The 72,089-nt window shown below is 40.4% G+C and overlaps 3 protein-coding genes across 4 annotated transcripts; 2 read left to right on the forward strand and 1 right to left on the reverse strand.

Annotated features, from left to right (window-relative positions):
* Positions 1 to 23,183: 23,183 nt before the first annotated feature.
* On the forward strand, positions 23,184 to 23,533 carry LOC311243957 (large ribosomal subunit protein eL24; the record flags this gene model as incomplete). The annotated part of the gene is made up of 1 exon (XM_084333364.1): positions 23,184 to 23,533. The coding sequence occupies exon 1, from the start codon at positions 23,207 to 23,209 to the stop codon at positions 23,531 to 23,533; it is 327 nt and encodes a 108-aa protein (XP_084189490.1). The 5' UTR covers positions 23,184 to 23,206.
* Positions 23,534 to 28,314: 4,781 nt separating this feature from the next.
* Positions 28,315 to 47,099, forward strand: cd63 (CD63 molecule). The gene is made up of 8 exons (XM_084333009.1): positions 28,315 to 28,440; positions 29,494 to 29,582; positions 39,954 to 40,142; positions 40,860 to 40,934; positions 42,609 to 42,704; positions 43,402 to 43,545; positions 44,017 to 44,100; positions 46,645 to 47,099. Exons 2-8 carry the CDS (start codon positions 29,517 to 29,519, stop codon positions 46,708 to 46,710), a joined length of 720 nt encoding a protein of 239 aa, XP_084189135.1. The 5' UTR covers positions 28,315 to 28,440; positions 29,494 to 29,516; the 3' UTR covers positions 46,711 to 47,099.
* Positions 47,100 to 50,421: 3,322 nt separating this feature from the next.
* letmd1 (LETM1 domain containing 1) lies at positions 50,422 to 64,628 on the reverse strand (the record flags this gene model as incomplete). 2 transcript variants are annotated; one of them, XM_084333008.1, is made up of 9 exons in its annotated part: positions 50,422 to 50,512; positions 51,232 to 51,328; positions 52,130 to 52,264; positions 56,709 to 56,810; positions 58,719 to 58,905; positions 60,689 to 60,771; positions 61,695 to 61,789; positions 63,796 to 63,977; positions 64,513 to 64,628. In XM_084333008.1, the coding sequence occupies 9 exons, from the start codon at positions 64,626 to 64,628 to the stop codon at positions 50,436 to 50,438; spliced, it is 1,074 nt and encodes a 357-aa protein (XP_084189134.1). In that variant the 3' UTR covers positions 50,422 to 50,435. The 2 variants fall into 2 exon arrangements, with proteins under 2 accessions (XP_084189134.1, XP_084189133.1); XM_084333007.1 differs by having other exon boundaries at positions 52,130 to 52,282.
* Between the last annotated feature and the right edge of the window lie 7,461 nt (positions 64,629 to 72,089).

Here is a 72,089-nt window from a genome sequence, read left to right on the forward strand (position 1 = left end):
TTACGAGATCGGAGACCGGTGTTGCCATAGGCAAGCCGCTCGTTTTGATACCTTTCACGTGTATGGGGCGCGAACGCTTACGTGTTGCAAAGTGTTTGCAAAATCGGTGGAATAAAGAATAATAAATAACTAGACAATTCCGCGCGGGGGAAATTGTGAAAGTGTGGGTGACGCCTGTGCACCGCCGGCCAACGGGGGAGAGGGTCTCTCGCGAGTCTCTATGACAAACGGTTCAAAGGATACAAAAAGGGGGCGCGGCCTAAGGATCGGGGGAGTGGTCAACATAGACCAATCAAAGAGGATATCCCTACTGAGTGCAATGACACAACCCGCAACACTATTACACTATTACACAATATTACACTATTACACACTATTACACACTATTACACTATTACACTATTACACAACTATTACACTATTACACAATATTACACTATTACACACTATTACACACTAGTACACTATTACACACTATTACACTATTACACGACTATTACACTATTACACACTATTACACTATTACACACTATTACACACTATTACACTATTACACACTATTACACTATTACACTATTACACACTATTACACACTATTACACACTATTACACTATTACACTATTACACTATTACACACTATTACACTATTACACACTATTACACTATACACACTATTACACTATTACACACTATTACACTATTACACTATTACACACTATTACACTATTACACACTATTACACTATTACACACTATTACACTATTACACACTATTACACTATTACACTATTACACACTATTACACTATTACACTATTACACACTATTACACTATTACACTATTACACACTATTACACTATTACACTATTACACTATTACACTATTACACGATTACACTATTACACTATTACACTATTACACACTATTACACTATTACACTATTACACTATTACACACTATTACACTATTACACACTATTACACTATTACACACTATTACACTATTACACTATTACACACTATTACACTATTACACTATTACACACTATTACACACTATTACACACTAGTACACTATTACACTATTACACACTATTACACTATTACACTATTACACTATTACACTATTACACTATTACACACTATTACACTATTACACTATTACACATATTACACACTGATTACACTATTACACTATTACACACTATTACACTATTACACACTATTACACTATTACACTATTACACACTATTACACTATTACACTATTACACTATTACACACTATTACACTATTACACACTATTACACTATTACACTATTACACACTATTACACTATTACACTATTACACACTATTACACTTTTACACTATTCACGATTCACTATTACACTATTACACTATTACACTATTACACACTATTACACTATTAACTATTACACTATTACACACTATTACACTATTACACACTATTACACTATTACACTATTACACTATTACACACTATTACACGATTACACTATTACACCATTACACTATTACACTATTACACACTATTACACTATTACACACTATTACACTATTACACACTATTACACTATTACACTATTACACACTATTACACTATTACACACTATTACACTATTACACACTATTACACTATTACACACTATTACACTATTACACACTATTACACTATTACACTATTACACACTATTACACTATTACACTATTACACTATTACACTATTACACACTATTACACTATTAGACACTATTACACTATTACACACTATTACACTATTACACTATTACACACTATTACACACTATTACACTATTACACACTATTACACTATTACACACTATTACACTATTACACTATTACACAATATTACACTATTACACACTATTACACTATTACACACTATTACACACTATTACACTATTACACTATTACACACTATTACACTATTACACACTATTACACTATTACACTATTACACACTATTACACTATTACACACTATTACACTATTACACACTATTACACTATTACACTATTACACTATTACACTATTACACACTATTACACTATTACACTATTACACTATTAGACACTATTACACTATTACACACTATTACACTATTACACTATTACACACTATTACACTATTACACTATTACACACTATTACACTATTACACTATTACACACTATTACACTATTACACTATTACACACTATTACACTATTACACACTATTACACTATTACACACTGTTACACTATTACACACTATTACACTATTACACACTATTACACTATTACACACTATTACACTATTACACTATTACACACTATTACACTATTACACTATTACACACTATTACACTATTACACTATTACACACTATTACACTATTAGACACTATTACACTATTACACACTATTACACTATTACACTATTACACACTATTACACACTATTACACACTATTACACTATTACACACTATTACACTATTACACTATTACACAATATTACACTATTACACACTATTACACTATTACACTATTACACACTATTACACACTATTACACTATTACACTATTACACACTATTACACTATTACACACTATTACACTATTACACTATTACACACTATTACACTATTACACACTATTACACTATTACACACTATTACACTATTACACACTATTACACTATTACACTATTACACACTATTACACTATTACACTATTACACACTATTACACTATTACACTATTACACTATTACACACTATTACACTATTACACACTATTACACTATTACACTATTACACACTATTACACTATTACACTATTACACACTATTACACTATTACACTATTACACTATTACACTATTACACTATTACACTATTACACTATTACACACTATTACACTATTACACTATTACACTATTACACACTATTACACTATTACACACTATTACACTATTACACTATTACACACTATTACACTATTACACTATTACACTATTACACTATTACACTATTACACACTATTACACTATTACACACTATTACACTATTACACACTATTACACTATTACACTATTACACACTATTACACTATTACACACTATTACACTATTACACACTATTACACTATTACACACTATTACACTATTACACACTATTACACTATTACACTATTACACACTATTACACTATTACACTATTACACTATTACACTATTACACACTATTACACTATTAGACACTATTACACTATTACACACTATTACACTATTACACTATTACACACTATTACACACTATTACACTATTACACACTATTACACTATTACACACTATTACACTATTACACTATTACACAATATTACACTATTACACACTATTACACTATTACACACTATTACACACTATTACACTATTACACTATTACACACTATTACACTATTACACACTATTACACTATTACACTATTACACACTATTACACTATTACACACTATTACACTATTACACACTATTACACTATTACACTATTACACGCTATTACACTATTACACACTATTACACTATTACACTATTACACTATTAGACACTATTACACTATTACACACTATTACACTATTACACTATTACACACTATTACACTATTACACTATTACACACTATTACACTATTACACTATTACACACTATTACACTATTACACTATTACACACTATTACACTATTACACACTATTACACTATTACACACTGTTACACTATTACACACTATTACACTATTACACACTATTACACTATTACACTATTACACACTATTACACTATTACACTATTACACACTATTACACTATTACACTATTACACACTATTACACTATTAGACACTATTACACTATTACACACTATTACACTATACACTACTATTACACACTATTACACTATTACACTATTACACACTATTACACACTATTACACTATTACACACTATTACACTATTACACACTATTACACTATTACACTATTACACAATATTACACTATTACACACTATTACACTATTACACTATTACACACTATTACACACTATTACACTATTACACTATTACACACTATTACACTATTACACACTATTACACTATTACACTATTACACACTATTACACTATTACACACTATTACACTATTACACACTATTACACTATTACACACTATTACACTATTACACTATTACACACTATTACACTATTACACTATTACACACTATTACACTATTACACTATTACACTATTAGACACTATTACACTATTACACACTATTACACTATTACACTATTACACACTATTACACTATTACACACTATTACACTATTACACTATTACACACTATTACACACTATTACACTATTACACAATATTACACACTATTACACTATTACACTATTACACACTATTACACACTATTACACTATTACACTATTACACACTATTACACTATTACACACTATTACACTATTACACTATTACACACTATTACACTATTACACACTATTACACTATTACACCGAGTACAATGGCACAATCCGCAAGTCTCTACGACAAACGGTTCAAGAGATACACTGAGGGGGTGTGGCCTAAGGGGGCGTGGTCTAAGGATCGGGGAGTGGTCAACATCGACCAATGAAAGGTGGTCAACATCGACCAATGGCACAATCCCCAAGTCTCTACGACAAACGGTTCAAGAGATACACTGAGGGGGTGTGGCCTAAGGGGGCGTGGTCTAAGGATCGGGGGAGTGGTCAACATCGACCAATGAAAGGTGGTCAACAGGGGGAGTGGTCAACATCGACCAATGAAAGGTGGTCAACATCGACTAATGGCACAATCCGCAAGTCTCTACGACAAACGGTTCAAGAGATACACTGAGGGGGTGTGGCCTAAGGGGGCGTGGTCTAAGGATCGGGGGAGTGGTCAACATCGACCAATGAAAGGGGGTCAACATGGACCAATGAAAAATGAAAGAGGATATCCCTACTGAGTACAATGACACAACCCACAAGACAGAGGGCGCTGTCAGCAATTCAGTAGTGCAACACAGTGATGGCCAATGATGGGTTAAGTGGATGATGTCATTGGCAGCTCAGCCACGAGCCACACAGCTGAACCAATCATGAGTGAGCCATGAGCCACACAGGTGAAGCAATCACTATGACTTGCATATTTTCTATCTAATGCATTTCTATGGAGGCAGATGCATGACTGCATTGTCACATTGATTAAAAGAAAACTATAAGAGATGAAGCGTTGTGACGCGCACATGAGCACTACAACGAGTAGGCGAAGGGTTGTGCGCGATATTGTGACATTCGTGCGATATTGTGGCACTCCTTCGGCGATCGGAACAGAAGGCTAAAAAATAGTGTGAAAAATGTGATTTCTAGAGTGCGATTGCATGGCGGTCAATGGGGAGGAGAACCTTCAAACAAATGGTCGTCAGTTGAGATAGAAATGTCCAATTCCATTTATTTTTCTTTTGTGAGCGGGTTGACAGCCGTGTCATCGTTTTGATGTGTTTGTTTTATTTCTACGTCCAAAATTGAGATCACACTCGCAATTCACCCAAGGTAGGGGGAAAAAGATTATTTCAGCTGCTACACTCTAAAATGCAATGCATTCCCAATGGGACCGATATTTTACCGTTTAAAGTCGATTCGTAGCCAGACGGTGCGGTGAAACTTTACGAGTTCGGAGACCGGTGTTGCCATAGGCAAGCCGCTCGTTTTGATACCTTTCACGTGTATGGGGCGCGAACGCTTACGTGTTGCAAAGTGTTTGCAAAATCGGTGGAATAAATAAATAATAATAATAAAAAGAGTATGGATATGTATAGTGTGGGTGGCAACCTGGCTTCGCCAGGTCACCCACACTAATAAAAAGAGTATGGATATGTATAGTGTGGGTGGCAACCTGGCTTCGCCAGGTCACCCACACTAACTAGACAATTCCGCGCGGGGGAAATTGTGAAAGTGTGGGTGACGCCTGTGCACCGCCGGCCAACGGGGGAGAGGGTCTCTCGCGATTCTCTATGACAAACGGTTCAAAGGATACAAAAAGGGGGCGCGGCCTAAGGATCGGGGGAGTGGTCAACATAGACCAATCAAAGAGGATATCCCTACTGAGTGCAATGACACAACCCGCAACACTATTACACTATTACACTATTACACAATATTACACTATTACACACTATTACACACTATTACACACTATTACACTATTACACACTATTACACTATTACACACTATTACACTATTACACACTATTACACTATTACACACTATTACACTATTACACTATTACACACTATTACACTATTACACACTATTACACACTATTACACTATTACACTATTACACACTATTACACTATTACACTATTACACACTATTACACTATTAGACACTATTACACTATTACACACTATTACACTATTACACTATTACACACTATTACACACTATTACACTATTACACACTATTACACTATTACACACTATTACACTATTACACACTATTACACTATTACACTATTACACAATATTACACTATTACACACTATTACACTATTACACACTATTACACTATTACACACTATTACACTATTACACTATTACACACTATTACACTATTACACTATTACACTACTACACGCTATTACACTATTACACTATTACACTATTACACACTATTACACTATTACACACTATTACACTATTACACACTATTACACACTATTACACTATTACACACTATTACACTATTACACTATTACACTATTACACACTATTACACACTATTACACTATTACACACTATTACACTATTACACTATTACACTATTACACACTATTACACTATTACACACTATTACAATATTACACACTATTACACTATTACACTATTACACACTATTACACTATTACACACTATTACACTATTACACACTATTACACACTATTATACTATTACACACTATTACACTATTACACACTATTACACTATTACACTATTACACACTATTACACTATTACACACTATTACACTATTACACACTATTACACACTATTACACTATTACACACTATTACACACTATTACACTATTACACACTATTACACTATTACACACTATTACACTATTACACACTATTACACACTATTACACTATTACACACTATTACACTATTACACTATTACACACTATTACACTATTACACACTATTACACTATTACACTATTACACACTATTACACTATTACACACTATTACACTATTACACACTATTACACACTATTACACTATTACACTATTACACACTATTACACTATTACACTATTACACACTATTACACTATTACACTATTACACACTATTACACTATTACACACTATTACACTATTACACACTATTACACTATTACACTATTACACACTATTACACTATTACACTATTACACACTATTACACTATTACACACTATTACACTATTACACTATTACACACTATTACACTATTACACTATTACACACTATTACACACTATTACACTATTACACTATTACACACTATTACACTATTACACTATTACACACTATTACACTATTACACTATTACACACTATTACACTATTACACACTATTACACTATTACACACTATTACACATTATTACACTATTACACTATTACACACTATTACACTATTACACACTATTACACACTATTACACACTATTACACTATTACACTATTACACACTATTACACTATTACACTATTACACACTATTACACTATTACACTATTACACACTATTACACTATTACACACTATTACACTATTACACTATTACACACTATTACACACTATTACACTATTACACTATTACACACTATTACACTATTACACACTATTATACTATTACACTATTACACACTATTACACTATTACACACTATTACACTATTACACTATTACACACTATTACACTATTACACACTATTACACTATTACACACTATTACACTATTACACACTATTACACTATTACACACTATTACACTATTACACTATTACACACTATTACACTATTACACACTATTACACTATTACACTATTACACTATTACACACTATTACACTATTACACACTATTACACACTATTACACTATTACACACTATTACACACTATTACACTATTACACACTATTACACTATTACACACTATTACACTATTACACACTATTACACACTATTACACACTATTACACTATTACACACTATTACACTATTACACTATTACACACTATTACACTATTACACACTATTACACTATTACACTATTACACACTATTACACTATTACACACTATTACACACTATTACACTATTACACACTATTACACTATTACACTATTACACACTATTACACTATTACACTATTACACACTATTACACTATTACACACTATTACACTATTACACACTATTACACTATTACACTATTACACACTATTACACTATTACACTATTACACACTATTACACACTATTACACACTATTACACTATTACACTATTACACACTATTACACTATTACACACTATTACACTATTACACACTATTACACTATTACACACTATTACACTATTACACTATTACACACTATTACACTATTACACTATTACACACTATTACACACTATTACACTATTACACACTATTACACTATTACACACTATTACACATTATTACACTATTACACTTTTACACACTATTACACTATTACACTATTACACACTATTACACTATTACACACTATTACACTATTACACTATTACACACTATTACACTATTACACACTATTACACTATTACACTATTACACCCTATTACACTATTAGACACTATTACACTATTACACACTATTACACTATTACACTATTACACACTATTACACACTATTACACTATTACACACTATTACACTATTACACACTATTACACTATTACACACTATTACACTATTACACTATTACACAATATTACACTATTACACACTATTACACTATTACACTATTACACACTATTACACACTATTACACTATTACACTATTACACACTATTACACTATTACACACTATTACACTATTACACTATTACACACTATTACACTATTACACCGAGTACAATGGCACAATCCGCAAGTCTCTACGACAAACGGTTCAAGAGATACACTGAGGGGGTGTGGTCTAAGGGGGCGTGGTCTAAGGATCGGGGGAGTGGTCAACATCGACCAATGAAAGGTGGTCAACATCGACCAATGGCACAATCCCCAAGTCTCTACGACAAACGGTTCAAGAGATACACTGAGGGGGTGTGGCCTAAGGGGGCGTGGTCTAAGGATCGGGGGAGTGGTCAACATCGACCAATGAAAGGTGGTCAACAGGGGGAGTGGTCAACATCGACCAATGAAAGGTGGTCAACATCGACCAATGGCACAATCCGCAAGTCTCTACGACAAACGGTTCAAGAGATACACTGAGGGGGTGTGGCCTAAGGGGGCGTGGTCTAAGGATCGGGGGAGTGGTCAACATCGACCAATGAAAGGTGGTCAACATGGACCAATGAAAAATGAAAGAGGATATCCCTACTGAGTACAATGACACAACCCACAAGACAGAGGGCGCTGTCAGCAATTCAGTACTGCAACACAGTGATGGCCAATGATGGGTTAAGTGGATGATGTCATTGGCAGCTCAGCCACGAGCCACACAGCTGAACCAATCATGAGTGAGCCATGAGCCACACAGGTGAAGCAATCACTATGACTTGCATATTTTCTATCCAATGCATTTCTATGGAGGCAGATGCATGACTGCATTGTCACGTTGATTAAAAGAAAACTATAAGAGATGAAGCGTTGTGACGCGCACATGAGCACTACAACGAGTAGGCGAAGGGTTGTGCGCGATATTGTGGCATTCGTGCGATATTGTGGCACTCCTTCGGCGATCGGAACAGAAGGCTAAAAAATAGTGTGAAAAATGTGATTTCTAGAGGGCGATTGCATGGCGGTCAATGGGGAGGAGAACCTTCAAACAAATGGTCGTCAGTTGAGATAGAAATGTCCAATTCCATTTATTTTTCTTTTGTGAGCGGGATGACAGCCGTGTCATCGTTTTGATGTGTTTGTTTTATTTCTACGTCCAAAATTGAGATCACACTCGCAATTCACCCAAGGTAGGGGGAAAAAGATTATTTCAGCTGCTACACTCTAAAATGCAATGCATTCCCAATGGGACCGAAATTTTACCGTTTAAAGTCGATTCGTAGCCAGACGGTGCGGTGAAACTTTTACGGGTTCGAAGACCGCAATTGCCATAGGCAAGCCGCTCGTTTTGATACCTTTCACGTGTATGGTGCGCGAACGCTTACGTGTTGCAAAGTGTTCAAAGTGTTTGAAACTCTAAATTGCACTGTATTTCCGAAATTTTACCGTTTAAAGTCGATTCGTAGCCAGACGGTGCGGTGAAACTTTACGAGTTCGGAGACCGGTGTTGCCATAGGCAAGCCGCTCGTTTTGATACCTTTCACGTGTATGGGGCGCGAACGCTTACGTGTTGCAAAGTGTTTGCAAAATCGGTGGAATAAATAAATAAAAAGAGTATGGATATGTATAGTGTGGGTGGCAACCTGGCTTCGCCAGGTCACCCACACTAACTAGACAATTCCGCGCGGGGGAAATTGTGAAAGTGTGGGTGACGCCTGTGCACCGCCGGCCAACGGGGGAGAGGGTCTCTCGCGAGTCTCTATGACAAACGGCCTAAGGATCGGGGGAGTGGTCAACATAGACCATTTGAAGATGACTACAGATGTGATTTTATTAACTATAACACAAACTCCCTTTCGTGTTGTATTATTTAATACTCACCCTTTCTCATGGCACCATGTGTCCAAGAAGTGGCAGATCAAACTAAATGATCTATTACACACTATTACACTATTACACACTATTACACACTATTACACTATTACACACTATTACACTATTACACACTATTACACACTATTACACTATTACACACTATTACACTATTACACACTATTACACACTATTACACTATTACACACTATTACACACTATTACACACTATTACACTATTACACACTATTACACTATTACACACTATTACACTATTACACGATTACACACTATTACACTATTACACACTATTACACTATTACACACTATTACACATTATTACACTATTACACTATTACACTATTACACACTATTACACACTATTACACTATTACACACTATTACACACTATTACACTATTACACACTATTACACTATTACACACTATTACACTATTACACACTATCACACTATTACACACTATTACACTATTACACACTATTACACACTATTACACTATTACACACTATTACACTATTACACTATTACACACTATTACACTATTACACTATTACACACTATTACACACTATTACACACTATTACACTATCACACACTATTACACTATTACACTATTACACTATTACACACTATTACACTATTACACACTATTACACTATTACACACTATTACACACTATTACACTATTACACACTATTACACTATTACACACTATTACACTATTACACTATTACACACTATTACACTATTACACACTATAACACTATTACACTATTACACACTATTACACTATTACACACTATTGCACTATTACACTATTACACTATTACACACTATTACACTATTACACACTATTACACACTATTACACTATTACACACTATTACACACTATTACACTATTACACACTATTACACTATTACACTATTACACACTATAACACTATTACACTATTACACTATTACACACTATTACACTATTACACACTATTACACTATTACACACTATTACACTATTACACTATTGCACACTATTACACTATTACACTATTACACACTATTACACTATTACACACTATTACACTATTACACACAATTACACTATTACACACTATTACACTATTACACACTATTACACACTATTACACTATTACACACTATTACACTATTACACTATTACACACTATTACACTATTACACTATTACACACTATTACACTATTACACACTATTACACTATTACACTATTACACACTATTACACTATTACACTATTACACACTATTACACTATTACACACTATTACACTATTACACTATTACACACTATTACACACTATTACACTATTACACTATTACACACTATTACACTATTACACACTATTACACTATTACACACTATTACACACTATTACACACTATTACACTATTACACTATTACACTATTACACACTATTACACTATTACACACTATTATACTATTACACTATTACACACTATTACACTATTACACACTATTACACTATTACACTATTACACACTATTACACTATTACACTATTACACACTATTACACTATTACACACTATTACACTATTACACTATTACACACTATTACACTATTACACACTATTACACTATTACACTATTACACTATTACACACTATTACACTATTACACACTATTACACTATTACACTATTACACACTATTACACTATTACACACTATTACACTATTACACACTATTACACTATTACACACTATTACACTATTACACACTATTACACTTTTACACACTATTACACTATTACACTATTACACACTATTACACTATTACACACTATTACACTATTACACTATTACACACTATTACACTATTACACACTATTACACTATTACACTATTACACCCTATTACACTATTAGACACTATTACACTATTACACACTATTACACTATTACACTATTACACACTATTACACACTATTACACTATTACACACTATTACACTATTACACACTATTACACTATTACACACTATTACACTATTACACTATTACACAATATTACACTATTACACACTATTACACTATTACACTATTACACACTATTACACACTATTACACTATTACACTATTACACACTATTACACTATTACACACTATTACACTATTACACTATTACACACTATTACACTATTACACCGAGTACAATGGCACAATCCGCAAGTCTCTACGACAAACGGTTCAAGAGATACACTGAGGGGGTGTGGTCTAAGGGGGCGTGGTCTAAGGATCGGGGGAGTGGTCAACATCGACCAATGAAAGGTGGTCAACATCGACCAATGGCACAATCCCCAAGTCTCTACGACAAACGGTTCAAGAGTTACACTGAGGGGGTGTGGCCTAAGGGGGCGTGGTCTAAGGATCGGGGGAGTGGTCAACATCGACCAATGAAAGGTGGTCAACAGGGGGAGTGGTCAACATCGACCAATGAAAGGTGGTCAACATCGACCAATGGCACAATCCGCAAGTCTCTACGACAAACGGTTCAAGAGATACACTGAGGGGGTGTGGCCTAAGGGGGCGTGGTCTAAGGATCGGGGGAGTGGTCAACATCGACCAATGAAAGGGGGTCAACATGGACCAATGAAAAATGAAAGAGGATATCCCTACTGAGTACAATGACACAACCCACAAGACAGAGGGCGCTGTCCAGCAATTCAGTAGTGCAACACAGTGATGGCCAATGATGGGTTAAGTGGATGATGTCATTGGCAGGTCAGCTCAGCCATGAGCCCTGAGCCTCACAGCTGTTAAGCCTGAACCAATCAGCCATGAGCACAATGACTTGCATATTCTGAAATTTCTTTACATGACTGCATTGTCACGTTGATTAAAAGAAAACTATAAGAGATGAAGCGTTGTGACTCGCACAAGAGCACTACAACGAGTAGGCGAAGGGTTGTGCGTGAGATTGTGGCATTCGTGCGATATTGTGGCACTCCTTCGGCGATCGGAACAGAAGGCTAAAAAAAAAATTATTTCTAGAGGGCGATTGCATGGCGGTCAATGGGGAGGAGAACCTTCAAACAAATGGTCGTCAGTTGAGATAGAAATGTCCAATTCCATTTATTTTTCTTTTGTGAGCGGGTTGACAGCCGTGTCATCGTTTTGATGTGTTTGTTTTATTTCTACGTCCAAAATTGAGATCACACTCGCAATTCACCCAAGGTAGGGGGAAAAAGATTATTTCAGCTGCTACACTCTAAAATTCAATGCATTCCCAATGGGACCGAAATTTTACCGTTTAAAGTCGATTCGTAGCCAGACGGTGCGGTGAAACTTTTACGAGATGGAAGACCGCAGTTGCCATAGGCAAGCCGCTCGTTTTGATACCTTTCACGTGTATGGTGCGCGAACGCTTACGTGTTGCAAAGTGTTTGAAACTCTAAATTGCACTGTATTTCCGAAATTTTACCGTTTAAAGTCGATTCGTAGCCAGACGGTGCGGTGAAACTTTACGAGTTCGAATAGCACATCGAGTTGGAGCAAGCCGGTCGTTTTGATACCTTTCACGTGTATGGGGCGCGAACGCTCTGGCACGAGTGTTGTTGGCAAAATCGGTGGATCTCGCACTCTAAATTGCATGCATTTCTGAAATTTTACCGTTTAAAGTCGATTCGTAGCCAGACGGTGCGGTGAAACTTTACGAGTTCGGAGACCGGTGTTGCCATAGGCAAGCCGCTCGTTTTGATACCTTTCACGTGTATGGGGCGCGAACGCTTACGTGTTGCAAAGTGTTTGCAAAATCGGTGGAATAAATAAATAAAAAATAAATAAAAAGAGTATGGATATGTATAGTGTGGGTTGCAACCTGGCTTCGCCAGGTCACCCACACTAATAAAAAGAGTATGGATATGTATAGTGTGGGTTGCAACCTGGCTTCGCCAGGTCACCCACACTAATAATAATAATAATAATAATAATAATAATAATAATAATAATAATAATAATAATAATGCATTTGATTTATAAGGCGCCTTTCAGGACACAAAAAAAAGTCCACAAATCGGTGAATGAAAAAATTATAGGATCGAATGAAAACTACTTACTAAAAATGGATGTTTAAAAGTACTAAAAACCAAAAGAAAATACAAAACACTAACAAACATTCAGCACAGACAATGGGGATGCTGACATATAAAAAAAAAAAAAAAAAAGTGAAAAAAAAGAAAAAAAGTGTAAACAATTTTTTTTTTTTTTTTTTTTTTAGATCCGGGGCTAGGAGAAAAACATCCGGGGCTAAAGCCCCAGAAGCCCAGGGCTAACGACGCCACTGGTGGAGAGAGGTACAGCTGTTGGTGTACAGGGAGAACAGTAGTGGGGACAGGAACCGGTGCTGGTGGACCTAGAGCTGGAAATGCTCTTCCCCAGCCTCACCCGCTGATACCTGTTGGACAGGAAGTCGGTAATCCACCTGCGAGTGGAGGCCGGCACCTGCAGCAGGGATAGCTGGTGCTCCAGGATGGGTGGAAGGATAGTGTTAAGTCCACATACAAGATCCTGACATAGTTGCCAGCGCAGTCCAGATGTTCCAGTGTATAGTGCAGAGCCATGTTTACAGCATCCTCTGTGGATCTATTGGCTCTGTGCGCAAACTGCAGCGGGTCCAGCACAGGATCTGTCAGAGACCCATGTTACTGACCAGACACTATATATCAGTGATGGCTGTTTACTGCAGAGCAGAGGGACTGGGAGACCCATGTTACTGACCAGACACTCTATCAGTGATGGCTGTTTACTGCAGAGCAGAGGGACTGGGAGACCCATGTTACTGACCAGACACTCTATACCAGCTATGTCTGTCAGAATGTAGAGCTTAATAAAAATAAACACTTATTTTAACAATAAAATATCACAGGCGGTATCAGTGATGGCTGTTTACTGCAGAGCAGAGGGACTGGGAGACCCATGTTACTGACCAGACACTCTATACCAGCTATGTCTGTCAGAATGTAGAGCTTAATAAAAATAAACACTTATTTTAACAATAAAATATCACAGGCGGCCGGGTAGCCAGCGGACTAAGCGTCTGTCTACCACCACAGAAACAGTGGGATCGAATCCAGCTGCTGTACCTCCGGCTTGGTCGGCCATCCATACTGGCACAATTGGCAGTGTCAGTGGGTGGGAAAGCTGGTGGGGTGGGTCCTGGTCATTGTAAACAGCGACTGCTACAGTTCGGTCGGGGCGCCTGCACAGCGAGGGAAGGATCTAGGGAAGGTAGTGTGATCCTTCCACACGTTACACTTCCCCAGCATAGCTGTCAACATTGGGATTTGAAAAAACAGGAGATTTCGCCCCGCCCCCCTCCCCCGCCCCCTCCCAATGTAGTCTCCTCCCCCTCGTATGTATATATTTTCTGTTAGGATGTTTGTTGACAGCTGCTCTCTGATGAGCTGCCTCGTCGCTGCCATCTGCTGGTCAAAACCTGTATGTACCCAAGGACTGGGTGAACTACGAATTGCTACATTAAATTAATCAGATACCTGGTTGAAAGTGAAATGCTGTGTACAATCAATCATCCCTGCATTAAATGAATGGAAGTGTCAGTGTTTCTGTAGAGGAGATGGAACGCCTGCTCTGGTCAGCACTGCGCAGCCGTGGAATCGCAAGGCCATAGATTTAGAATAGATAGAAAGGGCACATTGTGGTGTATCATAATTAATTTGTTGAATACAATAGGATTTTTATAATGTTGACACAAATTAAGGAATATTTACACTAAGTTCTCTTTTACCTCTTATTTCATTAATTTTATTGTAGGTACTGTTTATATTGTACATAGTCCTGTGTGTTGTATATTGTGTCCTATGTTACTTTTGTGTTTATTGTCTCTTTCTATATACACCGTGGGAAGGGGGGCACGTAATTTAATTTTTCTGTATGTCTTGCACAAATTGGAAAATGACAAAGTTGACTTTGACTTTTAACATGTGTCTATAGTGTCAGACACTAATTGTAATGTTAAACGGATACTGCTGTAATATAAAGTGAAATTCTACCATGCCTCAATGTACCAACTTTAAACATACACTAAATGTTAACGTTAGAAATGTTAATTTCCATTATTTCCACCAGGGGCGGAGCTAGGGGGTGGCTACCTGGGCTCAAGCCCCGAATGTATTCTGAAAAGCCCAGAATCATTTTTTTTTTTTTTTTTTTTTTTTAATTCATCGTTGTTACATGAAAATATGTTTGCACCAAGTTCAAGTTCTTTAATAGTTGTCATACAGAAGTACAGAATACTTTCATACAAAATGCTTCTTACTGTTACGCTCCAGAGACTGTGCTAGACAAGATAGTATCAAATAACATAATAACATAATATAGCATGAATTTAGAAGAAGAAAATGAGGTCACAGTGTTCGGTATAGACATATGTACAATGTTCTGAGTTACCATATAATATACAATACACAATACTATGCAGTGTACTAATGTACAGTACTATCTAGTGCAAAGCAGAAATGGGATGAGGTACAATTTTAGGTACAATTTACAGTAAGGTGTACGAGTTGTAGTGCAATCCTTCATCCATAAATATAAAGTGTGGGGAGTGGGTGCTACAGTGTGTTTGTTTAAAGTGGGTGTGTGCTATAAGTGTGTGGAGTGGGTGCTACAGTGTGTTTGTTTAAAGTGAGTGTGTGCGTGTGGATGTGTGTGCTATGTGCGTTTGGTGGTTGTTGTTGTGTAGTGTTCATTCATTGTTCGCCCCCAGATTTAGCAGAAGCTAATTTCCATCTGTGGTCTATCCAGCTGCTAACTGTATTTGAGTGAGTTAAGTCTTGGTGTTATGGTAGACTCAGACCTAAGCTTTAAATCACAATCAACAAGTTGACAAAAACTTAATTCTTCCACCTTAGAAACATAGCTAAAGTACGGCCATTTATAAATCAAAAGGACGCTGAAAACCAGATCCATGCCTTTATCTCAAGCCAACTCGACTACTGTAATGCACTCCTTACCGGCCTCCCGATTAAATACGATGATAACTATTTTATTGCAATGCACTATTGCATTATTTTATTCTATTTTACTAACTATTTTATTGCACTGCACTATTTTACTTTGTATCAGTGAATCATAGACGCCTGGTCATAAGAGCATTCGGAGCATCTCTGCTCTCCCACTATTGAACCACTTTTTTATTATATGAAAAATATGATATATCCCCCCCCAATATATAAATCTAACCATAACTACGTTATGGTTAACTGAGTTTTATAGTGAAAAGAGCAGCTTTATTGGTCAAGATTGAAGGCTCTATATTGCAGGAAATTGCACGTACAGGTTCATTAAATTCAAAAAAAATCTGTCGTGGAGGGGGTCGTGCCTGAGCCCATCCAAACCACCCCTTGCCTGCCCAAAAAATAAATAAATAAATAAAAAAAAAAAAAAAAAAAAAAAAAAAAAAAAGGGGGGCCCATCTGGGCTAAGCCCCGGATCTCCTACAATCCTAAATCCGCCCCTGAGTTGGATGTGTTAGTTGGTTGGATGCACTTCAAGCTGCTTCCACATGAGGCAACTTCTCTCAATCATTCCAATAATACACAGTTGGATGTGTTAGTTGGTTGGATGCACTTCCGATCTGCTTCCACATGGAGGCAAATTGTCTTTTTTGTAGTTGTGGGAACAACTTTTTCTGGCGGATGGTTTTTTCAATAAATCTTCGATTAATGTGTGTTTATTGTATAGAAATAAGGTTGGATGAATGTGGCAGTTGTATAAAAGCTTTACACCACTTGCAGTCGTGATTTGTGAACAATAAACCATGCCTAGGGGGGTCTAACGACCCTCGGCTGCGCCTCGGGCCTAACAACCACTCCTTGGCATGGTTTATTGTTCACAAACCACTCCTGCGTGTGATGTAATGCTTAAGTAAAAAATAATAATAATAATAATAATTTGAAAACCGATACCGATATTTTCCGATATCACATTTCTATGCCAATATCGGTAGGCCGATAATATCGGACATACTGTTTACCAATCGTATATTATCGTTTTTTTTGTTCCAAGTGTTATTTTTGATTACATCACTAACAAAATAATAAAAGAAAAAAGATTTTTCACTTTATTCAAATTGAGGATTTATATATATATATATATATATATATATATATATAAAGAATTTATAAAAAGAAAGAGAATTATTTATTTTTATTTAAAAAAGTTTATTAAAAACGAAGGTTCGAACGTCCGTTCGAAAAACCCTGACGAAGTTTGAATAACTATTCAAATTGAGGATTTAGTTTGAGGATATATAATAATAATTTTAAAAAAAGTATAGTTTTTTTTTAATTTTTTTTTTAATTAAAAACGAAGGTTTGGAACTCGTCACAGTATGATGTCATGATAGGACATTCTAGAACATTTGTGTCACAGTATGATGTCATAATAGAACATTCTAGAACATTTGTGATGTCACAGTATGTCATAATAGAACATTCTAGAACATTTGTGATCTCACAGTATGATGTCATAATCAAACATTCTAGAACATTTGTGATGTCACAGTATGATGTCATAATCAAACATTCTAGAACATTTTTGATGTCGCATGATGTCATACTAGTACATTCTAGAACATTTGTGTTCTATATATATTCAACAATTGTGCATCTTGAGACAGGATAGAGAAGACTGTCTATCCTACAACACATAGACTGAAACCTGCATTTCTCAACCAAGGTCCCGTGCTTACCGTTTTGCTGTGGAAAGGTGAGTGTCCACAACAGCTAGCTAGCTGTTCTACTTGAATACTGAATGTTAATATTGAATCAGACAATATTGAATACTGAATGTTAATATCAGACCATATTGTATGACAGTGAAGTTATTGAATCTTTTTGTAGTGTCTCTTTTCGGTGTTGCACTTTTTAGACGTCCCTGGCTGCGCACTTGCCTCACAGCCGACTGCACATAGAGATCAATATTATTAAATGTACAGCTCCGAGGACGGCTCGTTTAGGTGAAAATAAGGCTGTAGCTCATTGTCTACCTTACTACGATAGGAAAGAGGTGTCCTTTGTGTTTATTTCGCTTAAAAAAACGAAGGTTCGAACGTCCGTTCGAAGAACCCTGACGAAGTTTGAATCCCAAAAACAGGCTTCGGGGACAGCCTTACCAAACACATTATTTATATTATTCAAATGGAACTCAAACATGTTCCGTTGTGATGCCACAGTATGATGTCATAATAGGACATTCTAGAACATTTGTGATGTCACAGTATATCAACCGATACCGATATATGCAGGGTCCCCCCCCCCCCCCCAAAAAAACGGAATAATTTCAGGTAATTAACATTACATATCTCTTGTCGTGTAATTAACACAACATTATGCATACTTTGACAATAAATAAAATAATAATTTGTTCTTACTTGCTTGCCTGGGTAAATAAAGGTTAAATAAATGTAAAAAATAATAATAATAATAATTTGAAAACAGATACCGATATTTTCCGATATCACATTTTTATGCCAATATCGGCCGATAATATCGGTCATACTGTTTACCAATCGTATATTATCGTTTTTTTTGTTCCAAGTGTTATTTTTCATTACATCACTAACAAAATAAAAGAAAAAAGAAAAACGAAGGTTCGACTCATTTAATCAGATTAATCACTTTATTCAAATTGAGGATTTAGTTTGAGGATATATATATATATAAAAAAGAATTTATAAAAAGAAATGAGAATTATTTATTTTTATTAAAAGAAAATTATTAAAAACGAATGTTCGAACGTCCGTTCGAAAAACCCTGACGAAGTTTGAATAACTATTCAAATTGAGGATTTAGTTTGAGGATATATAATAATAATTTTAAAAAAAGTATAGTTTTTTTTTAATTTTTTTTTTAATTAAAAACGAAGGTTTGGAACTCGTCACAGTATGATGTCATGATAGGACATTCTAGAACATTTGTGTCACAGTATGATGTCATAATAGAACATTCTAGAACATTTGTGATGTCACAGTATGTCATAATAGAACATTCTAGAACATTTGTGATCTCACAGTATGATGTCATAATCAAACATTCTAGAACATTTGTGATGTCACAGTATGATGTCATAATCAAACATTCTAGAACATTTTTGATGTCGCATGATGTCATACTAGTACATTCTAGAACATTTGTGTTCTATATATATTCAACAATTGTGCATCTTGAGACAGGATAGAGAAGACTGTCTATCCTACAACACATAGACTGAAACCTGCATTTCTCAACCAAGGTCCCGTGCTTACCGTTTTGCTGTGGAAAGGTGAGTGTCCACAACAGCTAGCTAGCTGTTCTACTTGAATACTGAATGTTAATATTGAATCAGACAATATTGAATACTGAATGTTAATATCAGACCATATTGTATGACAGTGAAGTTATTGAATCTTTTTGTAGTGTCTCTTTTCGGTGTTGCACTTTTTAGACGTCCCTGGCTGCGCACTTGCCTCACAGCCGACTGCACATAGAGATCAATATTATTAAATGTACAGCTCCGAGGACGGCTCGTTTAGGTGAAAATAAGGCTGTAGCTCATTGTCTACCTTACTACGATAGGAAAGAGGTGTCCTTTGTGTTTATTTCGCTTAAAAAAACGAAGGTTCGAACGTCCGTTCGAAGAACCCTGACGAAGTTTGAATCCCAAAAACAGGCTTCGGGGACAGCCTTACCAAACACATTATTTATATTATTCAAATGGAACTCAAACATGTTCCGTTGTGATGCCACAGTATGATGTCATAATAGGACATTCTAGAACATTTGTGATGTCACAGTATATCAACCGATACCGATATATGCAGGGTCCCCCCCCCCCCCCAAAAAAACGGAATAATTTCAGGTAATTAACATTACATATCTCTTGTCGTGTAATTAACACAACATTATGCATACTTTGACAATAAATAAAATAATAATTTGTTCTTACTTGCTTGCCTGGGTAAATAAAGGTTAAATAAATGTAAAAAATAATAATAATAATTTGAAAACAGATACCGATATTTTCCGATATCACATTTTTATGCCAATATCGGCCGATAATATCGGTCATACTGTTTACCAATCGTATATTATCGTTTTTTTTGTTCCAAGTGTTATTTTTCATTACATCACTAACAAAATAAAAGAAAAAAGAAAAACGAAGGTTCGACTCATTTAATCAGATTAATAACTTTATTCAAATTGAGGATTTAGTTTGAGGATATATATATATATAAAAAAGAATTTATAAAAAGAAATGAGAATTATTTATTTTTATTAAAAGAAAATTATTAAAAACGAATGTTCGAACGTCCGTTCGAAAAACCCTGACGAAGTTTGAATAACTATTCAAATTGAGGATTTAGTTTGAGGATATATAATAATAATTTTAAAAATAGTATATGTTTTTTTTTTTTTATTAAAAACGAAGGTTTGGAACTCGTCACAGTGTCATAATAGGACAATCTAGAACATTTGTGTCACAGTATATGTCATAATAGAACATTCTAGAACATTTGTGATATCACAGTATGTCATAATAGAACATTCTAGAACATTTGTGATGTCACAGTATGATGTCACAATAGAACATTCTAGGACATTTGTGATGTCACAGTATGATGGCATAATCAAACATTCTAGAACATTTTTGATGTCACAGTATGATGTCATAATAGTACATTCTAGAACATTTGTGATGTCACAGTATGATGTCATAATCAAACATTCTAGAACATTTGTGATGTCACAGATGATGTCATAATATAACATTCTAGAACATTTGTGATGTCACAGTATGATGTCATAATCAAACATTCTAGAACATTTGTGATGTCACAGATGATGTCATAATAGAACATTCTAGAACATTTGTGTCACAGTATGATGTCATAATAGAACATTCTAGAACATTTGTGATGGCACAGTATGTCATAATAGAACATTCTAGAACATTTGTGATGGCACAGTATGATGTCATAATCAAACATTCTAGAACATTTGTGATGTCACAGTATGATGTCATAATCAAACATTCTAGAACATTTGTGATGTCACATGATGTTAATAATAGTACATTCTAGAACATTTGTGTTCTATATATATTCAAGAATTCTCTTTTCCGGTTCGGTGCTCTCTCTCGCAGCCATCATGAAGGTCGAGTTGTGCAGTTTCAGCGGCTATAAGATCTACCCCGGCCATGGCCGCCGCTACGCCAGGATAGACGGGAAGGTGTTCCAGTTCTTGAATGCCAAGTGTGAGTCTGCGTTCCTCGCCAAGAGGAACCCTAGGCAGATCAACTGGACTGTTCTGTACAGGCGCAAACACAAGAAGGGCCAGTCAGAAGAGGTGACAAAGAAGCGCACGCGTCGTGCAGTGAAGTTCCAGAGGGCCATCACTGGGGCCTCCCTGGCTGAGATCATGGCCAAGAGGAACCAGAAGCCAGAGGTCCGCAAGGCCCAGCAAAAGAGGAAGTGATCCATATAGTGGTCAGGCTTGAGGGGGAGAGGGGTGAGGGGAAGGTAGGTAGGCTCGAGTGGCCCAAACTCAATGCCGCGCGACTAGGAGAGGTAAAGTACGTGAAATTTTTGTGGGATGGGAATCTGGCCGTAGGGTGTGGTAGTGAGGGGCAGGTGGAGGTGGCTAGGACGATGCGGGGCATTGGGGGGGTGGGTATAAGTAAGGTGGCGAGAGTAGGGGAGAAGAGGGGGGGGGGATGTAAGGGGGTGATAGCTGGGGTACCGGTCGAGGTTACAGTAGAGCAGCTGGTGGAAGAGCTAATGGAGGACGGGCGTAATGGCATAGTTAAGAGTGCAGAAAGGAAGAAGAGGGGAGCGGAGAGGGCAGTGACGGGGACGGTAGTGATTACGTTTGAGGGTGGGGTTGTTCCTAGGGAGGTGTTTGTGGGGCATAGGATGTATAGGGTTAGGGAATTTGTTCATGATCCTCTTAGGTGCTATAGGTGCCAGGAGTTTGGCCATATAGCTACCACGTGTAGGAAGGGGCTGAGGTGCGCTAGGTGTGGCGGGGAACATGAATATGGGGAGTGTGGAGAGGGAGTGAAGCCGAAGTGCTGTAGTTGTGGTGGGGAGCATAGTGTAGCGTTTAGGGGGTGCGAGGTGATGATGAAGGAGGTCGCGGATCGGAGAGAGAGAAGGGAGGGTAAGTTGACGTATGCTGGGGCGGTTAGCAGGGCAGGACAGGGTAGCCAAGAAAGGGTGCAGGGGGTTGAAGGAGGGCATTTGGCAGTGAGGGTAGAGCAGGTGGAAAGAGAGAGGGGAAGGGAGGAGAAATTAGGTATTGTGGCCTTCGTGGCAGGGGTAGTTACTGGTATGGCAGAGGCTAAGGGTAAAACAGAGATGGTGAAGATGATTGTTAGGATGCCTGTACGTTAATGCCAAGCAAGCAGTGCAAAAATGCTTCCGCATTCGTCACCGCACGCTAGTGCGGTAAAGCGCCCTTCTTTTCAGACAAATGCTACCGTGCGTGCACCGGCGGCGGCGTGCTCGCTCAGGTGCGTGCGTGCGCCGGCGTGCTCGCGCGAGGTGCCCGCGCATGCGCATGAGATCCCGCCTTGAGCGGAGCTCAATATATATAAGTCACCGCCCCTTATTCAGTATCTACCAATAGCTCAATTGGCAAGGACACATGGCTGTGGATCCTATGGCTTGTTTGCTGGCGAGTTCGAATCCCATCGAAAATATTTTTTAACGTGATTTTTTTTTAACGTGTATTATTTCGCCGGTTAAGGTTATTTCGCCGGTTAAGGTTAGGCATGGTTAAGGTTAAGGTTAAGGTTAGGCATTGTTTCGGAGTTGGTTAAGGTTAGAACGGTTAAGTTTAGGCGCTGTTAAGGAGCTGGTTAAGGTTAGAGTTTGTCAAAGAGAATGGCAATATAATTTCTATGGTTAAGGTTAGGCATGGTTTCGGAGTTGGTTAAGGTTAGAACGGTTAAGTTTAGGCGTTGTTAAGGAGCTGGTTAAGGTTAGAGTTTGTCAAAGAGAATGGCAATAGACAGCCTATTTCCGCGCGACCTGGGCGCTGGGCGGCGGAAAATGAAAGGCGCATTACTGCATGCCACTACGATAAATTTTTGCACTGCTTGCTTGGCATAAAGCTACACGCTGTTAGGATAGCGGTTCAACATCTGGGATTGGAAGGTCTGAACTGGGAGCAGGTGGTTAGGGAATTGGCTGAGGGGGCTGCGAGGGACAAGGCTGCGAGGGACAAAGCAGCCCAGGATAAGATAGCAGGGGGCAAGGTGGGTCCCGCGGAGGGGGGCTCAGACAGGAAGTAGCAGCAGTAGCTGCACTCCAATGGTCAATGTAGTTGATGACGGGGTCCAGTAGAAGAAGAAAAAGAAGGTTAAGAAGGAGAAGAAGGAGAAGAAGAAGAGCCCATAAAAAGAATTGCGGAGGGCAGTAATACGCCACGATGCGTCTACTCTGCCGGAAATTCAAATAAGAAGAAGAAGATCTCATTGTGCATCTTGAGACAGGATAGATACGACTGTCTATCCTACAACACATAGACTGAAACCTGCATTTCTCAACCAAGGTCCCGTGCCTACCGTTTTGCTGTGGAAAGGTGAGTGTCCACAACAGCTAGCTGTTTTACTTGAATACTGAATGTTAATATTGAATCAGACAATATTGAATACTGAATGTTAATATCAGACCATATTGTATGACAGTGAAGTTATTGAATCTTTTTGTAGTGTCTCTTTTCGGTGTTGCACTTTTTAGACGGTCCCTGGCTGCGCACTTGCCTCACAGCCGACTGCAGAGATCAATATTATTAAATGTACAGCTCCGAGGATGGCTCGTTTATTATTATTATTATTATTATTATTATTATTATTATTATTATTATTATTATTATTATTATTATTATTATTATTATTATTATTATTATTATTATTATTATAAAATACCTTACCCATGATAAAGATCAGCTCTAAGTGTGATTATAAAAAGGGCAGGGAAGCAGACCGGCGCAAGCAAACCTGCACTCCATTGCAAGGTGGTCTGGTAGTGGTTCATTTCCCACCCTGGTGGAGTCTAGGAGACATGTGTTTCCTGTGCAGGGGGTGCATTTCTCACAGGAAGATGTTTGGCTAAATCCCAGAACTAGACTTGGCATTCGTACCCAGGTAGAGTGTGTACTAGACTTGGCATTCTTACCCAGGTAGAGTGTCTAGAATAGACTTGGCATTCTTACCCAGGTAGAGTGTGTAGACTAGACTTGGCATTCATACCCAGGTAGAGTGTGTATACTAGACTTGGCATGCATACCCAGGTAGAGTGTGTAGACTAGACTTGGCATTCTTACCCAGGTAGAGTGTGTAGACTAGACTTGGCATTCCTACCCAGGTAGAGTGTGTAGACTAGACTTGGCATTCTTACCCAGGTAGAGTGTGTAGACTAGACTTGGCATTCTTACCCAGGTAGAGTGTGTAGACTAGACTTGGCATTCTTACCCAGGTAGAGTGTGTAGACTAGACTTGGCATTCTTACCCAGGTAGACTAGACAGTGACCCTTGCGAGGTGCATTTCCTTCGCATGTCTACTGACCACAAGGAGGTGACTCTGGATAGAAGAGATAACTGGGTTTCTGATGAGGAGCTACTACTGTAGATGCACTCTTAGCGACAGTGGCTCAGGAGGTAGAGCGGTCTGGTAATCGTAAAAAGGTTCCCGGATCGGTTCCGGCTCCTCCCTGCGACGTGAGCAAGACGCTTGACCCGTAACTGCTCCCGATGAGCAGGTTGGCAGTGACTATGTGCAACATTTCCTAAGAACAGCAATGTCCATTCTATCAACTCCAAATCTGTGCTATGAGCTCAATTCTCCCGGTGCATGCAGAAGTAGAATTGCTGTCTTGTTTTGGATGAATGAGTAGAAATGAAAAACGGAAATCTTGTTTTATTAAAGTAGTTTTGTCATGTGATATAGATAAAGATATTGTTTCATTGTGTATTGATTAACTTTACATTTACGCTTCATTACGGCACATGGGTCTAATACAGCAATGGATTATGGGTAAATGCAACGTTAAAGCAGTGCAATGTAAGACTGACTTTACATTAAACTAATGACAATAATATAGTATAAAGTAGGGTATTATTTGGACTAAAGAATGGTGTTGTCTCACCCTACTCGCATGTTGAGGGTGAGCACCAAACATTATACACTGAGAAACCACGGCCGAGAGTGAGCTTTCCAGGAACAACCCCACTTTGCACTTTAAAACTTCGTTTTATCGGCAACTGTCTTCTGGTCTTACTTCGTCTGTGAACATTCTAATAATCTACACTGCTGCCACCTATCGTCACGGAGGGTAATTTCAGCCATTTTGTATAAATAAAAAAAACGGGAAAAATACAGGTAAATATTTAAACGGAGGATGGCGAGAGAAAAAACGGGACTGTTGACAGGTATGTTCCCCAGTGAGTGTCCGCGCTGCCAGGTGAAAAGAAGCGGTGGGCTGGGTACACATGTGTCGGAGGAAGCATGTGATAGTCTCCGCCCTCCCAGACCGACAGTAGGGGGTAGAGTGTGCAACAACCAGGAATGGGATTGGGAATTGGCATAACGACTAACATTGGGATGGGAGAAAAGCGGAAAAAGGAGGGGGGAAAAGATAATACAAAAAGATTAAAAACAATAAAATATCACTTACAACATGCTGTATTTTAGGGCCATTATAGGTTTCTTTATATAAGTGTTATGGGTCCCAAGGCAGCCAGCCAGGTACCACATTTACATGGGTAATAAGAAAGTTTAAAAAAGCACACCATCAAATGTATTTCAGTTGATATCTTGTGTAAAGGGGAAGGATCATTTTCCCCAGAAAATGGAAGTGTGGTGACTCACACTAGTGAGTGAAAAAGTGTCCCATTAGAGGAAATGCTTTCACCCCCTTCTTTACTGAATACACAGGTTTATTGGATAATGTTTCTTCTTGACTTGTTTAAAGAAGACGTGTCCGGCCCATGGGGACATTAATGTGTGTCGTTGGGGCGTTACAAATACATTTGATTTGATTTGAATCCATTATGGAATTTTTCATGACTCCTATAAATTATGACTGAGACATTGATTTGTTTGAATAGATCAGAAGAAGGGTGGACTTGGCATATCAATGTGGTCTTGACTGAGTCATAATCAGGGCAAAAGTTTTCGCCTGACCTTATGAGTCACTCAGGCGTCATGGCTTCGTCTCGGGTGGTGGGTGGTGGGGGGTGGGGTGTAGAGGGAGGAGGAAGAGGAGGAGGAGGAGGGACTACAAATTGTGAATTCAGAAGTAGTTCCTAAATTTCAACCCCAGCGGCATTTCACGGTCTTCATTCTTCAACAGGGATTATTATACTTTTCTTCAGCAAGGTAGGCTGTCGGTAAATCAACTTGTTTAACTTTTTAGTTCAGTGAAGAGTGTATTATTTCCTCAAAGTAAAACGAACAAATGTCAACAAAGATGATGTCAGGTTTACAAAAAACTTCCGAACTGCGTAACTGACTTGTGTGTTTGTTTGTGTGTTCGGTAATTATTCACGGTAAACTAATTCAATAGTGGTGGAAAAAAAACCCACACCATTGATCTAATGTTGTCCGTAACAGAAGTTGCATTGTTTCCTTGCTGTGATTGACGGTCAGGTAGTTTTATACATGACGACCCCCCCCTCAGTGTTACGGGCCGAGTCATTATTATGCTGTTTCGATGTGACTATAAAACATTTGTAATGTTTTAATCAAACTCTACACCACGCAACAACACATCGCAGGTGTTATAGGTCTGTATAATGACCTTATCACTGATGCTCTAAAACCGCAAAGTTTAGGCTATTATTATTATTATTATTATTATTATTATTATTATTATTATTATTATTATTATTATTATCAGTTAACTGTTCGAAAAATGTCCGTTAAATAAACTTAAAACCAATAATATGAATATCCATAACCACTCGTGTTGATCGAAACAAAATGGGGGTGTGGGCTACAGACGGTTATTGAGTCTGCGATCTAAAAAACATTTAGTGGTTGGGAGTCGGGACAGGCCCTATGTAAATACATGTAATTGTCTCTTATTATTAATAGTTTTATTTTAGTGCGCGCAAGATGTCTGTTAATTGTAAACCTAGTTTTTGCATTTTGGTCGCATTTTGTACTTTAGTTTGTATATTTTGTATAGTGTGTTTAATCTTTTTGACTGTATGAAGCACAATCTCAGGGGGCTCATACAGAACCAAGCATTTCACTGTAATGTACATTATTATATGTAGACAAATAAAACACTTGATGAACTTCGGAACAGGTTCGAACACACAGCAGAAGACTAGCAAGAGTCAACCTCTTCTGCTTCCTCCTTGGTAACATTATCCTGCTCCTCATTGTGAAATCCTTCTTTAACCGTTTTGTTTTTGTTATCTTTAGGGACTCGAGCCACTCCGTCAGCCATGGGTGTCGAAGGGGGAATGAAATGTGTGAAGTATCTGCTTTTCTTTTTCAACATCATTTTCTGGGTGAGTAACTACATGACTTCTACTATATTATTGGTTCTATACTGTTACTTTGCACTGTTTTCAGATGAAGCGATAAGAGACGGTTTGTTTTTATGGCTGTCGCTGCTGTAAATTGGTTATTATAATAACCAAATAAGCCAAGTCTTGGGTTAGATTGTTCTCATGAGAGTTCAAGAGATACTGAACAAAATTGTAGATAGTCTGAAATATCACTGCTGTGTGATATTTGTTGAGTCACGTCCCCCCCCCCCTTCAATGACTTATACACATGTCAGCTGACTCACACTCTTGCGTACACACACACGTACAGTACACACACTCACTAATTCATTTTGAGAATATAAACTCACACCCTACACCGGGCTGTTCATATGTTTATCAACTGTGTGTCTATACAAGTGAGGACCAAAAGCAAAAACGAAAGAAAGCATGGTCTAAAATTTCTGCCACGACACTACATGACCTTCACTCTTCGTTTTTTGGCTTTTAATCCATTGTTGATGAAGAGACGGATGTGGTGGTGGTGGACTGTGAATCTTGTGACCTAGTTTTCAAACGTTATAGCCTGATCATGTGACTGACTTGTAGAGATCAAACCTTGTTTCCCCCTCCCTACCGATTCAAACGATACCCCTTAAAGCACTGGACCTATAGACCAGCGACTGCTCGGTTAATTCGAATGCTTTGTTTTTAATATAGATTCGATTCAAATGTATTGTCATCATTACACAGCACTAGTACAGTACAACGGAAATAAGTTTGGCGTCTTACCAGAGTGCAAATGTAACAGTAAAGTGCAATAGTAATGTACACTGTGTGTACAGGTTATTAGACTGGATATTCTGTACTTAATAAGAATTTCTGAGGCCAAAGAAAAGGGAAACATTTCCATTCTGGTTTGACAATAAGGTATGATTTCTATGATGCTGTTTGCTCTCCTTATGGCTTTGTGTTTGACCACCGACCACTAATTCGACTCAAGCTCAAATATTTACACTGGCGTGAACGATGGGGGAAGGACAGGAGTACTGACCTGGAGACAGAGAAGCGACGGGGGAAGGACAGGAGCGGCGGCCGCGGTACTTACCTGGAGACAGAGAAACTAGGCCATTGCTCAGCTCCTTCTACGAGGCAGAAGGGGATGTGTGGGACTCTGTCTACTTCCTTGTATTACAGTAGAAAGTAATCGCGAAAAAGCCAATAAAATAAATCCTTTCGGATACAAATTGAAACATTTATGCTAAACAAGCGTCTCGCTACTCAAGTTACTTTGAGTTTAAAGACGAAAAAAGTACTTTGATGATTTGTAGATGCTAACACTACTCTGCTTAGAGTGTATCTTTATACGTGATTATGGATTGGAATAAACACATTCTGAACGACCATCATTTGGAAAATGCAAAGGCGTAAGAAGTCTCTACTGTGGATAGGGTTGGTACCGTTCACATTTGAACCAGTACCAGTACCTTTTTTCGGTACTTAACTCTCTCTGTAATACATTTCTTTTTATTTCAGTTGTAAAAAAGTCCAAGCGTCTACATTTTTTCACAGTTATTTATTTAGATTTTTTTGTTATTGTTGTACCACACTAAATAAATCGCATGATCGTGTATTGTGGTTTTCAAATGTTTAAACAAAAACCCAAGAGACGGGACAGTAATATATATATATATTTGTGGAAAAGGCTCCCTCTTGTCTAGTATGTTATACTCTTATACTAAAAACATGTAAAGGTACCGAAATGTGGTACCGATTTATCTAGCGCCAATCGGTACTCTGTAGTACCGATGTCATTCGGCCGGTACCCTTAAAAGTACAGAGTTCGGTACCCAACCCTAAGTGTGGAATCCAAGGGCATAAGTTTGGTTTCAAACACTTTAAACGAGGGTTCCCCCCCCCCCCCCTGGAAATGTTGAGCATCAAACACTTCCTGTATTCTGATGTACTTTTACTAGAGGCACGTCTGCCAGGTTGAGATGGTACGGTCCTGTAGGGGTGTCTGAAATGGTTGAGATGGTACGGTCCTGTAGGGGTGTCTGAAATGGTTGAGATGGTATGGTCCTGTAAGGGTGTGTGAAATGGTTGGTTAATATATAGTTACATCATGTAAGAAGGATATAAATGTTACCTCTTTTCGGGAGGGGGTTGTCTTTCATATTAGTTATATTTTCTGAGGGGGACAAATTAGCCTCTTCTCAATATTGAGGGGGACATGTCCCCTGCGTGTGAATACTTTACCCAAGGCAGTTGTCCTTCCGCGTTCGGTTTGCGCGCCCTGATTGGCCTCTCGGCGCCCAATCGCGTTTAGCCCTACTATCGCTTAACTACTCGCTCAATATACTACTATCACTCAAGCGCCGTGCATCAGCTTTTACCGCGCTATTCATATCAATCGACATCACATAAATATAAATAACGTATTGTTTTCATCTCTCGCATCAATATAAATAACGTAGTGTTTTCATCTCTCTATTAACGTAACGCGCTATTCATATCAATTGACATCACATCAACCCAGCCTCCTCCAATGTACAGTTTCTACGTCAAATGTATATTACACTCTTTTTCTGGATACTTTTTGTATCACAAACGGTACTGTATTTGCAAATCTGGTATGTCATAAATGTATAGATGTAGCAGTATTGTCTATCTGTATGTCGTGTATGTCATATATGTTATGATGAATAAAAAATGGGGGACCCTGATGTAAACAAGACGAAAGTCTTTCTCTGGTCTGCATCCCCTTAGCTATTGAGTTAGTATATTGTGAGACTCTTCGGCGGTAGCGAGTTAGGCGATAGTTAGTTGAGTGATGGTTAGTTTTAGTATATGATGCACAGCGGAGGAGAAAACAATACGAGGAAGTTGAGTGATAGTATATGATGCACGGCGGAGGCGAAAACAATACGAGGAACGATTGGGCGCTGAGAGGCCAATCAGGGCGCGCAAACCGAACGCGGAAGGACAACTGCCTTGGGTAAAGTATTCACGCGTCCCCTGCACCCCCCCCCCCCCCCCCCCCTAAAGCTACGCCTATGGTGGAATCACTTTTATATCGAATGTTGTCAGGAGAATTTCACTTGTCACAAACCAGGAAGCGGGAAGTGTTTATTTAGCAGAGATACATTTCCCCCAGTAATGTGTATCTGTTAGTTCTCCTTTTATGGTGTGTGTTCTCTAACTTGAGATGTAAGAGTAGTAAGACCCGTTTGGTTGGAACTGTTCCTGGAGCATCTGCTCATGTCTGCAGGAAATTGGTTTGCTGTCATACAGGATGTTTTACAAAAACATATATATTACTGTTCTTTAATGCCGTCTGTGTTGATATACTGCACTTGATGTGGATTTCAGGTAGGAGTGTAACAGTATTCGTAGCGAACCGTTTCGGTACGTGACCTTCGGTTCAGTACTACACTGTTTACCTGAGAGATTATCTGTAATTTAGCATAGCCTCATAATATGGAAAACAACAACCAGAGCTAGAATACCTACCCATCTAATATAATTGTATTAATTTGAATATGGAATATTCGTTGACAGCCCTACTTAACAGTAACTGCACACTACATCACTCCTGAGTGGAACATGGAAAGCCAAACTTTCCCCCACTGTACCGAAAACCCGTACCGAACCATGGTTTTTGTGTACCGTTACACCCCTAATTTCAGGTATTGAGGTGAGGCCAAAGAAAACTGTCCACAGCCATGATACCCCGTGATATCCCTTTCATGTGTATCGGTCTCCAAAACACGTGGATGTAACGCAACCCTAATTTTACCCTAAAAACATTACATACAGAAAGTGTGAAAGTGTTACATGGTCAACAGATCAATCCCACCCTCCCGACTTTATTACTACAACGTATGATGTATATCACGCCAGTTAGGGTACCTTGTGTATACTGCACCTGTGTGTACTGTTTACTTTACTCATAGTATATATTCAGATTCTAATTCTTTATTGCCCATATTTATTGTAACGTATAATATAACTGATGAGGCACACAGATCTGCATTTTTTATTACACTTTACTTTATCATATTCTTATATTCAGAGTTAATTCGATTGTTTACACTGTTTATTAAAAAAAATCTTTAAAAATATTCAGATCAAATTTTATTGCCTATATTAACACATTGACGGCCACGGGTATTAGACGGACCCACTCTATAAGGCCAGCTTATCATAATAAGGTTTCATTGTGCGTGAGGCTGTTTGTAGAGCTAAATCTATACTTTATATTATTGCTATCTGTCCACAATATAAACAGTCTCTTCAAAATGGCTTAAATAATTTTTTTTTTCATCTATACGTTCCCATTTTATAGCCTCGTGAATATAAGCGTTATATGGGATTGGTCTGGTATATTTCCTGCAAAACGAGATACAGGGCTAATAGCTAATAACGTTAAATCGAATGGCGTTTCGGCCCTACAGAAGCTAGAGCTAAAAATCAAAATGCATATTATTGTCGGTATCATGGTCCACCATGAATGCATGAAAGGCGGGGGGGGGGGGGGGGGGGGTGGGCGGGGGACGTTGTTTCTGATTATTGATTACCGGCATTAGCCGTATTCGCTGATCGGCTGGTTGAGTATGATAACGAGGCCCGATTGGGCTGTAATTTACGTGAAAAAGCTCTTACCGTGGGCCGGTTGGACTGCAAAAAGGATTTCCCAGTTATCGATCACCATCTGGTAGATCGATATGTCCATTGGCTGATGATATATTCCTTTTCTGCATACTGAATTCAGCGTCCAAAAACGTATTCAATGCTACATGCTACACGCATAGCTTCAGGTTAACAGGAAAGTCTATTCAAGATAAAAAAAATAAATAAAAAACCGTTCTGCCACAGGGAACACTGCATTATCGAGACAGCACCCCTACGAGGATCTGGCCGGTAATGCACTTTTCCGAATTCCAAGAGTAGGGTAATTCTGCAGTGCCGCTCGGTGACATTGAGTAGGTTATTAAAATGGAATAAAAGCCAAAACCTTGCCACGGACATATCCGTGGTTGGCCCTCAACCGTTGGATCCGAAACACGGACATGTCCGTGGTTGGCCGGGAGTGTGTTAATGTATTTCTACTATTACCATGTCCATACCTTACCCTCCCATGCCACTATGACCGCTATGGGGATCAATAAAGGAATATATTATCTCGTCTTATCTTATTCCCTTATCATATGATCTCTGACTCATCGTCGGAAATGAACGAAAAGAAAATGGCTTTACCTCTCCGTTAATTTGTAACCTAGTAACCTAGTTTAGTGTAGTTTGGTAACCTAGTAACCTAGTTTGGTAACCTAGTAACCTGGCTGGCCTTGTCCTACCTGCTCACCACAATTACATAGCAGGTGAATGTTAGCATTCTTTTGTGCTAAATCTGGGCGAGTTTATATATTTGCTCACTGCACCTGTTAAATAAACTATTTAAATCAATGGGTTAACAGTAACACCTCCAATGTCAATGTACTCCTTATATGACCATTAGTCACCTCCAATGTCAATGTACTCCATGTTTATATCATTACTCAGACACTGGAATAACAATATGGACGTTTCTAAATTGCAAAGTAGCATAAAATTGTGGTTTGTGGTAATATTATGGAACCGCAAGCTGATATCACCTGATCATAGTGTAACCTAACCATTCCATATTTGGATTAGGTTCAATTAATTGTTCCTTCCCTCGTCAATGTAAGAGCAACAGAGGTGCGTCTCTGGCAAGTCTGGTCTACAGGCCTAAACACAGCATTCATGAAATAATTAGTCAGAGTATTCTTTGGCCTGAGAGAAGGCAACAAAAAAAAAACAGGTGAAACTGCAATGTTGGGTAATCATCAGTAAAGCTGCAGTAAACCTGCCCAGCAGAAATACAGCAAGCTCTGCATATCTTTTCAAGCCTGTGCACGTACAACAACGGTCTCCACAGACTGATTCCCAGAGACCGACTCCCAGAGACCGACTCCCACAGACTGACTCCCAGAGACCGACTCCCTGTCGCATCTTTTCGCCTGCCAGCGTGGACTCTCATTGGCGAGGTGTAACGTGTGGGAGGCTCACACTACCCCAGCTATTTCCTGTCTCTGCTGTGCAGGCGTCCCCCAACCGACCTGTAGGAGTCGCTGTCCACAACGTCCAGATTACCACCCATCGACTTCCACCCGCTAACTCTGCCAATTGAGTTAGTATGACGGCCGGCCCAAGCCGGAGGCAACGCCGACAGCCGGATTCGAACCCGGTGTCTCTTGCGTTGGTGACGAGCGCAATGTCCGCTGCGCCACCCAGCCGCCCTCAAGTTTCAAGTTTGTTTATTATTTGTCACTGCAAAATACGGAATACTTTATGATGAAATGCTTGTTTCTGTATGAGCCCCTGAGAGTGCTACATACAGTAAAAAGAAAGTAAGGGGGGGGGGGGGGGTGTAACTGTACATTGGATTATCGACGAAACCTTACTTGGTCCCAAGAAGAGGGTCTTGTGTATTACTGGGTTAGGACATTTACTGTACATTGGAGGGGGTTGGGTTAGGACATTTACAGGGGCCAGTTTCGAATTGCAGTCTCCCGTAGGTGCTCTTTGAGAGTAAAGTCAATATACATACCGGTATATACAATACAGAGTAAAATGAGTAACGGTGAGGTACAATGCAGAGGTACAAAACTTAAGGTGCTCCCATGGTCGAGCGGACTACAAGGACTGGACTCTGCGAGGTCCGCGTGGACTCTTTGAGCTTTCATAGTCGAGCGGACCTCCACGGACCAATTTCCTACATGTCTCGTGCCAGTTTACAAATCTTTTCCCACGCTGTTCAACTTCTGTCATGTCGTCGTTATCCGATGTCAAAATAAAGATGTTATCTCTGTTTCCAATATTTAGATTATAAAACTGGCAGTTTTACACACTTAATTTAGAAAAGCCTTTCTCTTTTGCGAGTGAAAAAGCGAGTGATCAGAGTAAAATGCAGATCGACGTCACATTAAATGCAGGTCGATGTCAACCAAAACGCAGAGCAGAGTTTTGTGTGACACCAAGTGAGCGGCACGGACTTCCGCGCATTAGAAAATTGGAGCTTCGCACTTGGAGTCCGCTTTGAGTCCGCTTTGGGTCTGCTTTGAGTCCGCTTTGGGTCTGCTTTGAGTCCGCTTTGAGTCTGCTTTGAGTCCGCTTTGGGTCTGCTTTGAGTCTGCTTTGAGTCCGCTTTGGGTCTGCTTTGAGTCCGCTCCGTGTACTGTCCGCTCGACTATGGGAGCACCTTTAGGGTAGGGTGCAAATGAGGCATGAATGTTAAGTGCTTTGAGATAGATGCCTAATGTAAGGCGCTATATAAAATAAATGTATTATTATGTAGTCCAAATCTCTTTAATAATAGATAAATATAAAGTGAGTGGTAAGGTGAGTGTTGGTTTAAAGTGAGTGTGTACTCACCCTCTGATCAGCAGGTGGTTTTTTCCCTTCATATTCTTTGACAAGGAATGTGATGGTGGTGTTATCCAAATTTTTTAATTTCTTTATTTAACCAGAAAAGTCACATTGAGATAAAAAATCTGAGTGAAAGGTGAGACCTGGCCAAGACGAGCTGCAGCAAAGGAATACAAAAGTTGCACAAAAACAACAACAAATTACACAAATGCACTCCAACAACCAATATCAGAGGCAACCTAGCAGGGCAGGCAGATATAGACTATTTGGGCAAATCAAAACAACGATGGACCATTGATTCAACCTCTAGTCCAGGGGTTCTCATACTTTTTCATACCGTACCCCATTTTATTTAGGATTTCTTTTGGGGACCCCACACTGCACACTTAAGGCGCTCCCATAGTCCAGCAGACTGTACACAGAGCAGACTCCGCGGATGTCCGCGCGGCTCTTTGAGCTTTCATAGTCGAGCAGATCTCAGCGGACGTCCGCGGTCTATTTCCTACATTTCTCGCACCAGTTTTACTACATTTCCCACAATTCTGTCTGTTCTACTGTACTGGCAGATCAGAGGGAACATTATCAGCGAGAGAGAGAGAGAGAGAGAGAGAGAGAGCTTCACGGGCTCATCTCTCTCCTCGCGCCACCAATCGCTCGCGCGGCGTCACATTAAATGCAGTTCGATGTCAACCAAAACGCCGAGCAGCGTTTTGTGTGACACCAAGTCAGCGGCGCGGATGTCCGCGCCTCAGAAAATAGGAGCGTCGCACCTGTGGGTCTGCTGTCCGCTGAGATCAAAGCTCAAGAGTCCGCGCGGACATCCGCGGAGTCTGCTCTGTGTACAGTCTGCTGGACTATGGGAGCGCCTTTAGTGCATCGTGTAATTTCAACGCGGAATTAAGGAATATCAAAATAAAAGCACACGTTGAACTTTATCATGCATATTTATTAGAACATTTTATTACAGCACTATGTTATCAATACACATTTATAAAACGAGGCATATTTTAGCCAAAATATGTTGTCGGAACATTAAAAAAAAAACGTTTTATTTTTTATTTAAATTTTTTTAACTTTCCAATGCGCAACCCCAATTTGGGTCGCGACCCGTAGTTTGAGAACCGAGTCTAGTCCCTTCATGAGGCAGGTTAACCTTCTGTAGTGTGGTAGTGAAAGGGTTAACCTTCTGTAGCGTGGTTGTGAAAGGGTTAACCTGTAGTGTGGTTGTGAAAGGGTTAACATACTGTAGTGTGGTAGTGAAAGGTTTAACCTTCTGTAGTGTGGTAGTGAAAGGGTTAACCTTCTGTAGTGTGGTAGTGAAAGGTTTAACCTTCTGTAGTGCGGTAGTGAAAGGGTTAACCTTCTGTAGTGTGGTAGTGAAAGGTTTAACCTTCTGTAGTGTGGTAGTGAAAGGTTTAACCTTCTGTAGTGCGGTAGTGAAAGGGTTAACCTTCTGTAGTGTGGTAGTGAAAGGTTTAACCTTCTGTAGTGTGGTAGTGAAAGGTTTAACCTTCTGTAGTGCGGTAGTGAAAGGGTTAACCTTCTGTAGTGTGGTAGTGAAAGGTTTAACCTTCTGTAGTGTGGTAGTGAAAGGGGGCTGGGCGATATGGCCAAAAATGTTATCACAATTATATAAAAAATCCTATCTTTCGATATCGATATTTATATTATTATTATTTAAACAACAAATGTATGTTTATTTTGCAGCAATTCTTTGTCGTTGCCGCCATCTTTAGTGTTACAGCCCCTCACACTCCAGTTCTCGGGCTGCAGCTGGTTTGAAAGCGAAAGTACAAAAAAAGTGGCTGTGGCTCCAGGGGAGTTGAACAGTTCTGGCTCTGCTAGTTTCTTTTGGTGCTATTTTGGTGGACAAACCACCGCACACATCCACCGTGACTCGCGACTGGAGACTAGCTCTGCTAGCACACATAGTCTACTGTGTACAGACGGTTTCAAACTGTATTTTAAATTAGAAAGCAAACTAAATAAATAAGAGAAAAATAAATAAATCTCAATTTGGTCAGTATTGTCATTTGGACAAGCTTGAAGCAATGCCATTACTTTAAGTTGCAGGCAAGAAAGACAAGTCTCACTCTGTCCACTGTCTCTGGTTTTAAAGCTGCCCTGTTGCAGGTCACAATACAAACTAATAAAAAATAATTATTATCGACCATGTTTCTGGCACCTCAGTACCTCACTGACCTCCTCCACCCCCACACTCAGTACCTCACTGACTTCCTCCACCACCACACTCAGTACCTCACTGACCTCCACCACCACACTCAGTACCTCACTGACCTCCACCACCACACTCGGTACCTCACTGACCTCCTCCACCCCCACACTCAGTCACGGTCCCTGCGATCCTCGGACACCGGTCAGCTCTCCATTCCCCGAACCAGAATGCGGACCTTTGGGGACAGAGCTTTCAGCGTGGCAGCTCCCACCCTCTGGAACTCCCTTCCCTCCCTGCAGAACTCCGCAACGCCCCAACTCTGGACTGCTTCAAAAAACTGCTCAAAACTTGCCTCTTTAACATGGCCTTTGACCCCTCACTTCCTATATTTAATGTTGTGTCTGTCTACCATGTTTGTCTCTTGTTAATTTGTTATTGCCCTATGTAAAGACCTTGGGTTTCATGATGGGAAACCTTGGGTTTCAAAACATCTAGCCCAGGGACTACAACTGAAAACTAGCAACCCTGCTAATGTTGGCATATTTACAGTTTTAAAATTTGTATTCATTTATAAAAGTATAACTGTTGATTGATATGCACTGTCCCTGATCAAATAAACTGAGTAAACTAAACATGAAAGGCGCTATATAAAACGAAGTTATTATTATTATTATGAATAAACTGGAACGATCCTATTAGCAAAGGCCTGAGAGTTGTATCTTAAACTGACCCACCGCCTCTTTCCCTCTCTCTCTCTCTCTCTGCAGATGTGTGGCCTTGCTCTGGTTATCCTGGGAATCATGGTGCAGATGACTCTTTACAGCAGCCTCGTCATTAAGGATGTATCGGCCTCAGCTGCGCCCATCGTCATCATCGTTGTGGGCGTGGTTATATTCTTCGTGGCCTTCTTTGGCTGCTGCGGGGCCTGGAAGGAGAATACCTGCATGGTCACCATGGTAACGCACGTCAACATCTTATCCGCAGTCATAAACCACATAAGAGTTTAATCATCTTTTTTGCAACCTGTGCATATGTGTGCGTGACTGTGTGTCAACATTTTGAGGGCAACATGATCAAAATAAGTTGTATGCCCGTACATCAGACCGGCACATCTGGGTACTTTTTATTTCCGTTATTGTAAATAGGAATTTGTTGTTAATTGACCTGCCTGGTTAAATAAAGATAAAATAAAAAAAATATATATAATTTTTTGGGAAAACACAGACACGGTTCCTATTGACCGCCATTGCATTTGGCCTGTCTAAAACGCTTCGGCTGAACGCTTACGTTGTTTGAAAAGTTTGTTTGTTTTGTTAGCGCATCATGTTAAGTCAAGCAATTACTTTTTCCAACACTGACCGCCATTGAGTGCTCGCACCATTGAGCGTGTGGCGATCAATATTCAACGCGATTGGTGTATTGCCGGTCTGATGTATACTAGCTTCAACAAAACATTATTTGTATTGCATAATGTAATGTTTTTGTAAAAATTATTTTGACAACTGCCCTGTCTCAAGCTCCACCCTCTTTTCTTGGATCCTCCAATCACAACCGTTGCTGTCGGAGGAAAACAACAGTTGTGATTGGAGGATCAAGAGGGCGGAGCTCGAGACGGGTGAATAAACATTTTTTCTTTTTTATTAAATGTCTTTCATTTCATTCTTCCTCCCAAGTTTGCGGTCCTTCTTTCTCTGATCATCATCATTGAGGTCGCTGCGGCCATCGCTGGATACGCCTTCAGGGGCAAAGTGAGTAGCGTTTTCTGTGAATCTTACGATTGACTGTTACATATAATAGCAACATAGGTCATGATTTCATTTCACACCAATCTATCTACATGTTGGGTTGTGGTGGCCATTGGGGGCCATGTGGTAGAGTATTGTCAATTAGGGATGCTCCGATATTGGTATCGGTATCGGCCGCCGATATCAGTAAAATAGCTGGATCGGGTATCGTAAAAAAAACAAAGATATATCGGATTTTTGTTTTGTTTTGAATAATAAATAAAATAAGAAATAACCATTCAGTACATTTATATCTGTGTTAATTTGTTACATTTAGTTTCACTAAGTTAGGAAAGTAATGTTTTAAGTCGAGCCTGATGTTGCCTTGCACAAAAGAATGATCCCAGTCTCTTCCACACAGTGACAGTGAGGCATAGTTTATTTAAATTGAATGAATGAAGTTTATTTTCTGTCTTTGTTTACAACAAATCAAAAACACACTTCTGATCCTTTACAATTCTTTAAAAATATATATATATATATATATATATATATATATATATATATATATAAATAAAAAACGTGGATAAATCATTATTTTTTAAAACTTTTGGGAAAATAATGTGGACAATGGGTATCGGATCGGTATTGGCCAATACCCAAACCCAGGTATCGGTATCGGTACTGAAAAAGTCGGATCGGTGCATCCCTATTGTCAATACCTGGAGCTCACATGTAAACCATTTCCTCCTGCACCCTGACCCTAAACCAGGGTTGTATCCTATTCCCTACCCCTACAGCCCTTACCCTAAACCAGGGTTGTATCCTATTCCCTACCCCTACACCCCTTACCCTAAACCAGGGTTGTATCCTATTCCCTACCCCTACAGCCCTTACCCTAAACCAGGTTTGTATCCTATTCCCTACCCCTACACCCCTTACCCTAAACCAGGGTTGTATCCTATTCCCTACCCCTACAGCCCTTACCCTAAACCAGGTTTGTATCCTATTCCCTACCCCTACACCCCTTACCCTAAACCAGGTTTGTATCCTATTCCCTACCCCTACACCCCTGACCCTAAATCAGGGTTGTATCCTATTCTCTACCCCTACACCCCTTACCCTAAACCAGGTTTGTATCCTATTCCCTACCCCTACACCCCTGACCCTAAACCAGGTTTGTATCCTATTCCCTACCCCTACACCCCTTACCCTAAACCAGGTTTGTATCCTATTCCCTACCCCTACACCCCTGACCCTAAACCAGGTTCATATCCTATTCCCTACCCCTACACCCCTGACCCTAAACCAGGTTCATATCCTATTCCCTACCCCTACACCCCTTACCCAGGTTCATATCCTATTCTCTACCCCTACACCCCTTACCCTAAATCAGGGTTGTATCCTATTCTCTACCCCTACACCCCTTACCCTAAATCAGGGTTGTATCCTATTCCCTACCCCTACACCCCTTACCCAGGTTCATATCATATTCTCTACCCCTACACCCCTTACCCAGGTTCGTATCCTACCCCAACCCCACACATATGACCTTTTTATTGGACCACTATGAGTAGCATAGATGTTTGGCAAGGGGACTGGGTTTCTTCCTTGAGCGCTTATCCTTATCATTAGGGCACAAGTATCTTGTGCTAAAAAAATGTTTATTTATAATAATGTCATGTGTATTCCATTTAGATCACCGGTATCGTCAAGGACAGTCTCACGGAGATGATTGGCAGTTACTCCAACAGCTCAAAGTTCCAGGATGCCGTGGACAAACTGCAGACAAAAGTAAGTCACGCCCCCTCACACCAGAGTCACGCCCCTCACACCAGAGTCACGCCCTCACACCGGAGCCGCGCGTTATTTGCTCGGAAACACCTTTCCATAACATGACTGCATCCTGTTGGCGAGTGTAGCATGACAACCACAACATGGTTAATGTTTACCTTCGCACCCACCCTCTGTTGACATAAGGAGGCCATTATTCTTTCTTCATGCCTCAGCCATATGGAAGCATTGGTACACAGGGTGTCTGTGGGGTATTAAAAAGTATTTAACTATTTATATTATAATTCTCAATTTAAGGCCTTAAAAGCTATTAAAAACTTTGCACAGGTATTAAATGTTTGGGGGGCAGTCCGGCTGTTGGAAGATTAAATAATATTAAATATATGAAATGTTTCTGTATTCAAGTCATTATTTTTTCGGAGAGCTTGTATGAAACGTGCAAGAATTTTAAGTGCAGCCAGCCACCAGTTGAGTGTTGCTATGTTTTTTTTTCTCGCTAGTATGGTCGTGAAATTGGTATTAGATTTAGCTCTAAGTGGTATTAAAAAGGTCTTAGTCTTGCATTTAACTTGTTGAAACCTGCAGATACCCTGCATACAGCCATCACCACCATATTGTGCTGTGATCCGTTATCTCGGTCACTTTATCAGCACGTCATCAGCGTATTCATGTTTCTCCACTTCCCCTTCTTTCGCAGCTGACATGCTGTGGCGTGAACAACTCCTCTGACTGGAGAAGCTTCGCTTCTGGCGGGAACACGGTTCCGGACTCCTGCTGTGTGACTGTCACTAAAGGCTGTGGTGTCGGGACCATGACGGACGGCAGCAAGGTGCACCAGAATGTAAGAAACATTATTCCGAAAGAAATCAGTTTGGACTATATATATGATCTGATGTTCTCTGAGGTGATGGCCGACTATAAATGTGGTGCTTAAGCGAACGTTAAAACGTTCTGATGAGAGAACTTACTATATTCCGTTATTATTTTTTTTGATAATTGTAAGTGTTGATGTAATGTACATCATGTGATTTAAAAAAATATATATTTGTCTCTTGTCTGGACCCCAGGAAGAATAGTTGTATCTAAGGAAACGACTAATGAGATCCTAAATAAACATAAACCGCTCAATGGTTTATGGCCATTTAGTAAAAAAAAAAAGAAAGAACATGTCGCAATGATCCTACATCCATTGCAGATAACGTTCGACGCCTGAGCAACGCCTCCCGTCTTTGCGCTCGTCAGACACGATAGCTGGACGGCATGAAATCCAGAGAATTAATCTTGAAATCAACGTTTCTTTTTGGCAATCTAGGGGTGCCAGGAGGCTGTGGAGCAGGAGCTGAAGAAGAACGTCCTGTGGGTCATCGTGGCGGCTCTCGTTATCGCCTTCATTCAGGTACTTACCATCAAGCAAACGCACACGTTGCAGCACAAACGCTAAGATCCCCCAAGACATAGACCACCGCAACACTTCCGGTATTCTGAAATCATGGGAGAGAGAGCGGGTGGAGAAAATGAATGAATGAATCAACTTTGCATGCGCCGATTGATAAACCTAGATCTCTGGACAATCCAGAGAGACTCCGTGGGCAATCCGCGCATGCGGAGTTCGGGAGTAGGCGCGGAAAAGTGACTATAGCTCGGCCGAGAAAGTGCCGATCGACTTGGGACTGGTCTCTCCGTGTTCAGGAGACTCGGACGTATAAAAGTCATGTCTCCCGCACCCCCACAGCCGTAGCTACAACCACTTAATGCCAAGGCTCTCATCCACATTCATTAATTTTCTCCCCTATGAGCTCAATGTAACGTGGATGTGCAGTGGTCTATACTTCGGTACTTGGATTATATCCAACTTTATTGTCACTGCACTGCACAAGTACAGTACAACGACGTGACATTGGCATCTAACCAGAGTGCACAGGAACAGTATATATAGCACAGCAGTATACAGTGTAACATGTGAATGTGGAGTATACAGTGTAACATGTGAATGGAGTATACAGTAGGGGTGGACGGTATAAACGGTATACGGTATAAACGGTATGAATTTGCTCTACGGTATGGATTTTGACTATACCGTATAACCGGTAGTGCAGCTCTAAAATAGCAATGACGTCATGTAACCACAGCGCGACTATTTCACTCGCATTTGCCCCTAAAAATAGATAGAATTAGTCATAGATAATAGATATGTGCGAACTAGAAAAAGTTATTTAGGAGGCTTCGCGCAGTGGGCGTGCCAGCCCCTCCCGCACGCATGTAAACACGGGTCTACTAGTAGTCTAGTGGGACGGGACGTCTCCCTGAGCTAACGTTAGCTTAGCTACCGTTACAAAATGACCCAATCAACTATTCACTTTTAGTTTAATACATGATGAGGCATTGTCTAACCGAACGGTATCTAGTCGGCCAGCTACCGATAGCTCCTGACATCAACAAACGCTCCATCAAGTCTAGTAGAGTAGACGTGTATGATAGCGCCGTTAGCTCACGTTAACGCAAATTAGTTCACCGTTCAAAACGAAATGTCCCATTGAACTAAATAATTCACTGAGGCGTTGTATTAACGTTATATATCCGGCTAGCAGTAGCTACAGATAGCTCCTGATATCAATGTCTTATAACACTGATTCGATGCGTATTCGAGCTGAGGGCTTGCTAACGTTATAGTACCAATACAATAGGGTCCAGGTGCAGCGCCGGAGAATCCTGGCCGTAGCTCTGCTCGAGGCTACTAGAGTATAGGTCCAGGTGCAGCTCTGGAGAATCCTGGCCGTAGCTGGAGGCTACTAGAGTACACACAGACAGTGGAGCTTGTTGCGTGGTGGCGATGTCTCGCAGATAATACAAGTACAAGTCTAATTTGTACTAATTTGTACACCCCCTCTACGACGAGCTAGTCAAGATGAGAAGCTCGTTCAGCCACAGACTCATCCCCCCCCGACACTCAACTAACCGCCTCGGACAGTCCTTCATACCAGCGGCCATCAGGCTCCACAACAGTGGGCAGCGACTAGCAGCCTCCAGGCCCCACAACAGGGGGCAGCGACAGCGACTGCTACCAGACATTGACCTGGGACTTATAGGAACCCAAGGGGGACAAAGTAGACTACCCTGGTACTTTGATTAATGTATACTCAGTAGATAGTAAATTATTATAACACTACCTCTTGCATACTGCACCTCATGTGACACTGTGAATAATGTGAATATTCCTCAGCTAGTCAGATAGTAAATTATATTGACCATATTGATCAAATTGTTTACACTGCCTGTGTTGTCTTTTACTACCTGTATACTGTGTTGTTTTACTACCTGTACCCCTCCCCCCCCTCCCCCCCATGCTGCTATGATGCCTGAATTTCCCCAAGGGGATCAATAAAGGAATATCTTATCTTATCTTATCTTAATTATATAATATATATATTTTATAAAAAAAAAAAAAATTATATAAAATAAATTTTTTTTTATCAAAAACGATGATACCGTGATATATACCGTTACCGTCTATGCTTCAAATTATACCGTGATATAAATTTTAGACCATACCGTCCACCCCTACAGTAGTATACAGTGTAACATGTGAATGTGGAGTATACAGTGTAACATGTGAATTTGGAGTATACAGTATGAGATTCAGTAAATATGCTAAGCTAACTGTACAGTATTATATACAGTTGTACAAGTATGAATACACCAAGTATGGAATATATAGATTAAAGTATAGTGTATGTAAACAGGTGTGTGTGTGTGTGTGTGTATATATATATATATATATATATACACACAAGAGATACATGTATGTGGTGTAGTGTTATTGTACATTGCTATAAGTGTTAGATACGATTATAGATTGAGATCTTCAAAGATAGTTCCAAACACATACACAAAAGAAAGGTAAATCATATTAAATATCCGTGGTTCACTGTGTGCGTTTCAGGTCATGGGAATCGTGTTCTCCTGCCTGCTGTTGAGAGGCATTCGAAGTGGCTATGAAGTCATGTGATGCAGCTGATAACCAATCAGGGTCTGCTTGTCCAGATGATGCTTACAGATGGCGCTTCATTTACCAACATAACCATTTAACATCTCATAACGCACAGAACAATACCTATCCTTGTAGCGATTTATGACAATGTTGTTATAAGCCAAGAATTATCAATAGCTAGATCCATTTTTAGAAATGCAAAACATTGGGATTTTAAATACAGGAAGCATTAGCCATTTCTTTTAGCATTTTCTTTTCCTCACAAGTACTTCCTTGCTGGAGTGCAGATCTCTTTAAAACATTTTGTTCTTAAGCCCAGTCCTGTTGTAAAGTGAGGGTCTTTTTTATGTTGTGGTGTTGAATTGTCTTCATGATTTCTATTTTTATTAAAGATTCTTTAAATTACATTCAAGCTTCGCCTTTACTGTAAATGAGTGCACACACAAGAAATCAGCAGAAGTTATTTATTTTAAAGAAGCAAATTTCCTTTAAAATATGCGTATATTGGCACAGCAATTCAACCTCTGAAAGTACGAGGAACAAACGCCTGTAAAATAAAAAAAAGCCAAAAAAAGTTTCAGATACAGTTAAGAGCAAATAAACATAACTCGGGAAGCCCTCTTATTTCAAATAAGATTGTACCAGTTCTCACAAGAAAAGGCACCGTGAACCAAATTACATTTTTCCATTTCACCTTTTGCTACCCTAGAACAATGAACCGGACGTCCCTGGTGCTGTAAGCACGCAGAGGACACTGGAGTGACGAGGCAAAAGGACCCCCCCCCCTCAGTGCACGAGTGTGTTCTGCACTCAACAGAAAATGGACTTCCTGTTGAGGATGAAAAAACTAAATAAAAAAAAGTAAACAACGTAGCTGAACAAGTAAAGTGCCATCATCACAACTCTTTCCCAGACAGTCTGTGCGACCTTCGAGGGCTTGTAGTGCTGCACCAGACACAATTTTAACCCTTTCACTACCAAAGGGTTAACCCTTTCACATCGACAATACAGAAGGTTAATCCTTTCACTGGTACCACACAACAAAGGGTTAACCGTCTAGTGTGGCAGTGAAAGGTTAACCTTCTGTAGTGAAAGGGTTCAAAGAGTGTAATTCCCATTGTATTAATCTACCATACAAGCAAGTTAAACTTCCCGGTACACGTCAAACACTGTGGACTTCCTTCCATTTCCTAGACGGCGTCAGTTGCATAACTTGAGATAAAATCGCTGACTCCCTCGTTGGCCAATATCACTCAACTGAAGGGTGTGAGCCACTGCAAGAGGTCCGGAAGATGTCTCAACAAATATGTGTGTCATGTTTGACTGGAACACATAAAACATCAAACTAAATACAACCACCAAAAAAAAAACCATCATGTCTTTGTTATATAATGTATATATATAGCAATGTCCTGTATGTACATTGGAATGTCTCAGTCTGGACAAACCACTGAAAACCAACTGTTCTTCACATGCTTTCCGTTACGCAAGCTAAATACTAAGCGAGGCTGAAAGCGCTGTTTACACTCTTTTTTTCTTCTTCAGTTTTTTTTTTTACAATGTTCTGCATTTTACGTCCTCTGCTCGTTCCGAAGCAGAAGTTGAGGTGTTGGACGAGGAGGTAACAGAAGTCGAGCGTGAGACTGACCCGAGACCAGTGAGACCAAGCAACAGTTCACCCACAAGTTCCCCCTCGACGTCCCATCGATATTTGGACATCGACACAGTTTTGTCTCCGTACTCCACCACAATGGACGTGAAACGGGACGATAAAGACGTGCTTTAAGTGCAGGCTTTCAGCTTTAATGAGGGTATTTACATCCAAATCAGGTGAATGGTGTAGGAATTACAACAGTTTCTACATGCCCCACCCCTTTTTTTTAAGGGACCAAAAGTAATTGGACCATTTTATTTATATATAGCATACATAAGTAAACCATATAGATTGTTAGTTTGTCCAATCACTTTTGGTCCCTTTTTAAAAAGGAGGAGGCACATATAGGACATGTTCACCTGATTGGACGTAAATACCCTCAAATTAAAGCTGAATGTCTTGCACTTAAAGCACATCTCGGTTGTTTAATTTCAAGTCCATTGAGGTGGTGTAGAGACAACATTGTGAACATGTGTTGATTGTATATAGTCTATATATTCTATATAGAATGTCCACTGCATGAAGCTATTAGTCTCAAACACGGGCGTGACGACACGGTTGTGTAAGAGACTGAAGTAAAAGGGAACTACTACACCCTATAAGAATTCATACATGTTAGTCCTCTGGTCTAAGACGGCCCCATCAGTGAGGACAAACGAGTCTCTCCGTGACCCAGGAACCAGTCTACCGCCATACTAAAGCTCATTTGAGCAAACAAAGATTCCGTGGGTCTCCCATTCATTTGTTCGCTATACCCAATGACATCGATTTGGTTAATTCAGTTTAATTCGTCCTGCTTTTTTATATTACACCTGCCGAGTTTCAGCAGTAACCTCTGCTGCACGACAGTTTATCCTGCACTAGTAAATATGTCTCCCCTTGAAAGAAACAAGAAAGAGAAGTGAGTCTCACCCATTGAAATAGAATATTATTATTATTGTATTCCTATGGCCTCAGCCTCTGATCGGTGACATCGTATACAGCTTGGTAGTAGAGAATGGATTTAGTGCTGCGATATAAGAAAGTGATCCCATACACCTTTACAATGAAAGTACAAACGTCTTTCCTGGCGATGGGATCTAGACACGGTATGATATGTGATATGAAGCTCGTTTGGATGTAAACATTCTATGAGCCCAGAAGGTCTCGGTCTCGTTCGTCATCTAGATGAGCTACAGGCCTCATACATACTTGCAGATTGTTTTTGTTTCGGGAGCGTTTTCTAGTATAGTGGTTTTCGAACCGCTATATTTCCATTTTATTCACGTCAATTCTCCTATATTCCCATGTAACGTTTTCCACCTTTGAATATTCCTGAAAGTTTGCGAACGCTTGACGCCATCGCTTTGGAAAGCATCTCGACATGAGCTGAACAAAATAATACAATACATTTCGCAATCATTCTCCAAAAACAGCTCATCTGGTTCCAAGTAAAATGTTTTGCAACCGCCCGGAAATGTGACGATTTGACTATTTCAAAACCTGCGGTCACGGACCAGGGTCTGGAGGCCCCGGCCCGGGTTCCTAGGTGGTTCCTTGGAGAACGTTTGTCTGACTGCAACTATCAGGACAGAGGAATAACATGTTACCGCTCACAGTTGGAATAACATGTTACGGCTCAGTCGAGAACTATCATGACAGAGGAATAACATGTTACCGCTCACAGTCGAACTCCCTTCAGTGTTTTTTCCTCGGTAGACAGGAAGGTGTGACGCCTCGCGGGTAGTTGCTTCACCAGCACACGAGACTGTCGGTCGAGCGGGAATCGTGGATCACAGCGGGCCGTAGAACCTTCTCATTTATCCTCTTGTAAATCACACAGGCAGTGTGTCACGGCCCGGATGCAGCGTGTAGTAGTGACGTTTCTATTTTCTCTGAAAAGCAGTGGTTATATATATATAATCCTTCACCCAGTCCGCTGTGCTAAACTGTCATTGTCACAAGTTCCTTTGGCCAGTAGCCACACAGGATCTCGCACCTACAGGACTGCTGATCCAATATGGCACTCGCTACCCACACCATCACAGCACGTTGGCACATGACACACACCCCCCCCCCCCCCATGCATCTCTACACCCCAGGCTTCCTGTCAGCGGCGGTGGTGAGAGTCCGGGTAGTTGGCAGAGAGAAGCACCATGCTGTGCAGGAGCAGAGACAGCTCAGAGTCTGCAAGAAACAACACAAAGAAATTAGTGAGTGAGGCTTTGAACCTGTAAATAGCTTGTGCTTGTTAAAAGCAAACTGATACCAGGGAGGGACGCGTGTTGCTTTTTAACAGCGGAGGAGTGCAAGAATGTGACAATGTGACCATGTGACCGCGGCAGCGCGAGAGAGCGGCAGTGCGGAAAATGTCTATTGCCATTCTCTAAGACAAACGCTAACCTTAACCAGCTCCTTAACAGCGCCTAAACTTAACCATTCTAACCTTAACCAACTCCGAAACAATGCCTAACCTTAACCTTAACCATGCCTAACCTTAACCTTAACCATAGAAAGAATATTGCCATTCTCTAAGACAAACTCTAACCTTAACCAGCTCCTTAACAGCGCCTAAACTTAACCATTCTAACCTTAACCAACTCCGAAACAATGCCTAACCTTAACCATGCCTAACCTTAACCGGCGGAAAAATACACGTTAAAAAAAAACGGACCGCAGGACCGGAGCGCTGCCAGGTGAGCTAAGCTTCGAATGAAAATCATGGCGGATTACGGCTACATAATGCCGCAAGCTCTGCCGCTCCGCTCCGCGGCAGAGCTCCGCTCTGCAGCTGCCGCGCCTGCCGCGGGGCGTGTCGCAGCCAATCAGGGAAAACGCGGAAGCACTCGGCAGCAGTTAATAAGCAATAGGCGGGAGGGACAGGAATAGAGGAAAATGTGAAATACCTTTCAAGGGGGAGGAGACCTGGAGCCACTGGCGCAGCCATTCGTGGCACTGGTCGCCACTCAGACGGTGAGAGTCCAGCCCTCTGATGTAGCAGGCCTGAGGACACACAGAGAAAATACCTTTCATGCCAACCCATCACACTTCCGCAATACTGATAGACTCAGGTCCTTCACACACACACTCAAAGCATGGCTTGATAGAAAATCAGGTCTGTGACCATTAGCGAGTCACGTCGCAGTCCAGCTGCCCAACCCCCCTGTATGCTTGCCCACTAGCCCGACTGTCCTGATTATGTATACAGTATGTGTGCCTGCCTATACAGTGCTTGTCCATGTATGGGCTTTTTGATATGTCCCTGTACACAATGTTTTTATAGATGCATGAATGCCTAGTGAGTGAAGGTACAGAATATGTTTTGTTTTTATAATTAGTTTTAATGTCCTTCTACATGTGTCTACAATGTTTCTTTTCTGGCCTAAACATCTAGCCCAGGGAGTCGGGACTACAACTGAAAACTAGCAACCCTGCTAACGTTGGCATATTATACTTCCTGTTGCTTGTTTTATCGTTAACCTTGACTTTTAACTGCCTTGTGTTTTTTTAATTTAAAAAAAATGCTATGATCTGTAAGGTGACCTTGGGTGTCCTGAAAGGCGCCACCAAATAAAATGTATTATTATTATATTTAGTTATTTGTATTCATATATAAATGTATAACTGTTGATTGATATGCACTGTCCATGATCAAATAAATGGAGTAAAAAAAAAAAGCCAATATAGTTATTAATACAATGCGTACAACTCGGGTCAGAAATATGGAACGTTTTGTCCCTTGATGTAAATCAAGCTTGTCCCTTCTGTCACCGTGTGAGAGCCGGGGTCAAGTCGTGCGCTGACCTGTCGGAGTTCAGTGTCACTCAGCTGATGAGGCCCCAGCCTGCCGAGGGCGCGGTCCAGCTGGAGCAGCTCCAAGGCGTGGCTACCGAGTCGCCAGCCAATCAGGGAACCCGGGAGGCGGGATGTCAGGAAGAGCTGCGGGCAGATGTGTCTCTGATTGGCCCGTGAAAAAACGAGAGAAAGCATTGTGATAAGGTTTGGATTTAGCCAAACTGAACCTCGACATAGTGATGTATGGATTAGAATGTTCGTTTGTACTCGTTATTAAAATGACAACGGTAAGAATTATCCCAGGAAATTATAATTCGTTTATTGAAATAGTAATAATAGTTATGTTTCATTATCAAATCAACATCCATCAGTTCTTCTCAAATGAGGATATGTAGAACTTTCAGAAAACCCATCTACCTATTTAGCTCTCGTCTACCAGTGAAACTTTGCGATTCTCGATGAGGCTATATTTTTTTGTCCCGTACGTCACTACGCCTAACGGAACGTAGGCCAATTAGCTGTCCGCACACAGGCGATATCCCTCTTAGGTAGAGAGTAGGCTACCCTGGCTCCAGTGTTTTCATTAACCGTTCAAATCCTTCCCCTTCTACAATATTGATAGGCCTCATCCCACTGAATTCCTGAACAGATTGTCAATATGCCACACCCATTATGTATGACACACCCTGTCAGTTTCGTCCAGAGCACCAATGGTCCTACCCAAGGACTACTTACTACAGCTGAAATTCCCCAAGGAGACACACTTGGGCCTCTTCTTTTTGTCATGGTGGTGGATTACGTCCGCAGATATCTTTTAACATTTGTATCCTGAATCTCCCCAAGGAGATCAATAAAGGAACATCTTATCTCATAACAACATCTGCTCTGAGCACTTCTCATCTCAATTGAATAATCTACTGTTAAGGTAGGACTTGTGCTAAATGCAAAGAAAACTCTATGCATGATCATCAATGAAGACCCGCCCTACCCATCCTTTTATTAAAATCAATGAATGGAACGAACATCAAGGACGTTGATGACTTCAAATATCTTGGTTCCTATAATGTTGCCGACAGCGGAAAGGACTTTCTTTCCAGGAAGGGACAAGCCTGCAACAAACTCCACTGAATCAGTCAGTCTGACATCTCTACTGCTACCAAGTTCTCCTTCTTCAGGGTCTGTGTCAAAAAAGCATCCTCATATATGGTGCTGAGACATGGACTATGAAGAGGAATTGATTGATTGATTGAAAACTTTATTAACAGATTGCAGAATGGGTACAATACAGCAGGGGTTCCCAAACTTTTCAGGCCGGGACCCAGAAAATAAGGCGTCAGAGAGCCGCGGCCCAATGCACATCGTCAGGCTTTTTTTTTTGTCAGGTGACCGATTCTTTAAGCCAAATATCACTTCAATCCTATTAAGTTAGTTCAAGTTAGTTATTCATTTATATGTGTTATTTATGAGAGGGCTAACTTGTTGCAAAATAATAATGATAATAATAATAGCCTCATTAAAATACTATTGTTGCTTCGGTTGTTTTCAGCGTTTTATGTGCATAATCCGTTATTTAGTTTGAAATGTTCGTTGAAATAAGTAGATTTTTCGTTTTTGTTTATTTATTAAGTTAATATAAACCCATATAGTCACATTTTAGAATACAACTAGAATCACTGTCCTGGCCTGCTTCTAAGTTCAGTGGCCTGATTTTTTATTTATTAATTTTTTTTAAATCATTTCGCGGCCCTCCCGTGGCTGCTCGCGGCCCACCTTTGGGTCGCGACCCCGACTTTGGGAACCACTGCAATACAGTACGGCTCAATACACACAATTGTTAAGGGGATGCAGACCAGAGAAAGACTTTCGTCTTGTTTACATCAGGATCCCCCATTTTCAATTAATCGGAAGACTCGAGACGCCTTGTGTGTGTTAAGAACATCGGGAAAAATCATCCAAAAATATAAACAGATCTACAGTGAACCGCCTCCTTGTAGCATGTCGAAGAGCGATCTTCGCTGGTCACCGCTATCGTGCAAAGGATCAAATCATATCTGATGTGCTTCTATGGATGCTTCCATCAGTCAGAGGAAACACGCCTCATGCATTTCCTGACATCCAGAGACACGACGCGACTCACGTTCCAAGAACAGGGGCAGCATACTCTCTTTTTAGACTCTTTTTGTATCACAAACAGTACTGTATATTTGTAGATCTGGTATGTCATAAATGTCTAGATGTAACAGTACTGTCTATCTGTATGTCATGTATGTCATTATGTTATGATGAATTGAAAATGGGGGACCCTGATGTAAACAAGACGAAAGTCTTTCTCTGGTCTGCATCCCCTTAACAATTGTGTGTATTGAGCTGTACTGTATTTTGAATGTAACGGCAATTTTTCCTTTCCAATGTCCTGTTTTCTCTTGCCCGTTACTTCACAGGTATGGTAGGGAGTGATCTTACGCAGTAGACACAGCAATGATGGATGTCAAGTCGTGATTCCAGGTTTAGGGGTGTTTATTGCTGAAGTTGCAGTTGTACATTCAATTATTGTCAGTGTGGGTTCTGTAGGAATTATATGGTATTCTATATTTATTTGGTATTTCTTTCTGCTTCTGGCTGCTGAGCTGCTGAGCTTCTGTTAAGAACGGTGTGCTCCTCACTACCTGTGTCCTTCCTGATTACTGCACCTGTGACCCTCTAAATACCTAACCAGTGCTGTCAAATCTAAAACCCGCCACCAGGTGTCCAATAATAATATTACAAATAATAAATAATATGCCACCATCATAATGGCTCCTACAGTACCCATTCTGCAATCTGTTAATAAAGTTTTCAACCAATCAATCAGCAATGGCCACCGCTTCGGTGGAAAGGTGTGCCATCTGAGACCTTGACAGCAGTTGATGAATGATGAGGCCTTGTGTTTTGAGCAGTGAACGAGACCACAGGATCAGTTTATCAGTTATTATTATGACTTGCTTTCTGTTATCTAGAACAGGCTTTATCATCGTAGAATCAACAGTTTTTTTGTGAGACGCCGGTGGTTTTCGGTCGATTAAGCACCGCGCCACCAGAGGAGATAACGAGGTATGAAGCGACGACATTGCCGCGCTAACCGTAACCTTAGATGACTGGGAGACTGCAACACATTGAAACTGGTGCACAGGGCGTTGAACTTAACCCTTTCACTGCCACACTACCAAACAGTTTAAATTTTTTATTTACATTTAGTCATTTAGCTGACGCTTTTATCCAAAGTGACTTACAAGTTCTGTACGACAAGTCATCAGGAAGGGCACAACTCTTATCACTGAGTAACAATGTTCCTCAAAGTGTTGAGTGCTACAGTGTAGGTTAGTTTATTAGGAAAAGTGCATGACAGTAAGGTTAGTTAGGGTTATATATTTTTTAATTATTTCAGATAATCAAATCAAATTTATTTGTAAGGCCCGACACACGTTAATGTCCCCATTATAATGGTTGAAGAAGTGCGTCTTTAGTCGACGGCGAAATATTGGACGGGTTTCGGCTGTCCTAACTGGGGTGGGTAGTTAACCCTTTCACTGCGACAATACACAGGTTAACCCTTTCACTGCCACACAACAGCAGGTTAACCCTTTCACTGCCGCACTACCAAACAGTTAACCCTTTCACTGTGACAATACACAGAAGGTTAACCCTTTCACTGCCACACAACAGCAGGTTAACCCTTTCACTGCCACACTACAGAAGGTTAACCCTTTACTATCACACTACCGACGGTAACCGGTAACTGGCGGCTGCACTTGAAACGTAGTGACACTGAACTGGTGGCTGCACTTGCGCGCCGATTTAAAATTCTCACACGATTCATACAAGCTCCCGGTAACCCTGCAAAAAAACGACTCGAATACTAAAGCTAAAATAATTTTTTTTTATCCACTTTTTCTCCTTATTTTCAATTTTTTCTCCCATCCCAATTTCGTATTGCCAATTCTCCCCTCCCCTGTCTTGAACGTTGCTAGACTATGCCCCCCACTGGTCGGTTGTAGTGAGGATAGAAGCCTTGCATCACGTGTCCCCTCCGGTACACGAGGAGGCAGCCTGTCGCATCTTTTCATCAGACAGCGCGGACTCTCAGTGGTGAGGAGTAACGCGTGGGAGGCTCACGCTGCCCCCGATACTTCCTATCTCTGCTGTGCAGGCGTCACCCAACCGACCTGTAGGAGTCGCTGTCCACAACGTCCAATCCCCACCCACCGGCTTCCACCCGCTGGCTCTGCCAAATGAGCCAGTACGACGGCCGGCCCAAGTCGAAGGCAATGCTGAGACTGGGATTCGATACCGGAGTCTCTTGCATTGGTGACGAGTGCAATCTCCGCTACGCCACCCAGCCGCCTAGCATTTCATATATTGATTATTATTTATTCTCCCGACAGCCGGGCTGCGCCCCCCCCAAAGATGTAATACCTATGCAAATAAAATTTAAGACTAATTTGAATACCTTTTAAGGCCTTAAATGACGAATTATGAATTTTATGAATACATTTGTAAAGATTTATTAATACCGTGAATAAAAGGTGATGGGAGTGTTTGGTTAACTGACCATCTGATCGGAGCTCATCCTCCTCATCCCCAGTGGGGGTCCTGAGAACAGGCTTCTCACGGCGTGGATCTCAGACACCTCAGGATGAGCTCCGTTTTGCACCTGAGAAGAAACCGCACACTTGTGGACACAGTACGTAATAATAATAACAATCTCCAGACTCGCTGTGTTGATGGTTACACATTTTGCAACATACAAAAGCTACTGCACGTCGTTTTCTCACCATATGTATAACGTATATAAATATATATATATTTATCCACACCTGTCTGTATATACATGCATATAATCCTTTTTACATACCTGTAGATGCTATATCTATACATATCCATTTCTAGTTATACTGCTGGCCAGTATTACTTACTGCCATAGTGTCTTTATACCTCTATAATAATACTATAACACTGTACATACATCTGATTAGCACTATACTCAGTAGTACTCATTTATATATTTTATATCCAGTTTAATCACCGGTTCATTGTAAATTACTGTTGCACTTTACCGTTACATTTGCACTCTGGTTGGATGCCAAACCTCTTTTTGTTGTACTGTAAATCAAATCTAATATGTGCACTTTTCACCAAATATCTTAAAACACATGTGCAGGGCTCTACGCTAACCTTTTTCACTAGGGGCACAGGTGCTCCTAAATGAAAAAATTTAGGAGCACACAAAGAAATTTAGGAGCACCCAAAAATATTTAGGAGCACAGTGAAAATATTTCAAGTAACAAGAGTTTTTTTCTTTTTCAAAAATAAATGTATATTTGTACTGTGCGTGCATGTGCAAATGGGAACGGGACACACATCTGTGCAATAGCACATACCACCAAAGTCACTGGCCCACTGTGTGCGTGCGTGTGTATCATCTGCGTGTGCAAACGGGAATGGGACACAGACATTTGAACTATTAATTAAGTGATTAATGCCTACTGTGGCAAAGTTGTAGCCAACAACTAGGCCTAATAAGAAAGGCAGTGACATTGAACAAAAAGGAGACACTGGCTTTACAACCAGGGCCATCAGTAGAGGGGGGAGCTAGTGTTGCTCTTCTAGAAAAATAATCCTTTCAGGGTTGCCTATTGAAATACTGTACACCTCCAGTACAGAAACATTGTTTATGAGTTTGCGTGTCAGGTAGACCATTGATTGACAGTCGATTCTGCCAATTACGACGTCACACCGCTTGCACTCTGGCCGTCCGGCGCTGCAGCTAGACCCTATTGCCACACCGCTTGCACTCTGGCCGTCCGGCGCTGCAGCTGGACCTATTGCCCACCTCTGCGGTTGATAACGCTAGCCAAGTTAGCTGTACACACATACACAGTGGGCCAGTTGTAGGGGTGTAACAATGCATCGATCCTACTTTGCAATATTTACAAAACATGACATTGTTTTCGAACTCTAGCCATGGGAAAATGTTTAGCCAATTCACGTTAAATTTGTATGTCTTCCCTCCGGCTCCAGTGGGTGTAGCTTCGCTAGCTACAGTGGCTACATTGGGTGCTACAGTGGGTGTAGCCTCGCTAGCTTGGCCAACTTCGCTAGCATGCTGGCTAGTGTCAGTATCTTGGTTAACGTTAACTATCACCTCTGTAACATGAGCTGCCTCGCCTGACTTCTCATTCTCCGGTATCTTTCGCGCAAAATAAAAATGAATGGGCTTCGACATGGCTGTATTGTCTGACTCAGACAGTGACGCTGATCAGTTTCCAGTCGCGTGACCACAGGAAACTCTACTGTGATTGGAACGTTTATGCGGCTGTGAACTGTGGGACTTGTAGTTTTGTAACGATTCTCGCAGCGGAGAAAAAAAAGAACGAATGAGGCTGTCGTAATCTGCACTCGCCGTGCGAGTAATTGATTTTTCAGGTTCGCACACACATATTTTTAGGGGCATATGCGAGCAATATGGTCGCACTGTAGAGCCCTGATGTGTGTGTCTGTCTGTCCTTGTGTGTGTGTGTGTGTGTGTCTGTCTGTCTGTGTGTGTGTGTGTCTGTCGTACTTTACTGCAGAGGTCCTGCAGGCGCGTCCTCAGGCGGGTGTCCTCGACCTGGTCGCCTGCGCGTTCGAGCCCCCTCAGCACGTCCCCATGGTGCTCGACCCTGCGCGCGTGGTACACGCCCTGGAACTCCACCTGCTGCTTGGGGGTCCAGAAGTGCCGTATCAGGAGCTGACGGGGGAAAAGGTACCTGGTGAGGACAGGAGAGGACGGTCGGCGGGGAGGGACACAAGGGAGGGGGGCGGGAGGGACACAAGGAGGGGGAGGAAGGGAGGGACAGTGAACCACAGGGAGAGGAAGGGAGGAGTCAGGAGGGGGGCATTGGAGTGCAGCCCGATCTCACTTCAAATATAAAATAGATCGAATAGAAATACTTTATTTATCCCGATACTTTATGAATTCAGCACTACAGATCGCTCACAGTAAAACAGTAAACATTTAGTTAGTCAAAAACAAAAGTCACGAATAAGAATAAAGAATAAAATACTGTCCGGGATATACATTCTGATATGTATATACATTCTAAAATATACAGCCAAAAATATACAGAAATATACAGTAACATTTACAATAATATATGTGTAACATTTTTAAATGTTGATGATATATGAATGTAAGATTTAAGCCAGACTGTACTGTTACTCTGTGCTCAGTGAGGCACAGTGAGGTGTTATACAGTCTGGTGGCTGTTGTTACTCTGTGCTCAGTGAGGCACAGTGAGGTGTTATACAGTCTGGTGGCTGTTGTTACTCTGTGCTCAGTGAGGCACAGTGAGGTGTTATACAGTCTGGTGGCTGTTGTTACTCTGTGCTCAGTGAGGCACAGTGAGGTGTTATACAGTCTGGTGGCTGTTGTTACTCTGTGCTCAGTGAGGCACAGTGAGGTGTTATACAGTCTGGTGGCTGTTGTTACTCTGTGCTCAGTGAGGCACAGTGAGGTGTTATACAGTCTGGTGGCTGTTGGAATGAAGGACTTCCTGTGCTGTTCAGTGTTGCATCTTGGGATGCAATACACTTTACATTTAGCCGACGCTTTCATCCAAAGCGACACATTTACAAATGACAACCTTTATGTAAATAAAGAACATATCAGCCACAGGAATGTTACATCATGTATTTACATTTACATTTAGTCATTTAGCTGACGCTTTTATCCAAAGCGACTTACAAGTTCTGTGCGACAAGACAGCAAGAAGGGTACAACTCTATATCAGCTGAGTAACAATGTTCATCAAAGTGTTGCGTGTTACAGTGTAGGTTAGTTTATTAGGACAAGTGCATGACAGTAAGGTTAGTCAGGGTTAGATTTTTTTTTCTTTTTTATCATTTCAGATAATGGTTGAAGAAGTGAGTCTTTAGTCGACGGCGAAAGAATGGACGGGATTTGGCTGTCCTAACTGGGATGGGTAGTTCATTCCACCATTGTGGGGCAAGGACTGAGAATAGGTGGCTTCTCTTTGATGACCCTCCGGGAGCTTGGATAGGAGTAGGTCTATGTATGTTATGTTACAGCCATAAGTAATGTATTTACATACATCACTTATTAACCCTTACAGTGGCTCAGGAGGTAGAGTGGTCATCTGGTAATTGGAAGGTTCCAGCTCCTCCTGGCAGCGTGTCAAAGTGTCCTTGAGCAAGACACTTAACCCCTAACTGCTCCTGATGAGCAGGTCGGAACCTTGCATGGTTGCCTCCGCCGTCGGTGTGAATGAATGGGTGAATGTGAGGCATAAGTTGTAAAGCATTTGGATAAAAGCGCTATATAAATGTAATCCATTTCATCCAAACCTTAACCTTAAACTAACCTTAACTTTCTATCATCATAGTATTGCTGTGTTTGTAACAGGGTGGGTGACTGTCTTGGTCTAGTGGTGAGTGCACTCATCACATTGAGGTAGCAGACTCACTGACTCGTCGGAATCAAAGAGTGGCAACTGAGGTAAAAGAGGCACACTCATCACATAGCAGACTCACATCAGGAGGAACACCAGGTAATTGGCGAAGGGAGGGATTGATATCACCACCAGTGGAATGGCTTTCATCATGTCCCTGCGAATCTGAAAAACAAAGAGAAAATAAGTCTCAGGGTTCCCAGTCATTGCAAAACAAAATGCAAGAACTCTCAAGTACTTTTCCAAGCACTGTTTTGTATTTTAAAAGGGCATTTAATGGGATACAATTCACGTTTTGGGGGAGGGGGGGTCTGATCCAATATTTATGGCGTAAAAAAAACTATTTCTGACAATTAGTTATGCGTGAGTGTGTTTTCGTGTTCAACGTTAAACTATTGTGCAGCCTTATATACTGTACTTAATGTTTTTAAATTGCAGGAAATTACAGCAAATGGCTTTCTTTATAGCAAATTTTTGGCCTCCCGGACAGGCCCCCCCCTGGTTGAGACTCAGCACCATCTTGTTTGAACATCCTGGGGAAAGCCTGGTACACGTCACTTTTACTCTTATTCTTTAACCACACATTTCACCGTGTCCTATAAAATGTTCCCCCTGCTCCCAAACAATCTCTTCTTTTTCCCCCTTCTTTTTCCATTTTTCTCCCATCCCAATGTTAGTCGTTATGCCAATTCCCAATCCCCTTCCTGGTCGTTGCGCACTCTACCCCCTACCGTCAGTCTGGGAGGGCGGAGAGTCGGAGACTATCACGTGCTTCCTCCGACACATGTGTAGCCAGCCCACCGCTTCTTTTCACCTGGCAGCGTGGACTCTCACTGGGAGAGTGTAACGTGTGGGAGGTCACACTACCTCTCCTAGATCCTTCCCTTGCTGTGCAGGCGCCCCGACCGAACTGTAGGAGTCGCTGTTTACAACAACCAGGACCCACCCACGCCGGCTTCCCACCCGCTAACACTGCCAATTGTGTTAGTATGGACGGTCGGCCAAGCCAGAGGCACCACAGCCGGATTCGATCCCACCCAAACAATCTCTTCTAATGCTACCGAGGCGAGGTCCTACTTTGAACCTACCTGCCGGAGCTTCTCCAGGTCCCTGTAGGACAAGTCGTGACCTTTTGAAGAAATCCTGATAAACTCTTTGGCATCTTGAAAGAGGAGCTTGAATCCTGGAGAAATTATAAACATTGGCTATCAATTATGCTGTTACCCATAATATAAACCAGATGTTTAAATAATAATAATAATAATAATAATAATAACACATACAGTGGCAGGATGCATTAAAATATCAGCATAAACAACAATAAAATAACTAATTTACAATAAAATAATCACAGTGTTGAGTCACAGAATGCATTAAAAGGCTAATACAAATATTTAGTCATGTGTATAGGTAAAGTGTTCCATAGCTTTGGTGCATACAAATTAGCAAAGGCTGCATCCCCGATTGTCTGTTGTATGAATGAATGAATGAATGAATGAAAACTTTATTTAACAGATTGCAGAATGGGTACAATACAGTACGGCTCAATACATACAATTGTTAAGGGGATGCAGACCTGAGAAAGACGTTTGTCTTGTTTCCATCAGGGTCCCCCATTTTCAATTCATATAGACATTTATGACATACACAACATACATGACATTTATGGCATAGGGACATATAGGTATTTAATACCGATACATTTGTGACATAAGCGGTATTCAAATATACAGTACTGTTACCCCTAGATCCTGACAGAGTATATACATATGATGGGGAGGGGGGACTGTACATTAGGAGGGGGTGGGTGGGTGGGAGGGAAATATACATACGGCGGGGAGGGAATATATACATGCGGTGGGGAGGAGACTGTCTATTAGGAGGTGGTGGGGGTTTTGGGCATTTACGGTGGCCAGTTTCGAATTTCAGCCTCCCGTAGGTGCTCTTTAAGAGCGGTTTTGAATGTGGGCAGGGATTCACATTCCTTTACAGCTTTGGGTAGGGTGTTCCACATTGTTGTGGCATAATTGCGAAACGTGTTTAGTCCCTTGTTTGAGCCGAATCTGGGTTTAACATGATTTGTTGAGCTTCCTCTGGTGTAGTGGTTGTGGTATTCACTGACCTTTGGGAAGTATTTTGACATGTACATGGGCACCCCGGTCGTATAGTGTATCTTGTAGACCAGGCCCATTGCAAGTTGATGTACTCTGTTGTCTACTCTAAGCCATCCTAGGTTGTCAAAGTGGGCAGGGGTGAGGTGGGTTCTGGGGTTCAGGTCAAGTAGTAGTCTGACCAGTTTGTTTTGTGATGTTTGTAATTTTGTTTTAAGCGCCTTTGAGGTGCTTTGGTACCATGAGGTGCACGCATAGTCATAGTACCCTTGAATGAGTGCTCCTGCCAGAGTCTTCAGGGTATTCTTGTTTACCAGAGAGGAGATCCGGTACAAGAATCTAGTTCGTTGGTTGACTTTTTTTTATTACATTGGCATGTAGCTGGGAACCTTCAATAAGCCAGTAGTAGATGATTGTAATGTTTTGGGGGCACATAGTTGACAAGAGAGTTGGCAATGTAGCTCGGTCCTGTTCCATTTAGGGCTTTGTATATAAAGGAGGAGGACCTTAAAATCCATTCTAAATTTACCGGAAGTCAAAGCAGAGTAGCTAACACTGTACTGGACTGATGTGGTCTCTCCTCTTGGTTCTAGCTAATAGCCTAGTCTAGCTGCAGAGTTTTTAATGAGCTGAAGTCTCTCATTAAAGCATTACAGTAGTCAAGTCGGCGTGAAATAAAGGCATGGATCAGTTTTTCAGCGTCCTTTTGATTTATGAGTGGTTGTTTTGTTATTGAAGAACAATGTAGACTAGATTCTTCACATTTTGATGCAGAGGACTGCGGAGGGTGTGGCAGTGTTGAGCAGCTGGTCGATGGCAGATAATACAATTCTAGAATTGCCAACATTCTCTGATCATTTTAGAAAAGTAATCCTTTCTTGCCTAACATAATTTCCTTGTTATAGGCAGTCATGGTATATATATATCGCAGTGAACTGTGGGCTTAGTTTTCCTCCATTTTTGTTCAGCTGCCGACATATTTTCTTAGTTAGTCTGATCAACACTACTAGTACTATTGTTTAACTACGGGGAGATTGTGTCAGTTGGAAAAGTGAGAATTGATAAGTGAGTTTTTCACCTTCCACGAACGTGTGATAAAGTTGATAAAAACGGGGGAATCGTCTTTTGAGGAAAATCTCATATCTGCTGTTTGCTCGCTCGATCCTGGCCACGACATCTCGGCTACCCGGTCTGGCTTTGGAGGATGAATAGTGTCCATGAACCGTCCACGGTCTGCACAGGGGTCTGCACAGCAGGGACCTGTAATGCAGGACAGAGGACATTGATTGATTGATTGAAAATCTTATTAACAGATTGCAGAATGGGTACAATACAGTACAGCTCAATACACACAATTGTTAAGGGGATGCAGACCAGAGAAAGACTTTCGTCTTGTTTACATCAGGGTCCCCCATTTTCAATTCATCATAACATTTATGACATACATGACATACAGATAGACAGTACTGTTACATCTAGAGTAGACATTTATGACATGCCAGATCTACAAATATACAGTACTGTTTGTGATACAAAAAGAGTCTAAAAAATAGAGTATACATTTGACGAAGATGTAATGCAGGACAGACAGGGGCCTGTAATGCAGGACGAGGACATGTGCCATTTGTTCTACAGATGTTGGGTCTTGTAATGCTAGCCACTGTGTGTACAACGTTATGACAGCTAGCTAACGCTAGCTTAGCATGCTAACAACATGCCGGGTAAAAAGAAAACAAGCACTGACGACAAAGCGTTTAACAATTTTCACTCAATCACTAACAGCAGCGTCATATACCTTGCTTGAGTGACCGTGGTAGAAGAATAAAGACCGACTGTCACCCCATTTATCCGCACTCCTCCGTACAGTCGCGCCAAAGACAAATGACACAAGCGCGCACAGGACATCGCCATTTTGGTATAAGGACAGCTGTGCGCAGGTGCGTACAGTACATTTACCGGCTGGTGTGTGTGTCAGTGAAAGGGTTAACCGGCTGGTGTGTGTGTGGCAGTGAAAGGGTTAACCTTCTGTCGTGTGGCAGTGAAAGGGTTAACTGGCTGGTGTGTGTGTGGCGGTGAAAGGGTTAACCGGCTGCCTGTGTGGCAGTGAAAGGGTTAACCTTCTGTGAATCGTCGCAGTGAAAGGGTTAACCGTTTTGGTAGTGCGGCAGTGAAAGGGATAATGCATGTTGCGATGGGGTCAAGGTCTATTTCTATTGGGACCTGGCTGCATTTTGACCGAGCCTTGGGCTCCCATTAAACACACGTTTATGATTAGTGGGCTGGCTGACCTTCATCCCAGGGCTATAGGCTGTGCTTTAGATTAGAAAGATTAGATTATAGATTAGATTCAATGTATTGTTGTTGCACAAGTATGAATGAAAACTTTATTTAACAGATTGCAGAATGGGTATACAGTACGGCTCAATACACACAATTGTTAAGGGGATGCAGGGTCCCCTAGAGCAGATGGTGGAGGTAAACGGTATCCTATCCCCCCCCCTCACAGTAAACTGTGGTGTTCCACAAGGAAGCATACTAGGTCCGCTACTGTTCCTAATTTATGCAAATTACATGTCGTCAGCTTGTGACTGCAACTTGTTCCTGTTTGCGGACGACTCAGCCCTGCTGGTCTCTGACAAGAACAAGTTACAGGTTGAAAAAACCCTCAGCTCAGAACTAGGCAAAATCTGCATATGGCTCGCTGATAACAAACTATCATTACACATGGGCAAAACAGAGTCCATTCTCTTCGGTTCAAATAACAAACTCAGCAAGACCGACGGCTTCTCAGTTACAGTGGGTGACAATATTGTCACAAGGAAAGAAGATATTACCTACCTGGGTTCCATCCTAGAGGCAAATCTTTCCTGTGACAAAATGGCATCCAATGTAATAAAAAAAGTCAACCAACGAACTCGTTTCTTGTACCGGATCTCCTCACTGGTAAACAAGAATACCCTGAAGACTCTGGCAGGAGCACTCATTCAAGGGTACTACGACTATGCTTGCACCTCATGGTACCAAAGCACCTCAAAGGCGCTAAAAACAAAATTACAAACATCTCAAAACAAACTGGTCAGACTACTGCTTGACCTTACTCCTAGAACCCACCTCACCCCTGCCCACTTTGACAACCTAGGATGGCTTAGAGTAGACGACAGAGTACAGCAACTTGCAATGGGCCTGGTCTACAAGATACACTACACGACCAAGGTACCCATGTACATGTCAAAATACTTCCCAAAGGTCAGTGAATACCACGATCACAACACCAGAGGGAGCTCCACAAATCATGTTAAACCCAGATTTGGCTCAAACAAGGGACTAAACACATTTCGCAATTATGCCACATCAATGTGGAACTCCCTACCCAAAGCTGTAAAGGAATGTGAATAACTACCCACTTTCAAAAACACTCTCAAAAAACACCTACGGGAGACTGCAATTCGAAACTGGCCCCTGTAAATGTCCTAACACAACCCCCTCCAATGTACAGTAAATTACCAAGTATGGTCTTGTCAATATTCCAATGTACAGTTTTGTTTGTATAGTTGTTTCTCTGGTCTGCATCCCCTTAACAATTGTATGTATTGAGCTGTACTGTACTGTACCTGTACCCATTCTGCAATCTGTTAATAAAGTTTTCAATCAATCAATCAATCCCCATTTTCAATTCATACTGACATTTATGACATACACACACAACATACATGAGTCATGACATCATGACATTTATGACATATAGGGACATACATGACATACAGGTGTAGTAAGTACAGAGTCCAACTAAACGAAGTGCAAAGTAGCAGTAAAGTGCATTGCAGTATTCAGTGTAACATGCGAATAATGTGGAGCATATGACGAAGCTACTGAGTAAACATGCTAAACTAATGTGTATACAGTATGTACAGTATTATTATATACTGTGGTACCGTACAGGTATGAATATACTGGTAATAAACCATATACTAGCCAGCGATTTAACTAATATGAGTAGGTATGGATATATCAGATTATAGACAAATTTACAATGTGTGTATGTATATACTTCAGTTCAGTTCAGTTCAGAGTTTTTATTTGCCACATGGAATAATACAATCATAGTTTCTTCATTAAAAAATCATAAATAGCCATTCCATGGACAAAAGGAGCAGGAAGAAGAATAAATCTTATAATTACCTGCCCCTTATTCCTAAACTAACATGTAGTTTCTTAATGGTCGGCGTATAACCTTATTTACACAAATAATCATATATACCATTACTGTATATAGAGAGAGATTTTAATTTTTGATTTAACCTTTATTTAACCAGGAAGTCCCATTGAGATACAAGATCTCTTTTGCAAGGGAGATCTGGCCAAGATTGTTTATTGTTTATTGTTTAAAAAGGATCCCCATTAGCTGTCACCTAAGTGGCGAGCTAGTCTTCCTGGGGTCCACATAGAAAGACAACACAAAACACAAAACATAACAACATAAGATACATATGACAATCACAATTAACAATGATAATCTAAAAACAGTAAAACATTGTAGACATCATTATCTAAAAACATTGTAACATTGTCTAAAAACAGTAAAACATTGTAGACATCATTATCAACATCAGAATATTTTGCTCACATATTTAAGTAGTGCATTCTCAGGTGGTATTTGAAAGACACTTTACTATTCAATTTACTTATGTTCAGTGGGCAGTTATTCCAATGATTGATGGCACGATAAACAACAGTCCTCTTTAAAGCATTTGATTTTGGACGTGGTAACATAATCTGTCCATCATCAGCTGACCTAGTAAAATAAGAATGAACCTGACTGCATCTGACAATTTGTTTGTATAAGAAAACAGGTTGAGACGAAAAGACAGTGTTCCTGAAAAATTTAACTGTGTTGAAAACCAGCCTATTCTCTACCGTTAACCATGAGAGTTGCCGGTGCATAGTGATGGTGTTTGTTCTCATGGAACAATGTAAAACTAACCTTGCAGCTCTGTTCTGGGCAGTTTGCAATTTCTTTAGTTGACCTTTGGATGCAGAGGACCATACTGGTGCACAATAATCTAGGTGACATAAAATTAAAGATTTCGCCACCTGTCCCACAATATATGTAGGGACATAAGAAAGACATTTCCTCACCATGGAGATACCACTCCCCATCTTCTTCACTATGGTATCAATGTGTTCTGCCCATGACAGCTGGCTAATAGCTAATAGCATAATAATATAATAAAGATAATAGCAATAACATTTGCGATACATCACACAGCAATAAAATGTGCGATACATCATCACACAAGAACACAATAAAAGTGCATGTATACAATACATCACATAAAACACAAAATTGAATAGTCTACATGATAGTAAAAGTGTATGACAGTTATATAACAGAGATTTAAATTTGCCAAGAGAGACCAGGGTATCTAAGTGGATATGGTCCTGTGTAGACCATTCCATGCCCAAGGTGCGAAGCGAGAAAAAGCTGTCCTTCCTATTTCAGTGTGTAATCTGGGAGTTTTTAAAAGTAGCCATCTTGTGGACCTGGTATGGTAGCTGCTAGAGGCAAAGCAAATGAGACTGGAAAGATATAGGGGAAGCTTCCCTATAGGATGGCCTTATATAAAAACATACATATGGGATTTCCTCCGTACGTACAGAGATGTCCATCCCACCATTTGATAAAGCACACAATGGTGAGTATACCGTGTTATATGGATAGTCTAGATTGGATATCGTGGTATAATGAAGGTACTGGTAGTTATGAGTACAGTATGACTACTACACTACTACTAATGCTACTACTACTGCTACTGCTACTACTACTACTACTACTACTACTACTACTACTACTACTACTACTACTACTACTACTACTACTACTACTACTACTACTACTGTACTACTACTACTACTACTACTACTACTACTACTACTACTACTACTACTACTACTACTACTACTACTACTACTACTACTACTACTACTACTACTGCTACTATAGGGGACCCTGATGTAAACAAGACGAAAGTTTTTCTCTGGTCTGCATCCCCTTAACAATTGTATGTATTGAGCTGTACTGTACCCATTCTGCAATCTGTTAATAAAGTTTTCAATCAATTAATCAATCAATCAATCACTACTACTACTACTATTACTACTACTGCTACTGCTACTACTACTACTACTACTACTACTACTACTACTACTACTACTACTACTACTACTACTACTACTACTACTACTACTACTGCTACTACTACTAATAATAATAAATTAAATTTAAAACGCCTTTCAAGCAACCCAAGGTCGCTTTACAATTTTAAAAGAAAAAACAAACACCAAAGGACAACAAGAGTCCTAACAGACAACACATAAAACTAAGCTACAGAAAAGCCTGAAGGCTGAAGAGATGAGTTTTCAATCTAGATTTAAAAACAGAGATGGTCAGTGTTGTGGGTCGAGGCAGGGAGAGTGTTCCAGAGGGTATCATTTAAAAACAGAGATGGACTCAGCGTTGTGGATTGGGGAGAGTATTCCAGAGGGCAGGAGTTCAAGTTCAAGTTTCAAGTTTCTTTATTAGTTGTCATACAAAAACACAGAATACTTTTATATGAAATGCTTTTTTTCTGTTTTGCTCCTGCGAGTGTGCTAGATAAAAATAGATAAAGTATAAAATAGAAAGTCAAAAGTACACAAACAAAGTGTAAACAAAAAGGAGTGGCAGCACTGGAAGCTCTGTCCCCAACTAGTATGCACTCTGGTATGAGGAATGATGAGGAGTCCAGTGTCAGAGGAGCGTAGCCTATGAGAGGGGGTGTAGGTGTGGAGGAGGTCAGAGAGGCATTCAGGGGCAAGGTCATGGAGATACTTACAGTATTTGTGAGGAGGAGAATTTAGAAAATCACATGGAACATGACAGGGAGCCAGTGGGGGGTGCTGGAGGAGGGTCAAGTGTTCCTGGCTGCCAGGATTTTGTGCTTGTGATTAGCCTGGCAGCAGAGTTTAGGACATACTGGGGCTGAAATGTGAAACCTATTGAAATCCGATAGCGAGCTATGCGGCACAAGTCCAAAATCAAAGCTTTTAATTTTGTTTTGGTCACAAACAGGGTACATCTCTCTAATGGAGAACACTTCACCAGGACTGAGCTGCCAGCCATGGACGACCTCTACACACAGAGGTGCAGAAGGAAAACCCGAAACATTTTTTTTTCTGTTTTACCACAGAAATGCTATATTTCTATAGTGATTCACTTCAGTATATCAATAGTAATTGGTGTATGTGAGGGGGGGAAAAGACAGGAATCCTACAGATTTACTATAGTTCATTTTCGTATGGGATAACAGCATAAAGTATGTGTTAGTATCATAATTTCCAAAGGTCAGTTCTGGCAAACATTTCACCCCCTACAATGTACAGTAAATGACCAAGTATGGTTTTGTCAATATTCCAATGTACAGTTTTGCTTGTACAGTCATACAGTGTGTCCCCCCCACCCCTCCTACCCAACACCCCCCACCCCACCCACCCAACCACCTCCAATGTACAGTCCCCCCCCCAACCCCACCCCACCTACCCAACCCCCTCAGTGTTGGGGGCGTTCCAGGTGTTTGAAGAACCTTCAGCTTCAGAGTCAGTTGGAGGGCATTCCAGGTGTTGGAAGCATCAAAGGAAAAAGCAGTTTTTCTCGGTTCAGAGCAGAGTTGTGATGTAAGAGGGTTTACCAAAAAGGGTTTTAAGAAATAAACAAGTACCAATGAGGCCATGCAACCTTTCATAAAGGTCACTGTGGTGGTATCATCTTCCATAAAGGACACTGTGGTGGTATCATCTGTCACCAGTAATAAATCTGAGGGCAGAATGATAGAGCAAGTCCGGATAAGTCAGGATAAGTGGAAGGTGGAGATATGGAAAAAACCTAAACTTAGAAAAGATGTTGAAAAAAAAAAAATTACTGAACTTTATTTTCTTTTTTTATCTACTTTTTACTAGTGACAACAAACCACAGGTGACAGTCAATCAGTGCTAATTACAGAGAACAGGGTGACGTACTCCAGAATGGCGGTGGGTTTCCAGTCCTGGGAGAGGACAGAAACCCAGAACGTTACAAAGTATACTATATACTTATTGTTTATGTGTCTTGTAAGCCCATATGGGCTGGGCATACATCTGTATGTAAGACACAAAAATTAAAAAACATCAATCAATCAATCAGTAGTAGAAGTAGTAGTATAAACACTTGAGAATACAATACAAGGATCTGTGAAACCTTCCCCCCTCACATCTTCCTGTGATGTCTTTCCCCAAGCCGGTTAACTTATTTTTCCACCTAAAGATTATTTGTTTTGCCCAAATGCAACACTTATTAGCTTACATAATCTTACACACAAATGTATCAACCTATAATACAAGTTTCACATTAGCAGTTAGCATTTCCTGGTTGACAATGTAGACATGGTAGGTTCCTAGGATTAGTTGCATCACATATTTTGAGGAAGTACAGAGAAATGTGGGAAAATGTGAAAAGAGTGCTATGGTGACAAGTCCTGCACAAATAACAACCTGTATAGGGGTAATTTAGTCTTATTCCACATCTACTGTATGTAGTTGAGTAAGGACCGCAATGGAAACAAGCCTATGGCTTTATTGTGTTTGTTTTTTTTAATCCTATTGGTAAACAGTGGGCCGATATGTATACCTGTTCAAATTATGTGTTATCCATTCTAATCAATAAACTATTCAATAAAAATAAAAATAAAGTACCAGTGATGACTGCCCAGGATGAAGGCTCAAGCGGAGGGCAGTGGACCTTAGATGACCTGTGATGACCCTGATGTAAACAAGACGAAAGTCTTTCTCTGGTCTGCATACCCTTAACAATTGTGTGTATTGAGCCGTACTGTATTGTACCCATTCTGCAATCTGTTAATACAATTTTCAATCAAAAAAGGTCCCCCATTTTCAATTCATAATGAATTGTAAGTAAGGGTGCAATTAGCACCGTACAATCCATTCTTTGTGGATCCCGCCCTAGAATTTATATCACAAAATCAACAAGGACTAAAAGTTAAATTCACTAGGGAAGACAATGAAGTTATAGCTTGAAGACTCACCTTGAAGAGAGCCTGAACACAGAGGTCCAGCAGCTACGTGTCTGGTCTGCCTCAGCAGTGTCAGCATACAGGAGCTTCAGGTCCTCGCACACACACGCATGCACGCACGTACTGTACGTACGCACACACGCAATAAGCGCACAATATGTACAATGTTGCTCGAAGGCATGTGAACCCCCTTGAAACAGCCAGTCCCCCAAACACCCCACACATCAATCCCCACCACATCCCCATCCAAGACACCCCCCCCCCCACCCCA

Source organism: Notolepis coatsorum (assembly GCF_963971535.1).
Source record: "Notolepis coatsorum genome assembly, chromosome: 17".
Classification (NCBI taxonomy): domain Eukaryota; kingdom Metazoa; phylum Chordata; class Actinopteri; order Aulopiformes; family Paralepididae; genus Notolepis; species Notolepis coatsorum.

Coding starts and splice junctions, on each gene's coding strand:
- cd63 (XM_084333009.1), top strand. CDS start 29,517: ATGGGTGTCGAAGGGGGAATGAAATGTGTGAAGTATCTGCTTTTCTTT. Junction 40,143..40,859: donor ATACCTGCATGGTCACCATG/GTAACGCACGTC, acceptor CTTCCTCCCAAG/TTTGCGGTCCTTCTTTCTCT. Junction 43,546..44,016: donor GCAGCAAGGTGCACCAGAAT/GTAAGAAACATT, acceptor TTGGCAATCTAG/GGGTGCCAGGAGGCTGTGGA.